A 57,912-nucleotide genomic window follows, 5' to 3' on the forward strand; every position below is an offset into this window, starting at 1 on the left:
AAGATACTCGGTAACCCCACCACCCCAATCGAGCTTTTGTGCTAAACAAAACAAATTTAGAGTTCAGCTTCCAGTGGTGGCTGCCCAAATTGATAAGAGTAAACTTTAGCAACAGCACCTTTTAGGGGCCATTACACGGTTTAGGTTAATTACACCAATAATTGTGGGATGATAGGCTTTTGACGCAATATGGACAGCAAACGTAAAAAGCACAAGGGACTCCATTAGTGGGACTCCATTAGGCTAATCCACTTAATTCAGCAGAAACCAACCGTAGTTACTCCGGTAGGGGACAGTGAATATACAGATTCAACTAGATTAAGAGAGTACTATGACATAATGCTTAGATTTTTTTCACTGCAGGTGAGATTTGAATCATCGTTTACAGTCCAAGGAGGGGCTTAAGCATTTTCAGGTGGCTACCGAGCCATTGATCCAGTGGTTCATCGCCTGTTCAGTCACGGCACAGCACATTGGAGTATTTGCACATACACCGATAATTTTTTTCTTTCACATTGGAATATTTGTTTCTTTAACATTTGTGAAAGAAACATACACCGATAATTAATGTGCTAAAAATCAGGTTGGTCTTATAGGAGCAATGATTATCATTATTAGGCTATGTTAGGTTTGCGGACCAATTGCAGAGAAGGTCCCTTCAAGCCAAATCCAGGGTCTGCTCATCAAATCATGATGGTACCAAACCATTTATGAGATTGAGATGTTTTTTATTTAAATTTGAATTAAATTTCTGGGGCCTACTTCAAAAGGAAGTCATGGTTAGCTTTGTGATCATACCCGACCAAAGCCAGCGGAAAATTTGTCTAGTACATACACAATTAAACGTCCTAAAATTATAAATCCCATCAGATTTTGGTATTAATATAAAAATCAAACAAAGTATGTGAATTCTATCAACTCATTTGTCTTCTGCTTTCTTTTGCCTCTAATTAATATCTCACTTTCTTTAATCCTTTTACTTCTTTTTTTTCTTTCCATTAAAACAAGGGGTTGTCTGACCAGAACATTATTGACGGCAGGAAACTAGGAAAGATAAATAAAGCCGAAGTCACTACTAAGAGCGACGCAGAAAAGATGATCATGTCGACCGTGTGAGCAACCGATCTCTTAGACCGGCATTAACTTGAAAAGATTGAAGGAACCAGAGCCCTTGATCGCATGGCGTAGTAATAAATCCATCTCATCTGTAGATCTCGCATTTGAAGTCCAAAGTATACCTAGAACGAACAAGATGTCCACATAAATCCTGTGAAATGCCCACGTCTACGACCGAAGCTTCGTTGCGAGTGCATCTACGATCGTGATCTTGTTAAACCTTGTGACTTTCGGGCATACTTTTTAGCTGCTTGTTTGCATGCGGCTGCTTAGATCACATAGCAGCAATTGGCAAAAAACAAATGGACTCCGACAAAAATCCCCAGTTGGCACAAGGGATGAGGCCAACCTAAAAAGCATTTCTTTTGCTGGGCAAAATCTACACGAAGGGGTTTTCGGCTGACCATATGTATACGTTACACGTATAAATTCACTTGAGGGATTTTTTTTTTTGTGTTGGGATGTAAACCCTTTAGCATCCGATGGCCTTGCATTGGATTTCGACTAATTTTGGAATCAAGTACTGTTGGATCCCTTTTGGGGTGACTCTCCCACCAACGTTATTTTCTCTATCTACAAGATTTGAATATAATAATAATATTATCTTGACTAAACGCTGTCAAACTCTTTGTTACTCGGCCGGCAACCGTTGGTATCCATTAGAGGGACATGTTATGAGAAAATTTTTCCATTTGTTTTGTCAGATAAACTCATTTTATATGTATATATATTTTGCTGTCCATCATCATCCATAAGGGATTAAGGCCTTATTTGCCAAGCAAATTTTTTGCCAAGTTTGTCTACAAACAAGTTTTTTAACAACTTTAGTTATAGTAATCTCAAAAAATTTCTCAAAAATTTTAAACTACACAGTTCAAAATATCCAAAAATTTACACATTTAAATTTTTTTTTTTTAACTTTTACAGTAAAATTTTAGACAAATACCCAAAAAAACTCACTTGCGAGCGGGCCTAAATTTGCTTTTGCGGCTTTTTGTTTAAACTTTCAAAAGTGATTGCTCCTGCTTCTCTCTCCCTCATGTTTTTCTCTTGGATGTAAAGGAAGCATAGTGCTGAGTTTCAATGTGTCATTCTTAACTCATCACCGTAGCTGTTGGAATCCAAAACCAGTCCATGTATTAGGTCAGCCACCTTGACAAGAAGGCACACCAAATGTATTAGCACCGCTAGTTGGCATTGAGTATTGGCCACTAAATTCTTGAATTATCCTATGGCGGCCACCAGCACCACTACTGATCGCCCCCATTATGAAATATGAATCCGCCAAGTATGTGCTTTAGTTGAACTAATCACTACTGCATCTGGCTCATCATGCCTGCCCACTCAAGGTTAACTTTTGTGGTCCATCAATAATGCCCCAGAAGTAATCTGCTTTGAAAGAAGTGGTTGGCTTGGCTTGATTAATACATATGTGGTTTAAATTGCTAATCCCAGTGGTGCTCATACCACTAAATGGAAATGAAGTTCTTAATGCCAATCCATTGGATATAACGCATACACAACTGGTGCAATTTCTTCGTCCCACGAAAATGATTGGGTGACATTTGGATCCCACTCACGATTATACTTTATTCGTTTCTTCCATTATCTTCTCGACTAGTTTATGTATTTCGTACGAGATCGCTGGTGGAGGTGGGGAAGTAGTTCCAAGGCCGTGTCAAAAAGCCACATTTGCTGCGGTTACGGCCTTGGGATATGGTGCATGGTACATGGTATATTTAGTGCTTGAAACTACCAACAGGCTGTGTAGACCAGTGTCTTGTTGGGGCACGTGGCTTCTATCTGGAAAGGGTAGCCACGGCCTCCTCCGTCTCTGCAATTACCAGTAGCAATTATTCGGCCTTTACGCATAAATACTAACACAATAAATATATGGGTATTGAAATAATAAATACATATATACTAACATAACAAAATCTTATACATAAATTTTAATGAGTGGAAAATTTTATTATTTTTTTTACGTGTTATTTAATCAGTATCGAGAGTTTTTATATTAGTATTTACATTAGCTTTTAAGTTCAAAAAGAGGTCCGTATTATTATTTTCGAAACTTTAAAAAAAAGGTGAATGTAAGTAACTATTAGAAACCTCCGTTGGTGGTATTTACACTGTTACGGGTCATTGTTGAGGTCTCGATCCTGATTGAACCCGCTTGGCTCATGCTTTCGGTTGCGGCAACTCCAAAAGAAGTCACTTAAATTCTGGAATTTGCAGTTTCTGTAATTCCTACGTAATAATGCAAGTAGATGATAAGGATCTGTGCTCTTTTAACAATTTTACTGTAAATGTATTTCAAGAAAATTTTCTTGATGCGAGATTTTTTTAGGTGTTCTTAAGTTTTCGAAACTTTTCTCGGGATGTTCTCAAGTTTTCTGAGGTGTTCTATGTGTGTTTTTGGAATGGTATGACTCTGGACATATACTATAAATTACACATTTTTGCCAAATATGACATTCTATACGGGACATAAGTCGGTAATATGAAACCAAAATACATTCATTTTGTCTCGTACCCAATTTTGTTCATTCAATTTCAACCAAAAACATTTTTTACTATCACTTTTTATGATTCTAGATGTTAGAGAGACATAACAAAGACCCCTGCTAACAAATCATAGTTAAACTAGACAATGTATTCGTTAGAATACATGCTATCTACTAGTTAATGTATAAAGATTAAAGTTCAGTTCACCCATCTCTTTCTCCTTTTCATATAAATGAGAGGTTTCGAATGTTAAATCCTCTGCTTATAAGTTCGTTCACCTTATCACTCAATTCAACCCACCCTACTGCTCTTAATGGTCTCCATCTCGAAAAAATAATACTCCCTCTGTCCCATTTTGACAGTTCTAGATTTTTTTTTCATACAGTTTAAGAAAAAGTAGTTAATTTTGTTGAAACAATAAATTTACGTGGCTATTTTTCTAAAATACTCTTATTTTAAATAGAGTACAATTTTATATTAATTATTTATAAAAACTTGAATTGATGATCAAGAAAGAATCAATTCTCATTTTACATTATTATTTCACATTTTGGCTTGAAAGAATAACAAAGTTAGCTTTTCATATATCAATATGTTTTGAAAAATCTAAATGTATTAAATAGGGTAAGTTAACAATCTATATTAAGTAAGATAGTTTATAGTAATAACAACCTACGCTGAATAACGGTATTTTAGAGAAATTAAAATATAACTATATTTTTTCAATTGAAAAGTGGACTACAATTTGAAACAGACAAAAAAGAAAAATAGGATTATCAAAGTGGAACGGAGGGGGTAGCATACGCAACGGATCCTCTGTACCACAACCCTGTCTCACACCCTATCCCACCCCTCATAAACTTGCCAAGTGTCCTTTTATTAACCCAATCCTGAAACAACCCAACTCGAACCATGTTTAATTATTTAACCGATTAATCGGGGTGAGAAACTTAATCACACAAAACCAAAATCCATTAAACTAAAAATCCAAAAAAAAAAATTAAAGATTAAACAAGGCACAAAAAAAAACCCCACAAGGCCACGATTCTGGTTTCCCATCAGATTTCACTCCTCCTCAAAAGCTTCCGTCAGATATCACTCATCAGCTCATCAGAGATCACTCACAATTCAAATGCCTGGTGGCATGATTTCGGCTGATGATCATATGCTATGTCCTTCGTCACGAAGTCGAAGGAAATCTGATGGTGGAATCGTGCGCCGTGTGAAAGCACAAAAATCGCCGTTCTTGACCGAGACTCAGGTTGTGCTCCATCTCGGAACCTTGTGGGGTTAGGAGTAAAGCATCTCAAGGTTAGCGCATCTCTAATAGCGTGGAGAAACATTGGGAACCCCAATTTCGTGGTCATTCTCCGGAGCCCTTTCTTCAGGTTATGAGTGATCAATGGGCAATTGGACGAAACTCCCCACCTGTTCGATCAAATGCCTAGGCGTCATGAATCATTTTTTTCGTAGGTTTTTCTTGCCTTTGTTTTCCCGCAGTTTTCTTTGCCCATTATTCTGTCATTCGGATTTATTGTGACTCCTTTCTGAAATCTGTTCTCAAATTATAGCTGTCATAGCCTTTAACTCTGATGGTTGGTTGATATTCACTTATATAATGATGTGCAGCAGATTAGTGAATTGAGTTGAATGATGAAGTTGATGATGTGGTCTACTTAGCTGATCTCTGTGTTGTTTCTATAATTCTTACATGTAGTTAAGTGCGATCTGCTATGCCAAAGAGGTTTTAGAGGAAAACGGGACATGATTGTTTTGGTGAGGACATGCTTTAGCCAAGGGAAACTGATATACCAGCTTTGTTTCTGGTCTTTGTTGTGCTTCCCCTGGTTACATATATCTTGCTAGGAAAATGGAGCTAGTCAACGAAAAAAAAGAGAGGGTTAGTTTGCTTACTCAACAGGCAGCTGAAGAAAGTTAAGGTCTGAATTATAGGAGCAATTCTATTATCATTTAAACAGATAGAGCAAAAATATTAAATAGGAGTAATGCATCTGTTTGAAACATTTCAGCAAAGATTTTGTTTGCCAGTTCTTAAGCTGCTTGATTGATGAATCTAAATGGTGTATTCTGGGCCTAGTCATTCATGAAAGTTTATGGATAAATTTTTTTCTTTTATTTTACAGATGCTATTTCGGTATGAAGATTTTGTGAAGTCCTTTCACTATGAAGTTTTCAACATGTCTCCAAGAGGTCTTATAAATTGTGGAAACAGGTATTTCTTCAAAATTTTTCCTGCTTTTCTTGTGCTTTTACATATCAATAGCTCTAGAAAAATTTTATAGATATAGGAAATGCACAGACTCTTAATGCAATAATGTACTGAAACAAATTTCATAGGATTTTTTATTATTTGTCAAGTATATTCAAGATTTCTTTCATTTTACTGTGCAGTTGTTATGCCAATGCTGTATTGCAGTGTCTGACCACAAAGCCTCTCCTTCTGTTTCTGCTTCAGAGATTGCATTCTAGAGCTTGTTACGATTGGTTTGATTTACAATGTCTTGCTTTTGCATTCTAGAGACTTCCGAAGTAAATTCTGCTTCAGAGATTGCATTCTAGGGGTTCATGTTATTTCGATCCACTACTATTACTGAATAAGGGGTTGGCATGCTTCCCTTCAATGTTCGCGTGTTTTAAGCATATATTGTTGCAGTATCTTTGAGAGAGACTAGAGCTATGCAGACTCAAGTTAATTGTGTGCGAGATCGTTAGCCTTTTGCTTTGATTGTAAGATGATAAGTGAAATCCCAAATATCTGGGAAGGTGTTGTGGATATTCCCCTTGTCTGATTAAGTGCAGCTAAGATGTTATTTCATGTCAAAGTTGAAAATTATTGGCTTTGATCTGCATGGATTGCTTTTGTGGCTTTAAAACATAACGTTGTGGTTTGATTCCGCAATTCTAGTTCATTATGTCCTGCACGTCAATATAAATTTTGTATAGCAATTTTTTCATTCTAGTTCATTTTCTCTACGACTTTTAGCATTATTTGAATTTTGGCAGCATAATCATCAATTTCATTGTGCTCAAACCTCAGAAAGAGGAAAACAAAAAATGGAATGTGTATAAAAATCTATGATCCCTCTTCTACAAGGGAACAGAAAGAAAAGAGTGGATAGATTCCGAGGTGTATAAATGTATAACTTCACACCATCCAAGATTTTTGCCCTGATCATTCATGTTTAGCAACTTGTTGATCACTATCATCATTATTTCCCAGTTCTTGTGCCTACAAAAAACAAATGCTAAGTTAGCAAATGTATTGAATTATAAGTGTAACTTATCAAACTAATATATGCAGAAAACTCTTCACAGTGCGTACAGTGCATTATTCCTGATCCCATATACATATACCAACCCTAAATACATCAAATTTGGATGATCTGATTATGAAAAGCAGGAAAAGGTTATTGTCAGCTGTGATTAAAATATCACTATCATTGAGTTCACTATCACAAAAAAATTCATCCTTCATTGAGCTTCAACGTGCAAAAAGTGCATTATTCCTGATCCCATATAGATATACCGTATGCACAGAAAAAGGTTATTGTCAACAGTTTTTTCGTTCGGTAGATCAACTTGCACCAGATTATCAAAGTCATCTTTTACAGAATTGTTCACTCCACTTGACTTTTCTACATGTAAAATATAAAAACACCTCTACATTTCATTTTAATCATAGTTTGATAGCAAGGGAGTGATAGTGAACTCAATGAAGGATGAATATTTTTGTCTAGCTCAAATAATTAAAAATGTCAACGGAAGTGCCAATAATAACTCCTAATTTCATATCCAGAATAATAACTCCTGATTATGAATGATGAATATAAGATTAAGTAATTAATCAAGATTTTTTCTTACTTGGACAAAACTCATTGACGCTGCTGGTGTGCTATTGAACTTGAAGACAGCAAGTCATAGCCTTGGTAGAAGTTAGGGTCCAACGTCTGCCCAAAAAATAAGAAATAGAAGACCACCCTTCATTATAAAAATAGTTATATACTTGTAAAAGTATAATACTATAAAAAATTAATATAAATAAGAAACAACACAAATTAAAAGCATAATATTTGCTTACTTGCAATAATTGTGTCATGTTTTTAGGATTTCGCCTATTGTAAATGTCTTCTATTGGAATTCCAAATTCCTGATATAATTAAAGAGAGACGACCACAAATTAAAATTTTCATTGAAAAAATTTATCGTTAATGTAGTTTAGTCATCTAAAGAATAAATTATTCAAATAAAAATTTAAAATAAATTACATATCTACTATGCTATACAAGACAAAAATGACGAATAACTATACCTGTTGGGGTGGTAATTCTCGAACAAAACCTTGAATTGTAGTAGAATCCATACTTGAATGAACAACATTATTTCCAAATTCCTACAATCATTTTTATCCAAATTATAAATAAAGATCTTAATACTATTTCTATACTCATCATTCATCAGACAACTAAGGAACCCAAAAAAAAAGTAATAGTCAAACAATCAAAAACCATTGTTCACATAAACTAAATAAATTGTCTAACCTGTAATTTTTTCGATGAAGACTTCTCTTTCACCTTGTACTTGCGTTTCTTAGTAGCTATTTCCAGTGCACTTCTTGGCCTCTTGCTCGACTTGTAGGTGACTTTTTCTTTCACTTTGATGCCTTTTATTTTATTATAGGCAACTTCAGATGGATTAGTGTCAACATCTTGCCATCAGTAATACAAAGAGGTAAGGCATTATCATTTATCTCCTACAAGTTAACATCTTCAAAGTCCAATTTACGACATGATTGGACTTCATGAGTTGGCAAATCATTCTCCATATTCCCCCAAAACCCAACAAATGACCTGTATCAAATTACCGAATACAAATACAAAATTTATTACCCTTTTTGGTGAAAAGCAACATGGTAGGGAAAATCATGCACCTATTAAACCACAGAAAAGAATGACTCAGCAAATAGCACAGAGGAAAATATGTGAAAAATGAGTATGCATTCAAGCTATTCATACACAAGAGAAGAGGCCCAAAACTAATGCATCAAAGTATTCACAAAGAAATGGCACAATTTGCAAAGTCACCAGGAGAAATATCACACACACAACAGAATTTCACTAGAATAAAATAACCCATGCAAAAGTACTCGACCCATGAATGAAAAGTAGATATCCTCATAGGGAATGATCAAACAAAGAGCAGATAACTTACTGTATAAACACCCAAACTAGAATATTAAAAAATAAATAATAAACAGAAAAAATGAAATTCGTTATTAAGTTCTCATTTTCCCTCTCAACAGGAAAGACTACTATGGCCATGTAATTAGTATGTGAAGACTTTGTTTAATATTATGTCTTCGTCAATGAAAAATTATAGGTTTATAAGCTGGAGTAGAAATTCTTAGGGAAGCAAATCGCTAGCACTAGAAATTCTTAAATATTATTACGGCACGTTGCCCTTAGGAAACCTTTGACATTGTCAAGTCATACTAAATTAGGATCCCTGTCGAATCCTGACCACCAAAAAGATTTAACAAAAAAGAAAAAGAAAAAGTCATACTTAATCAATACTAGCCCAGACGCTGGCGTTTCTTGTGGATTAATCGCCGAATATAACTTTCGCCGAATCAATACCATGTTGCTTTTCATACCACTTTGGTGATTCTATATTTACTATTCTTCTTATTAACCAAACTCTTAATTGTTTTTGTAATAGTTAAAAGCCTGGATAGAAGCGGCAAATAAATAACGCAATTCGTTGCATATGAAGAGTACTTATTTGAAGGAAAATTCACCTACGTACCTTGCTCCGTTGAAGACTAGCTTTGGTTTAGGAGAAAAGGCTTCAGTTTAGGAAAATTCACCTACGTCCCTTGCTCCGTGAATATTTCGTCAAAGCTGAATGGTGAAGATGATGAACTCGGACAGCCCTGCTGCGTTGCGATGAAGGTTTTGAGAAGGATACCAATCTGATGGGAAACCAGAATCGTGGCCTGCTGCGTTGAATTGCACTTTGTTGTCCTGCCCGAATTTTGTGATGAAGCTTTTGAGGAGGAGTGAAATCTGATGGGAAACCAGAATCGTGGCCTTGTGGGGTTTTTTTTTGTGCCTTGTTTAATCTTTAATTTTGTTTTTTGGGTTTTTAGTTTAATGGATTTTGGTTTTGTGTGATTAAGTTTCTCACCCCGATTAATCGGTTAAATAATTAAACATGGTTCGAGTTGGATTGTTTCAGGATTGGGTTAATAAAAGGACACTTGGCAAGTTTATGAGGGGTGGGATAGGGTGTGAGACAGGGTTGTGGTACAGAGGATCCGTTGCGGGTAGCATATCTCATGCATTGAATTATGCGGTAGCATCAGCATCGGTTTAATGAAGCATGAAATTAAATTCTTACACCTCAACGCTGAATGAAATTTGCATTAAAAACCGTGGCATCATGAAATCAAGTGTTTTTCTAAAGATGATGGTGTATTTTATGAGTGGTTAGGGTTGATAGAATCTTTTTAAGTGCTTTCACTGCGGAGTAAAATAGGATCTATCAGATGATAGAATAGAACTAACATAACCGAAAATGATACAATGCAAGTACCAAGTAAGAACACTACTATTCTTTCCATTTTCTGTAAGGGTTGAGTAGGGGTATAGAGAAATCGAGTAGCTTGAATCAAGCTCGCAAGTAGCTTGTTTATAAACTTGACTCAAGCTCGGTCGAATTCGATCTCGAGTCAATCTCGAACTACTCGCTACAGGAAACGAGTCGAGCTCGAGTAGTTAAGAGGAGGAATTTTTAGCTCGTCAAGTAGCTTGAGATCGATAGCATATATGTATTGTATATTATTTTAGTTATCAATTTGCTCTTTTAGGTTTGTTAACTAGTCTATTTACGGATTTAACCAGTTATGTTGTAGTAATAATAAAGGGTAAATAAGTAATTTTGGCTTGAGAAATATGATGAAAACTAAAAACTCAATCGGGGAAAACTCCTTCCGTGGCCCAGGACCCTTCATTCTTCTTTTTCGTTCCTAGCAGTTCAGCACTTCAACTTCAAATCTCAATCTCTCATTCTCTCAACTATCACACGTTACAAGGCAGCCGCAACATCTAGAGCTTTAAACACTTCAGCAGTTCAGCTAATCTTCCTTTTTCCTTCTCCTGGAGCTCAAAATGGAGTAAGTAGCAGCGGTGGGCAGTGACCTTTTGAGCGAGGGTTCTTGTTTTGATTTTGATAGAGAGTTTGTTCTTTTTCTCCTTGCTGTTGTTATTGCTTTGATCAGAAACAACACCAAGCTACCGCTACTGCTGCTGCAATATTTGTAATGGTTTCTGAGGTCTTGACATAGAGGAAGCTGCTGCTGATGTTGAGGATAATTGCATGACTTTCGGTTGGGATTGCTGATGGGATTGAGGAGGCCTATTTGTGGACTTGCTTTGAGTTGTTTCTTTCATGATTGGGGGCGAACAAACAGGCTGACTTCCAGGATCATCGAGCTCGAGTGCTCGATCGAGCTCGAATGTATCTCGAGTACTCAACTCGAGCTCGAATGCATGTCGAGCTTGATCGAGTCGAGCTCGAGCCTGGTCATGTTATTCTCGAGTCAATCTCGATCTTTATTTCTCGAGCTCGATTGAGCTCTGGTGGATGGTGTCGACGTCGAGCTCGAGTACGTCACTACTCGAGCTCGACTCGGCTCGATTTCACCTCTAAGGTTGAGTAGATAGTTTTACAACACAGGAGTATGTTCCATCTCTTAGCATGAGATGCCCATATTTGCTTCATATGTAGGATCAGATTATTCGACAATTACTTCATTCAATAACTTCAAGATTTAAACTAAATTTCCCCCACACGCAGTAGTTATTGATTCTGCTTTTACTATAGCGTTGTTAGACAATTAATTAGATGATGAATCGAAGCCAATGAGGTTGGAAAGCAATAAAACTTTTTGTGTTCAGAAAACTGGCCGACAACAGCACATAACTTGCCCACACAGTGCAGATCAGCCCGGGAAGATGCAAGAGGTAAAAGTTCCTTAGTAGCCCAAGGGAATTCTACCCAGGCCTACATGTCCACACGCAAACTGCTGGACCCAGACTTCAATGTTAAGCCGGACGGTCGGTCTGGGTTTGATGATTCTCACCTTTTACAGGCCGGCACACTTGGTCAATCAATCCAACACCAATTATACTGTAGCCCAAGTGAGAGACCAAAGCAGTGGCGATTTTTTATACCATAGCTGAACTGAGCAAGACGTTCTTTTTTTCTTTTTTTTTTTTAAATTACTCCCAACTTTTTGAACCAAGTGGCAGATATTCAATGAAATTGCAAAATTATTTTCACAATCAAGTTCACGAGATTCTACAATCCCTTTTGGTATCACACTCTCAGATTAAATTCACCGTTAACAAGTCAAATAAATACTTTAGAGTCCATTTGGATTGCTATATTTTAAAATTTTTGTAAAAAAAATACTGTAACAATGTTATGTATATGAAGTAAATTAAAAAATATGTTTGTCAAAATTCTAGAAATTTTTTGAAGAAAAATTACAATGCAAACAAGACCTCAGCTTTTAGGTTATAAAAATATCAAATATTTAAAATATAAAATCACTATCTTTATCGAAGCATATACATTGAGAGAATGGTTCTCTAATCAGATCGCAGAGTTTCCTCAAGTTCAATAGTTTTATACTAAATTATGTTTCCAATATGAATTTCATTTTACTGTAACTCAGAAATATTCTCCACAATCCGTTGTTTCTTTTGTTATATATAAAGACTCAAGTACATTTGGCTAAAGTATTGACTAACTTGCATGGAGAATTGATATACAGTATTCAGCCACTCAGGTCCGTATATACATATAGCTTCTCAGCCCTCTCTCGAGGGATGTAGATGTCAAAAGGAAAGCGCCAAGAAAGGGGGAAGAGAAGCACACTTCTACAGATCAACCTGGTTGCTAGGACACCGTGGTTATGGAACAAATCTCTCAAAAAAAAGGCAAGACAACCATTAAAGCGCAGTTCACAAAGGCCAGTTTTAGAGCAGCATTTTGCCAAGAGTTTCGCATGATGAAGAGTCTCTGAAACTATTTATGAACAGTTCATTCACATCTACTGTGTTTCTTCACTTGAATGGCCAGCAGATATAACCTAGTTAACCTAGTTGACGTACCTAACCTCATTTGCAAAAAGAAGAGCAACTGTACAGCAAGAAGTTAATGCAAAAAACCGGGAAGACATGTTACAAAAATACTAAAACATATTCACCGTTGCCGAGCAGCTTTCTTGTCCTTCGGCAGTGGAGTCTTGGATTGTGGTTTAGCTGATGCAGTTTTTACCTTCAGAGGGCGTTTTACACCTTTCTTTGCCGGCAATAACGACTGAAGCGGAACATTAGCATCAGGATCACTTGGTTTAGGATGTACCTTGGGAGCGTTAACAACAAATTTCTCAGCTTTGTCCAACTTAGCTGATTGTTTGGGTTGACTTGGGCGACGACGGGCACTCCGTGGCTTCACAGGAGGATTATACAATGATCGCATTGGAAGGGATGCAGAAGTAGCTTTGTTATAAGAACCCTTGAAATGCTGTCGATATGCTTTCAGTACAATATCTCTCAGCGCCACTGCCGATTTATACTCCCGTGTCCTTTTTGAGTAAAACACCAGGGCATTATTTGCAAGCAAAAGCAAGTCTCGAAAGAGCTCTCTTGCTGAGTGGATGGAACAGCTGACCAATCTAGATCTTATCATGTCAAAATCCATATGTTGCCTGATGATTTTCTTGTATCTTGCTCTCTTCTGTTGTGGGTCACAGATACAAATTCATTTGAAAAATTACAGAAGATTTGCGCAATAGGGTTTGGGACATAACCAACAAAGTTTGAGTATTTACTGAAGCAATTACCTGACTATCAAGCCGATGTCTAAAGACAAAAGCTACCTTGTACTCCGCAATAGAATTGAAAATGCCGATCAAACAATCACTTCTCATCTGGCATGCACCTTTGGTGTTACCATCTCTACCGGGAAGCCTAATAGTCTGATCACAATCACTTGTAGAAGTTTCCTTACAGCGAGAACTAGATACTACATTAGTTGACCCATGGTTGTCACTCTCACCAATGCTTCCTTCTTTGGCTTCTATGTTACAGTCTTTCCTCTTCCTCATACCTCTTCTTTTCCTCGGAGTCCCTCCCTCTCTATTGCCAGTCTCTACCAGCTTATTTGTGTGTAAATCCTTCTGTTCCTCCAAAGATACTGAAACTTCTTGCTTAATATCTGTCCCTGCACATGATACTAAGACTGGAATCTGTCGATACAATGACCAGCTAATGCTTGTATCTTGGGTGAAGCTACTGGCAGAGAGTCCATCCTTGGATGTCTCCTTGCCAAAAGATTCGTTTCCATCTGATCTTAAAAGAGGAGCAGGTGATTCAGTCCCATTAGAGCCACAATCAGCTTTGCTGGAGTGTCTTTTCTCAGCCTTGAGAATTTCAATCTTCGTCTCAAGCGATCTGCAGTTAAGAACAAAAGCCAATTTAATACTATGATAATGATGAACATGATGATAACGAGTGTACGTGTGTGTGTGTGTGTGTGAGAGAGAGAGAGAGAGAGAGAGGGAGCAATTTTCAGTTAGACACTAACTAAACCTGAACATCACATGCTTTCTGAAAATGTAAAAATACATCAAACATCATATACAGATGTGCAGTTTGTCTGCTTACACCACCTGTTCTGTAAAGCAATCTACTTGTAACTTGAAGCACCCAATCAACACAAAACATTCAGGTAAGATGACAACTTCGACTGCCAGCTGTGGCAGAGCCACATGGAACTGAGGGAGGGCAATTGTCCCCCCTCAAATTTGATAAAATTATATAATGGCCTCGAAACTCTCTAAAATTTTCAAGTTTGCACCCCCTGAATTTCATAAAATTATTGCCTTTAGTTGCATTGCCTTCCTTAGATTTAAGAAAATTCCTTTCCATACATGGATAGATCCTTTTGAGTTCTATACATTCCCTCCCTTATTCTATATTGACCCCCTAAAAAATAAGATTTTTACTAATTACCTCTAAAATGAATTTTGGACCTATTCCATACTAAACATTGACACCGCTTTAATGAGGAAAAGTATTTGGCCTTTCAAATCGAAGTACAAAGTACATTTTTTATATAAATTTCAAAGCATGATTTATGCTAAAGTTAACCATTGCATCTCCTCACCATAGGATCCTGGCTCCGCCATTGACTGCCAAGATGTACTGCCTCCAACTCTAGTTAAAAGTCTTAAAACTCCTCTCAAAATAACTTTCATTTTCCTCGCACGAACTTTATTAGTAAAGGTTGCTTCTTTTTTCATATTATATACCAAAATAAGTGGACCCACATGTTAATTTCAGTTAAATTTAACTTATGTGTTGGAGTCACGTATTCACTCTTTCTCGATGACCTGCCCTATGTGTTTAACTATTCATAATACCAATACCAAACCAAAGTACGAAAGTAACGAAACACAATTTGGTCCGAAAAGTTCTTAATAGTTCATATTTATTATGTAATTGAAGTGCCACCATAAAAAAGTACAAGAATTGAAGTGCCCCCCCTCTTTTTTTCTCCTGGTGAAAAGATAAAAGAATTGGAAAGAGGGGGGGGGGGGTTGGTTGCTTGCCGTGCAGCAGAGGATATAGGTAACCCATTTTGTTTGACGAAAACTTGACTAGAAAGTAGTTTGCTTACTAGACTTCAATTTCATCAGCACCAACATGAATCGAAAGAAAAAAGTTCACTAACCCAATTGAGTCCTCAGATTTCTCCAGTTCTCTCTTCAGTTCTGCAACTCGTCTCTTTCGTAGCTCATCAAACCAAGCACTGATACAGGACACCCAACAAGTAATAGAAATAAATCAAAACCCGAATATGAATCTCATTATATTCCTAGCTGCTTTTATTTTTCCAAAAAAAAAAAAAAAGGTGAAAATGTAAGAGACAGATTGGAAGCAAGAAAGGAGGGAGATAACAGTCTCAATGCCGTACACCCAGAAGCTTAAACGTGTTGCAGGAATAATAGAGCCTGTTTTTACAGAAAAACAAACCTCTATTTACTAGGAAAACAAGGACACACACCAAAAAGTTACTTCTAACAAATCAAACATTAGTAGCAATCTCCATAGTTATAAAGGTGGCGTTTGGTTTGCACATCGGAATCGGATTTGGATTTGGAATCGGATATCCTGAGTTTGGAATGAGGTCATTCATTCCAATACATCTGTTTCGTTCAAGTACCTGGAATGTGTATCATTACTATAGTTGATGTCGACTCTTTCGGAATGGAATATAATAAATATATTATAAACCACATCGTAAATGATAGTCATTGGCTCTTTGTAAATAGGATATAAGAAATTTTCACTGATTAAATATATTTACATAAATGTATTAGTAAATTTAGTATAACTAATTAATGATTTCTATTAGTGAACATGTATAATTATTAATATAATTGATAATATCAATTATATTACATAAATTAATATACATTATATAATACATATAACTAATAATAATATTATTATAAATTTGTAACTAATTAAATTAAATATTATATATATAATTAAATATAAATATATAAATGTTATAATATAAATATATAATTATAATTATATAATATAAACAAATATTAATTATACTAATATTTCGTATAAATATAATAAATATTACATATTAAATATAGTTATTATTATATATTATTATATTTAAAATAATAATTATAATTATATAACTTATTAATATTATATACATGTATATATTATAATTATATATAATATACATTTATAAATATACATATATTATCAATATATATTATATAATATTAATAAATTTATAATATATAAATATAATTTATTAAATTATATACATGTATATATTATAATCTGTGTGTGACAACTGAATTACCATTATTCAATAAATTGAATCACCATTATTCAATAAATCAAAAGAGATGAGTCCCACTTACTTGGAACCAGAATAACGCCTTCTTAGGTCCTCATACTTGGCCTTGCAGGCCTGCATTTCAAATTGAAGTTTTTGTCAGATCGACCATAAGCTTGATCATACTAAACTGTACACATGTACACGAGGTTGAAAGAAATAATGCATTGCATCTAAGTAACACCCATGAGAACAACAGATTTAACGAGTTTTAGCCAACAACCTTCCACTAATACACAATTATTTTAGTTATCAAACTGATATCTATTGGGGATGATAAATGCAACTAACTGTGTTTGGTATCAGAGCATATAAAATTCTTTGTTTAATTATTATTAAGAGATAATTAATTCTAGGAGTGGTTATGGGGCAAAAGCCAAAAACTCTTTAAACTTTTCCTGGTTATTGTGAGTTTCTTCAAAGTAACAATTCTTTGTTTGGAGAAACCAATGGCTACAAGTGGATATACTACCATGTGCACGATTGATGATACTCTTGAGAAGGGCACAAGCATTCACGACATTGGTCTACCAGCCTAAGTCTATCCAATCACTTCTTCCTACAATTCTGCTATAAATGGCTTCATTAATTTGTTTTCGAGCTCGAGATGAAGATCAGGCCCATAATTTCTTCAAATAACATCATGCACCAACAAAATGGATTACTACATCACATCCAAATTTGAAAACAAATTCCACGTCAACAATTTACAAAGGAACAAAAACGAAACAAAAGTCTCATCACAAAATTTACAACAATTTATATGATTATCACTTTTTACAAAGGTGGGCACAAAATTTAAGCCATAACCACAGCCAACGGTGACGTTAATGGGGAATATTTTTGTTATTCAACAAATTCTTGTACCACTAATTATTCCACGCCACAAAACAAGGTTCACATTTGATACCATCCCCAACATAATATAATACCTTTAATTATGTGTGGTCCAAGAAGACTTTGGACCATGTGTAGCTAATGATTACTCTAAATCGCAATAAGTTATTCCTTAATCCTCATTCCCTAACCACCCAAGAGTCAAATTGGACCTTTCCATAAAACTAAGACTCCAAATTGACCAATCATTCATGACTTATGACTTGGGAAGCTACGGGTTGCCTCCCCATTTCTCACATAACCACCACCAAATTAAGAGTAAATTTGAAACTCCATAAAGGGCAGAAAAAAAAAAAGAAAAAAAAAGAAGAAGAAGAAATCAGGAGGGCTATAAAGGAAATATGCAATAAATGACTCAGTCCACGTGGTACAAGCAAGCATAAATTAATCTCTGTCCCCTTTTCTTAAGCCCCAAGGCATATCACGACTTATGTTTATCCTCTTACCTATTAATTTTATAGTAGTATTAGCCAAGTGAATAATTTCATATTATCAAATGTTAAGACATGGCCCTACAAAATCTATCAAGCAACCAACTTCTTAACTAAATGTAAATATCATAATTAATTCCTTAACACGCACTTACTGTACCAGATTACAAGAAAAAACATCATTAACATTTCAATAACTTAAAATCAAAATGAAGCCAAAAAGTTAAAAAAGGAATAACGTGTGGGGGAAAATGAAAGGACCTGAGGGGTAAAGCAATAGGGGTAGAGGGTGCGGGCACGAAGCTCGGAAGCGACGACGTTCCAGTCTTGGGTACCGTGCCTCAACACAGCGCCTCCTAGGATAAGCTCCTCCCATGTGCCCCACCTCTTATCGGGGACCACCACCATCGCCTCCGCTCCCATCTCCCTCCTTCCACGTGTACGACCACGATCAAAAGTTAGCCGCCCAAGCAAAACAAAACATACAACCACCTCTCTCTCTCTCTCTCACACACACACACTCTCAAATCTTAAAAGCTTTCGAATTTCAACTTCTTAACATGCGCACCACCGGCGCACGTTAGTAATCACCCTTCTCTCTCCGGTGTTAAAAAAAAAAAAAAGAAAGAAAAAAGCCAAAAGACAGAGACTGGAGACAAAACAACCTCGAAATTTCCAGGATTCTACAAAGGCTAAAAGGCCAAAAGCCAGGGAGATAGATAAGGGCGCGTTTGGTTCTCGACAAACTTGAGGATATAAAAAGGACCGCGAAGCGTGCTAAGGGTGGTTTAGAAGAGAAATGGTTGTTTTGGTCATGGAAGGTGGTTTTCCGGCCAGAATTTTCTTTTTCTCAATTTCCAAAAAAAAAGAAAAAAGAAAAGAAGAGAGAAGATAGCATATAGTAATAATAATTAAAACTTTTAAATGATGGGGAGAAAAGGAGTGGACGAATTCTAGAAGGAGAAAAGGATGTACTTATTATAGCGAAATGAATGATCGGCGGAGATGGGCATCGAGAGAAGCAAGAAATGGATGAAGGAAATGTTGGACGGGTGTGTGTGTGTGTGTGAAAAGAGGGTGGTGGTGTGTGATTTTTTTGAGTTGGGGTTAGCCTGGAAATTCTCTTCGTTTCCCCCTCTTTTTTCTCTCTGTCTTTTTCTAGTACGAGGGAAGGGAGGCATAATCAATCAATAATGGCGCCTTTTACATGTAGATTCTCTTACCATATTTGTCCCCCCTCATAATCTTTAATGACATGCATATCCCCAGTTCAAATGAAGAAGATTGCCGACTAGGAGGGTGGCACACATATTTGTCCATTCAGGATAAGAGGAGGGACGCAAATTATTTACCATTTTTTCGGTCTTTTTTTTGTTTTTTTTTTTGTTTTGGGAGTGACTGTATAGTTAACACTGAGGGTTTGTTTGGATAGTGTATTATTTGAAATATTATTTGGAATAATTATTATAGTACTTTTTATGATGTGATGTATGTGAGATAAAAAAGGTGATTTATAATATAAAAAGATGTATTGAGAAATGTGTTTATGATGCAAGCGAAATATTATTTGAGATAAAAACACTATCCAAAAGCACTTTCTCTTTTCTTGGAGGGGACGTTAAGACGTAAAAATTGTAACAAAAAATCAGAACAGACGAGAGATGAACGTGAAATAAATGTTGTAGTAATAAAAATCCAATGAAAAATTTTAAAAAAAAAACGGTGAAATAGAAAGTGTAGTATATTGAAATTGTCATTCATCTCCAAAAATATTTCTAATTATCAATCAATTACTTCTCTGCTAAGAAATGCTATCATCTGAGATAAAAAGAAACTTAATTGTCACAAAAGATGAGTAAAGCGCTAAACTTCGTTGCTTAAACTTTATGAGTCATAAGCGATGGAGCATCCAAAGCAAATAAACAACTAAGAATGGCGTAAACATACCTTAATTGTCACAACAGAGATAGTAAAGCAGCTCTAACTTAAACTCGTGAACTATTAATAAGTGATAAAACTATCATGGACCTAAAGCAACATCTCAAAATCAAGTAACCCAATTTTTAATTAAGACGGTTGGAATTTCTGCCCTACAATTAATTCTCATAGTCAACTTTTTTTTTAAAAAAAAAAAAACTTTTAAAACTCTTGAAGGACCCCAGAAAAAAAAAAATCGAACTTGCATCTCAAAATTTATTTGCAATGAATGAATTGACCCAAGATTTTTATTAATTTGGCTAATATTCCTCGAAAGTCTCTGTGGAACATTTTGTTCTTTGTTTCTAACTTCATTTTCATTTTGTTAAAACACCCCATAAGCCAATACCTTCGATAGCTCGAATTACAAATACTTACAATCCTTCCTTGATAGTTGCAACTAAAAATAATAATATTTTCAGAAAAGTCTGAATATTAGAATACAAAATTCCTTGACTTACACCTAAATAATAATACTCTGTTTACCACTCTAAACCACCATTTTTAAGGATTTGAACACTAATAGTTGAATGGAATCTTCGAGCCTTGACCTAATACAACTATTATGTCATTGACTTGATATGTCATAATATACTCAATTCTCATAGTATAATAATAATAATAAAAAAAAAAAGAATCTTTCGCATATTAACTGCGTTGATGGTAGTAATCTAATGTTTATTTGGATAGCAAAAAATATAATTAAAATATTGCTCAACGATCGCTTGTCCTTTTCTCTTGCCTCTTGCTATTATTCTTATTATTGTTTAAATTTCTTTCTGACTACGAAATACAAATTTTCATAATTAAAGTACGAAAGAAATTATCATAAGAAATTTAAAAAAAGAATATAATTAACAAATCCTGGCTATGCATTAATTGTTACTAAAAATAACACCTATTTAACCCCAGCCAGACGTAAATTTTAACGACGACTTAATGAGGTGGATAATACTCGTGCCTGTATTCTTGAGGCCTTTATGCGGCGGTCATGTCTTAAAGAAAATGCATTTTTCCTTTGGCTGGCCTCTTTATTCCGTTCCTTTTTTAGGTATCTTCCAGCTTCCAAAACAAGCAGAAAAAAAGACTTTTATATAAAGTGACATCCAAATATATTAGCTATATGTGCTTGTTTCATAGGTTATTTTCATCTCTTACAAGGTTGTATTTTATGCGATTTCAAACATATGTATGTTACTAACTGAAATGAACTCATTCTAGAACAGTAAAAAAAAAAAAAAAATTTCAAATTGCAGGTATATTTTAAGTTGGAGAAACGAGGCAAGTTCAAAATCCGGGTGAGCAGAAGGACGTTTGTTGAAAAGAGAAGGACGATGTCGATTTCACCTTTTCTGTAAAGTTCTATGGACCCTAAGCTGATTTTGTGGATGCCATGTTCGCTCGTACCCTTTCCCGCTACCATTTCTCCACTCGTGCCACACTCAATTTGAATAATACAATCAACGGCTACCTCCGTAACGGAAATTTAAACGCTGCCCGCCAAGTTTTCGATGAAAATCCTGAGTCCAGAAACATTGTCTCCTGGAATTCAATAATTACTGGATACACGAGGCACAACCGTTGGCGACGTGCAGAAGAGTTGTTCGGCCAAATGCCCCAGAGGGACGTTGTTTCATGGAACACCATGCTTTCTGGCTTCCGCCAGGCCAACCACCCAGAAAAATCTTACCAGTATTTCATGAAAATGACTAGGGCCGGCGACAAACCCAATGAACTTACTTTTGCAGTCTTGATTAGCGCATTCTTGAACACGGGTTACAGTTTCTTGACCCCTCAGCTTCACTGTCGAGTGCTTTCTTCGGGATTGAATCTGAATGATTCTCTTGGATCAGCATTGATGAGAGGTTACCTAGATTTGGGCGATCGAGAAGGGTTGTGTCGAGTGTTTGATGAGATTTTGGTGAAAGACGTGGCGCCTTGGAACGTGTTGATTCTTGGTTTTATGGAATTTGGGCTAACAAGTGAAGCTAAGAGGGCATTTTATCTGATGCCCGAGAAGAATGCTTTCTCGTGGAGTACTCTCATTAATGGGTATGTCAAGAATAAGATGCTAAGCGAAGCCCGCTCTGTTTTGGATACGATGAATGAGAATGATGTTGTTTGTTGGACTGCAATGATAAAAGGGTATGTACAGTGGGAAGATTTTTGGGAGGCTTTGGAATTGTTTATCTTGATGCTAAACTCGGGGCCCAGGCCTAATCACTTCACATTCTCATGCGTGCTAGATGCCTGTGCAGGCTGCTCTTCTCTCCTCATAGGCAATCAAGTTCACTCATGTATCCTTAAGGTTGGTACAGTGCTTGATGTCATCTTGTCGACTTCCCTTCTTGACATGTATGCGAAGTGCGGGGATATTGAGGCAGCGTATTATATATTTCAATCCATGTCAGAAAAGAATCTGGTCTCCTGGAATTCTATAATTGGTGGATATGCAAGGCACGGTCTTGCGAAAAGAGCATTGCAAGAATTCGAGAGAATGGTGAAGGAATCAACCAACCCTGATGAAATTACTTTTATTAATGTCCTTTCGGCTTGTGGGCATGGAGGAATGGTTGAAGAGGGTGAACGGATATTTAACTCCATGAATTCAAACTATGGTGTAAAACCAGGGATTCAGCATTTTGCTTGCATAGTGGATTTGTATGGAAAAGCTGGGCAGCTCAAGAAAGCAGAGGAATTTGTTAGGGGAATGCCTTTTGAGCCTGATGTGGTTGTATGGGGGGCATTGCTTGGGGCCTGTGGCCTACATTCTTGTTTGGAAATTGGCGAGTCTGCTGCCAGCAGAATTTATAAATTGGAGCAAGACCATCCTGCTGTGTATGCAATGCTATCCAAGATGCACGGTGAAAATGAAGTATGGAATACCGTAGCTCAGATGAAGAAGATGATAAGAGTTAAGCGTGCTAGGAAACAGAAGGCTGGTAGTTGGATTGAATCTTAAACTTGTCTAGTCTGTCCTTTCACATTTTAATTCCTGGTTATTTGGGTTAATTTCTGGGCATGTTGTGAATCAGTTACAAGGGGATGTGGTAGCTTGAGTTAGGGCTGTGGTTGTGGTTTCAGGGCCTGTCGAGCAGCAGAGGTTTTCACTTAGACGCATCAGATTTCCAGCTCCATCATCTTTTCCAGCTTTAAGATCCCTACTGTTCAACGGAGACAGAACAAAACATTTAATAGCTGATACACATTCTTCAGTTTCCTGGTATTCCATGCAACGCATCCTGAGCCTCAAACCATAATAGTTTTCATCCCTGATGCAAGTATTTCGGGTCAGAAGTCGACGCCTACTGCTTTGGTTTGAACTAGGCATGACATGTTTGTTTGTATTTTTTTGCTAAAGCAAACGCATTGTCCATTGACTCTTGTTAAATGATATGGATGAAAGGGCTTTTCTTCCCATGAATAGTAAACAAGAAACTCCATCCCGTACAACCTCTTCCGCACTACTGGTCTGAGATTGACGGAAATTTTGAAAGAGCAGGTTCCACTAAGTACGAATCTTGGAGACTTTCATACTGTATTAGAGGTGAAAGTTGAAGCCCATTACATTGGCTTGTTTAATTGTCCGTGGGTGATACCAGATTAGCCTAATATTACAAGAGAAATGTCAAAGCAAGCTGGACTTGTAAGGTAGCTGTTTCGGTCCTTTCTTTTAATGTGGAGGGGAGGGACGGTCAGAATCACACTTCCACGCGAGACTACAAGATAGGAAATATATTTCATTGATAAATGGAGGCTGTATACATATCATTAAATATTACAAGCGCATTTACATAAATTGACTTGTAATTACAGGTTAAGTAAGACCACAAGTATACATGTATGTATGCTACAGCTGCAACATCTTCCAAGGCATCACTAAAAGAAATTTACTACCTTTATATTGGGGACTAACACCTTGAACCAGGGATAATGGCTGCAGCTGAACAAAATCCTCCTCAAGCTTTACCGCATGGAGCATCAAGCTTGTATGCATAGCTACCAAAAGGACTCAAAAAAAGGTAGCCAGAGACAGACATCAGCATGACAAAATTGTGATGCATCCCTCGTGTGAAAAGAGGCGGTCTGAAAGAATTTTATCCAAGGGGAAGCAAAAAGCAGTACATTTCCTCTTCATTGAAGTTAATACCACATAGAAAAGTATATTACGGTTCTCGAAGAACAAGGCTTAGTTCATGTGCACATCTTGCCACCACACCACCCCTCCTACAACAAGATCCAGATAAGAACACAGATGAGGAGCTAATGGCTAGGACCAATAATATATGTGATGATAGAGCAGAGACACCACAGGATAAAGGAGGAATATAAACTACATTTAGTGTAAGGAATCCTTACAGAGTTAAAACTTGATAAGGAGGAGAGACACAATCCTTGACAATGTCATGTGGCAAACATTAAGGCAACATTGGCCATATTTTATTACAACAATAAAACAGGGCAGAATTACAACGTGTAACTCCAACAAAGACACAAAGAAAAAGACATAAAACTTACTGAATCAGTGACGGAAGAATTTTCTGAACATTCTGAAGATGGACAAAACACTGTTTGCAGCTTTCACGTCTGTTATCATACAATTCATAAATTAGATGCATGTAATCATGCTCAGTTTTTTCTTGCAAACTGAAGCTCCATTTGACGCATAGGGTCGAGAATTATACCTTTCTTCTGCATGAAGATCAACCCCAACAGCACGAGGTGCTGAAACGGTTGAACGAACTAAAGGTCCGAAGACGGCAATGAGTTTCAAGAGCATCTCCAGAGAAACACTAGCATGCCTAGTAGAAATTACATGTGAATAAGAATATTCAAATTCTCAGCTGCAAAATTTATCAAAATTAGGTAACAAGGACCTATGACTCACCCAGCTAACAAAGGGTCTAGAGATGATTTTAACTAGTAAGAGTGTCTAATGCACCAATTCCAAGAGCAATAACTAAAAAAACAAAAAGAAGCAAAATTCAAGCTTTCTCTAAAATAGGGACAATTGTAATGACAGCAGTTTATTCTCCAATAAAGACATCCTTCCCTCTACATCTTGTCCTACTTAATGTATAAAAGATTCCATTTGTGGAAACCACTCTTCACTATTCCGAGATATTTTAGTGTCAATCACTTTCTCCGGTAGAAATATCAGTTTCTTTTCATTTATCACCTTCCAGAACGCTTATATGTAATCTCTCTTATTTCTTGGGTATTTCTTATATTAACAGCTTAGGAACTAGTTAAAAGAAGAAAATCTGAGTGAATCCCATTCTCAGATCATTGTTTTGCCAACAACCTGCAATATTGTCAACAAAGAGTACTAAGACACTCATTAGCCAGCAGAAGCAGTGCTATATCGTGGACCAGCTCCAAAATTTAGAAATATAAACAGGGCTTCACCCAGCTTAAATGGAAACAGATTGGCATCCAAGTTTTGACATTCTAAGAAACATAGTATAGGGGCTAACTCAACCAAGAAGAGCGTACTACAAGGGAGAAAAATGAACAAGAGAAAAGGAAAATAGAAGCATAGCAAGAAGTTGGACTTTCTACTTTAATGAGACTATCCAGTTTTTAATTGTTGAGAAGCAGATGTAAATGGATTTTGACTAGATAGGCAATTCTAAAGAACAAGAGAATAAATGAGTAAGAACAGACTCAGAAACAAGAGAGTCATTTTATGCCGAAATTTTGCCATTAGACTTACCTATCAATTTTGCTATCCAGTAAGCTTAAAAGCACAGGTAGTAAGCATGAGAAGAGCTCTAAGGTAATAATCTCCATTTTCTCCTTTAGAACACTGACTACATCTGCTTGTACCTGTGCCACAACATACTGGATATGATGCACAAACAGGAGAAAAGTAAGCAGAACACCAAACAGATGATCTATCTGGAGGATACTCACAGAATGATCAGGCAACTTCATCATAGCGTTTATTGCACCTTTAACATCATTGCGTTCCCAAAAATGCCGCACCACCTGCAAAGAAGACAGACCGTAGGTCACTGTCAACTTCAAGAGAATATGATGCTAGATGCAGATTGGAAGCTAATAAAAGGAAGACAAAAGATGTCCAAAAACCAGCATTCTAAAACACTTCAACTTCACCAAAAAACATAAAGCTGACTCCATGTTCTGGAGCACTTAATACAACATCTACCTACCATATGGATATAGTTTAGACCATTTGTCCTCTTCGTGTATACAATGCAACACATGGCCAAGGAGAACAAAAAATGAATTCTATAAATCTAGCTAAACCTCCAAAAACTACAGCAGCATCACATGCAAGTCTACAAAATAACTTACTTGTAACTTTGTCAGGCGTGACCGAAAAATGCTTAATAGCACGTCATGATTTTGCATCAGCGCTTCAATGACATGATTATCATCTGTATCTGGCTCCCTTCCAGCATTTGGTGGATTATAATCCTGCAGACAGCACAATAAAACGATCACAAGTGCTCATAAAAAGCCAACTTGAATGCAGTAGAAGATAATTCTTGAGAATTGCAACTTTTCCAACAACCAAGATAGCAATTCAACTATAAATGGTTAAACAAGCCAGTAACTAAAGCAGCCAAAAATAAAATCTGCCTGAAGTACCCAAAAACGAATCTGATAGAACAGGAGAAATGTCACCCCCAGGATGTGTGTGCGTATGTAACCCACAGAAAGAGAGACATGTCAGCATCATGATATGCCTCTGTGTGTGTGTGTGTGTGTGAGAGAGAGAGAGAGAGAGAGAGAGGTGACAAAACCACTGTTCTAGAAGTCTAGAAGTTGTGATTTCAGCAACATGATTCGTCAATTGCATTTTAACACAAATAGTCCAGACCTTGGCTAACATTAGCTCTCATTTTAACGCAAATAGTGTGTCAATTCCATTTTATCACAGGCCATTAAAATATAATTATGGCACTCAAAAGATGCAACTGTCTCAAATCAATTTTAAGTATTTAGAAAGTAACATAACATGGTGAAAGAAATCATGACACACTTATTAGAATGCCAAAATTGGTGGCGGTGTAAATGTAGCTGTAGCTGTATTGCAGGCGAAAATTGTGTTTAGGTAGATCAGAAAAAAGAAAGAGCTAGCCCACATTCAATAGTAATGCAAAAGCAACTTCAGAGTACTTCTAAAAGCTTATAGCCACATACTCCTGTACCCTGTGTGCCACCTCCAGGCAAAAATGAAATAAAAAAAAATTGAAGCAAAAAGGTTTAAAAACAAATTCTATATTAGCGTATTCGTGTTCGAGGTTTGAAGGAATATCCAGACACAAGAAACGCTACTTTTTCAAGTTGAACGGTACTGTATCAAACAATACTTAAAGTTTTCAAGCATTCATTACACCTACACTTTCAAGACACATGGATTCGATGCAAGTCTTAGCTACACTGAATTTGAAGGGTAGACACATGATAATAACAAAAATATGCACACAAGCTTTTCTTTGTATCCAACTTCTCCTTAAATAACACTTCCTCAAAATATCCAGTCAGTTTCATGTAAAGCTTGATTCCTAACTATCAACATCACAACAAGACTTTTGTCAGCTCAATACTATTTAAAATTACCATATATAAGCACAACCACACCTGCAAAGATGCTTTAGCTGCCTCAGTTATTGAACTAGGACATCTGTCAGGCATTTGAGCTTCTTTGCTACTGAAGTTAGGAGCATTCTCAGGCATTTGAGCTTCTTTGCTACTAAAGTTAGGAGCTTTCTCAGGCGTTTGAGCTTCATTACTACTCAATCCCTCTCTTTTTTCAAATCTCTCAACCAAACTGCGTGTCCTACCTCGCACAACTGCCACTGCACATGTTAAGCACCAAAAAAAATCAATATTTTGCCTCTAGTCTTTTCAAAATGTGATAATGTAACTGGATCAGATAACAACCTCCATTCACAACTCTAATAGGAAAAACCCCTTTGTTGCACTCCTGGGGCTTTTCACCTGAAACACAGGAAATATGTGAAATCAATCATTCTGAGTAATTTTTACATTCCTGTCAGTGGGACAAAAGAAGAATTGTTGGATGATAATCAAATATATCACCATTATCAGAGTTTGATCCTAAGCAGCTCTGATGGGGGACACCAAAATTAAACATAACATCATTCTTTGCTCAGTTTTATGGAGTTAATGGCAGGAATGAATCCCAAAGCCTATTAAACATCAATATTCCATCATGACTTTCAAAACACAGTCTAGGCAAATGAAGAAAAAGCAAATCTGTAAACCAAATAATCAGGCAACAATATTATAGGAAAAAGAGAATTTGTGGGAAAAGTAAGCACTAACCAAGCTTGCACTTCCCCAGAATGGGTACTAGGAAAAGTAGAGCATAATACAGGATCTTAATCTTGCTTTTGCGAGGCATTACTAGGAACTATTTCTTCAGGAATACATATCTATTTCCACATATATGTAAACTAACTGAATTCCACAAAAGACAACCACGTATTATATACAGGGTCTTTGAAGCAATAATGTAAGAACCTTTAGAACAATATAATGAACACAAAAGCAGAAGAGACTATTAAAATAACTATGCACACATCCTGTAACACGATACAAAGTTTACTATATTGAACACAAAAGAACTTCACCATTTTCCTGATTTGACAGTCTTGTCAGCGATGTAGCTTTTTCTAGCTTCTCTCCAACATTCTTGATGCTCAGATCTTCTCCCTCAGAGAATTCCTTCACATTATTGTTGCAAACAAGCTTGCTGTTGAAGTTTGGTTCCGTTTTAGTCTCCACTGCAGTCGTCATACTGCCAAGAGACCTGGTTTCCAATCCATTTGAGATTTTCTCCATATCAGACTTTGTATTTGATGACCTTCGGATATGGGAAGGCTTAAGTGTACCAGTAATGGCCCTACTGCTAGCAAAAGATTCCCTTCTAGAACCAGTCTTATCTTTTGCACCAGGATATTCACGAGGTATCACTGTAGGCACAATGAAGGATTTGGCATCCCCTGACACATTAGTCTTTGCATGCACCCTTACCGCAGAGCCCTGCTTCTGAATTGCCAAAGTCGTAATCTCCTTTGGTTCACAAGGGTCTACAGAATTTGGAGAATTAATAGACCCAACTTTTGTTGAAGTAACAGGCTTACAAGCTTCAGCTTCAAACGCAGTAAATGTTTGTTATTAGCAAGAAGAAGAAAGTGCAAAAGAAAAAAAATTTATTGCACGTGTGTGAGTAGAACATGTATGTATGTCTGTAAGTATAGTCCGTCCACTGACTAACAAAGGAAAACAACCTTGTCTTAGTTTGGAGAAAAGGAGGCTTACGGGAAAAATAACTAATTTGATGCTAAGCCTCTTAGCTAAATAATTGCAATCATACTCTCACTGGCACTATCAACAGAATAATACAGTCATCAAAGCCAAACTATAATGAACAACAGAACCAAGTTCTGCATAATCTCCATGCTTGCAATTGAGCACCAAACTCCAGCCAAAAGAAAAACCCAATCAAACATAACATGGTCAAAGAATATGAACTAGCAATTTCAGATAAAAAAACATCACTCATTTATTAAGCATGAAAATGGATCAAACACAAAATGGTCAGCCATTGTTTGCTGAGAGATCAACTTACTATCCACATAGATATTCTTAATGTCTTTAGAATCAATATCTGGTGACATGCTGCGGAAACTTGAATTGGACCTCCTATGGCTTATGGATTTCTCAGAAGGATTTTCTTGAACTTCATATTTCTGCTCAGGAGGGCCATGCTCAGGTATCGCACCCCCACCATATGGCTCAATAAGCTGACAGGAAAAGTAAACTACCGTATCATTAAAGATCATCTATATACAATATTTAATCCCAAAAAAATGTCAGGTACATAACCCAAAACATAAAGCATGATGTAGCAAATCAGTAACAACCATTGAAATAGAATGGCAGATGATTAGACAAAGTAATTTGTTGAATAGATTAGAACGAAAGAAATAAATTATTTACCGAAATATCAGCTACCCAAACTCCAACAGAGTTCTGAAAATAAGCACCACCCAAGAGTTTACCATCATGGACGCACATATCACCTAGTGTTGACCATCCCATATCAACAGAGTCATGACAAATTACTGGCTCCCATGAATACACCTTGTCAAACCAAAATAAAAAAATGAGAAAAATTTCTTTGCTAACCGTAAAAGATATTAGAAAATTCCACAGGATAGAGCTAAACCTTCAAACTATCATCCAATCCACAGAATAGCGTTCTTCCATCAGGGTGAAACGTTATGGATCGAACTCCAGCAGTCTGAGGGACAAAAGAATTGTTATTTTTTGATTGAAAAAGTACTGTCTCAAGGGTACCACTTCGATTGACATCAAGCATAAATCAAAGGCATGTACACCATCTAACATGAAAAAGAAAAAAGAAAAGAGAAGAGAGATGTAATGGACTACAAGTAAAGAAAAATGGTAGGCAATAATTACAACAGCGTGCCTAAAAAGTTCAATTAATTCTAAGAAGTTGATGCATTTTAGACACATCATGCACTTTTTTCGACCTAAAGAGTACAATGAGAACCATCCCATCAAATTGACCAATTCTTGTTGGCAATTTAGTAATGGTGTTGCTCTTGCCCAAGCAATTTCACATCTAACTGCAATTATACCCAACACAGGATCACTTTCATGCACTCTCAGAAAGGGTCATGGAGTTTATCACTTCAGTTAGGATTGGTAAATTTGTGGCACGTTTTTCAATTACTTCAGCACACCAAATCTAACCACTGAACAAAAACTGGCGGCCCTACCCAACACTTCAATAAGACAAAATCTTAGGAAACTGTAAAGAGGTATCTTGGGAGGAAAACATCTAGTCACCGTATTATGAGTGACCAACTAATATTTATAGGAGTACAAACCTAACGGACTGTTTACAAGAATACCCTTACTAATATATTATCTACAAGAATACTAATATTCTCCTAACACTCCCCCTCAAGTTGGAGCATATATATCATAAGCACCCAACTTGTTACAAAGGTATTTCACCCTAGAGCCCCCTAAACTCTTGGTAAACAAATCAGCCAATTGATCTGCAGACGGTACATGAGATGTCTTGATGATTCCATCAAGTAATTTCTCTCGAATGAAATGACAATCAACTTCAATATGTTTTGTCCTTTCATGAAACACTGGATTAGACGCAATATGGACAGCCGTCTGATTATCACACACTAAATTCATAGGCTGTTTATACTCAAACCCAATTTCAACTAACATGCTTTTCAACCAAACCAACTCACACACAGTGTGAGCCATAGCACGGTATTCAGATTCTGCACTTGATCTGGAGACAACTGTTTGCTTCTTACTCTTCCACGACACTAAATTACCACCAACAAACACACAATATCCTGTGGTCGATCTTCGATCTGAGGCAGAACCGGCCCAATCTGCATCACTATATCCTTCAATATCAGTGTGTCCATGATTTTGATATAGCAACCCTTTTCCAGGAGCACCCTTAAGATACCTGAGAATTCGTATAACAGCATCCCAATGACTAGTACGAGGAGTATCAAGAAATTGACTCACAACACTCACTGCAAATGAAATGTCAGGTCTCGTTACAGTGAGATAATTTAACTTACCCACAAGTTTTCGATATTGCTTAGGATCATCAAGTAATGCTCCTTGATCTCTTGCTAATTTCACATTGGGATCCATAGGAGTATCCACAGGTCGGCAACCTAACATCCCAACTTCACTCAACATATCGAGTACATATTTCCTTTGACATAAATAAATCCCATATTTAGACCGAGCTACCTCAATACCCAGAAAATACTGTAAATGACCTAAATCCTTTGTCTGAAAGTTTGCCTGCAGATTGGATTTAAGTTTCTGGATCCCCACAACATCATCACCTGTAATCACAATATCATCCACATAAACAACTAATAAAATTTTACCAGCATTAGAATGCCCATAAAATACAGAGTGGTCTACTCCACATCTCGTCAGACCGAACTCCATGACCACACTACTAAACCGGCCAAACCAAGCCCTTGGAGACTGTTTCAATCCATATAAGGATTTTTTCAAACAACAAACCAACTGCGAATTCTCCCCCTGAACAACAAATCCAGGAGGTTGTTCCATATATACCTCTTCTTCCAAATCTCCATGCAGAAATGCATTTTTCACATCCAACTGATGCAATGGCCAATTGTAAGTTGCTGCCAAAGAGATAAGAAGGCGAACCGAGGTAATCTTTGCAACAGGAGAAAATGTTTCTAAGTAGTCTACTCCATACACCTGAGTAAATCCTCGAGCTACCAGACGAGCCTTCAATCTATCAATAGAACCATTAGGCTGCACCTTTATAGTGTACACCCATTTACAACCAACAACAGGCTTACCTGAAGGACGAGGGACAAGATCCCAAGTACCATTTTTCTCCAAAGCAAGCATCTCTTCCTGCATAGCTAACCTCCAACCAGGATCATTGAGAGCATGGGTAATAGACTTAGGAATGGATACCGAATCAAGAGATGCAACAAAAGAAGAATATGACAGAGAGAGACGAGAATAAGAGACAAAATTAGAAATAGGATGAGAAGTACAATGTCTCTTACCTTTACGTAAAGCAATAGGAAGATCTGACTCACAAGAGGGCGTCATACCTGGATCTGAAGATTGAGAGTTAATTGGTGAAGTGCGTAGCATATCAGGAGCTTTCTCAACCATGGAACGACGAGAATAAACTTGAAGATTAGGATGAGATAATCGAGTGGTGGAATCTGGTGAACCCGATAACTCAGGTAATAAAGATGAAGGGACTGGTAAAACAGGAGGAGAAAAAGAGGAACACTGGTCTAACTCACAAGACATACCTTGCTTCATAAAATAAGGAGTGGATTCAAAGAAAGTAACATCAGCACAAGTGAAAAAACAATTTAAAACTGGACTGTAACATCTATACCCCTTTTGCGCTCGTGCGTATCCTAAGAAAATACACTTAATGGCACGAGAATCTAATTTATCCACCCCGGGAGCAAGCTGATGAACAAAACACACACAACCAAAAATACGAGGAGGTAATTTAAATATAGGGTCCTGAGGAAAAAGAATGGAGTGAGGTAGTTGGCCTCCAAGAATATCGGATGGCATGCGATTAATTAAATAACATGCAGTTAAAACTGCATCACTCCAAAATTGTTTGGGTACATTCATGTGCAACAAAAGTGTCCGAGCAACTTCGATTAAATGTCCAATTTTTCTTTCAGCAACTCCATTCTGTTGTGGAGTGTGAGGACAAGAGGACTGATGAAGAATACCGGACTTAGTCATAAAGGTATCAAAAGGAGTGGAAAAATATTCTTTCGCATTATCACTGCGAAGTATACGTACAGGCACACCAAATTGAGTCTTTATTTCTGTAACAAATGCACAAAAAATGGAATATAATTCTGAACGATCTTTCATTAAATAAAGCCATGTAACTCTGGAAAAATCATCAACAAAGATTACAAAATATTTAAAACCTAACTTTGAAGTTACTCGACTAGGACCCCAAACATCAGAATGAACTAACAAAAAGGGTTCCGAAACCCGTTTATTGACCCTAGGGACAAAAGAAACACGATGATGCTTTCCTAATTGACAAGACTCACATTCTAATGAAGACAACTGACTCAAGGTAGGGACCAACTTCTTCAAATTTTGTAGAGACGGATGACCCAAACGACAGTGAATTTCAAGAGGAGAAACAGTAGCAGGGCACGCAATCGGACCATTAGAGTTGAGAAAGTAAAGACCATTATGCTCATGTCCTCCACCAATCGTCCTCTTTGTCTTCAAATCCTGAATGACAACAAAATCAGGAGAAAAAATAACTGAACACTGTAGAGATTTAGTAAGCTTACTAACGGACATTAGATTAAAAGGCAAACTGGGAACGTAAAGAACAGAAGGCAGCGGAAGAGATGAGTTAATTTCTACAGTGCCTAGTCCTTTAACTTTAGTTGTAGATCCATCAGCTAAAGTAACATGAGGGAAGGAAGTAGACTCTTGAAAATTAGAAAAATTTCTAGAGGTACCTGACATATGATCAGTAGCTCCGGAATCAATGATCCATGAGTCAAAATTAGATGATGTGGAGAGACAAGCCATAGCATTACCTTTTTGTGCTACAGAAGTAGAGGGAAGAGATGCGTGATTTGCAGTTTGGTACTGCAGAAATTTGATATAATCTTCCTCAGATATGGTAACAGTCTTCTGAGACCCTTGTGCTAAAGAACTTGATTCAGTTTGATCAGTGGTAACCGTATTAACAAACCGAGGTGGTTTTCCATTTAAATCCCAACAAGTATCACGAGTGTGATTCTTTAAACCACAATGATTGCACTCACGGGTGCCTCGACCTCCACGACCCCCACGACCTCTACTTCTTCCTCCACGAGAGCCACGTCCAAAATTAAGTTGCTCTGTCCGATTATTGTTAGCAATTAAAGCAGATTTGTCATTAATTAAAGCACCATCACCCTGTGCATTGTCCTTAGATGCAGAACGTAAGACCCGAGCATACGCCTCTGCAAAGGATGGTAATTGTTCACCTGCTAAAATTTGAGATTTGATTGGTTCAAATTCCGGCTTGAGACCAGCCAGGAATTTGAGCACAAGCATTTGTTCTCTTTGCCTCTGCATAACCTTGATATCACTTGAGAGAGGCATTACAGCATTTAATTCCTCTGAGACTCGCTTAAGATCAGCAAAGTATTCAGTTACTGTCTTGTTATCTTGTTGCAACTGAAAATACTCCAAAGAAATATCAAACATCCGTGAGAGATTACTGCAATATAATAACCGGACATAATCCCAAACTTCTTTTGTTGTCTCACAATGAGAACACATGTAAGCAATTCGTGGCTCCATAGAATTCCATATTGCTCCAAGAATTTGGGCATCCTCTTGAATCCACATTAGTTTCTTGCTATCCTCCGTAGGAGAGTCATCTGTGAGATAACGTTGCTTTCCTAAGCCTGTCAGATAAATCTTAACAGCTTTTGACCACTGTTGATAATTGGTATCATTCAACTTCCAATTTGTGATTTGAGGCATCACCATTGGCATAATATTAGTGGACGTCACAATACTTTTTGATAAACTTTCAGCCATAGCGAATAGCACTTCAAACCCAAGAAAGGGTCAAAACTCGAGACGCGTGAACAGTACGCGTGAACAGTGCCCCGTGAACAGTGCCGCGATGAACAGTGCCGCGTGAACAGTACTTTGCTAGATGTTTAACCTAAACCCTAGGACTCTTGCTCTGATACCATGTAAAGAGGTATCTTGGGAGGAAAACATCTAGTCACCGTATTATGAGTGACCAACTAATATTTATAGGAGTACAAACCTAACGGACTGTTTACAAGAATACCCTTACTAATATATTATCTACAAGAATACTAATATTCTCCTAACAGAAACAAAGCACCAAAAGATGAGCCTGTTCATCAAGTCATTACCAATTTACATGTACAACAGAAACAAAAATAAAGTGCCAACCAGAACTTCATGAGGAAAGGGATATAACAGCCAGAACTATGGCTGAGAACCTCTGGTCACTACAGATATTTAGAATGAACATGTACACACCCATTATGAGTCATATAAGCATCTGCCTTTCTATAAATCCAAGGGTGTCAGCAATCATTTAATTTGGTTGACTATCATAAAATGTCAACCGAAGCATAATACTCTTCATAAAGTACTCTCCTATTCTGCTGCCAAATCATTAATTATTCCAGAAACTGAGATATGAAGTCAAGAAGCAGATGATCAGAGGCCTTAGACCTGGTTCTTGAAGCAATTTCTGCTTTAAGTGCTGCAGGAAACTGAGAGAAAAAGCTAAGGGTAGCCAAAAATAGAGGAACCCAAGGAGACAAGTAACAATAGTTCTAACATATTATTCAGCATTTTTATGAGTAAATAAACCCTCTCATGTTCCTCTCTTGTTTTCTTCTTAGATAAATTAAAGTTTTCAGTCCTATAGTATCATAAATGATAATAGTTCCAAGGACACCAGACAGAAAAACATGGAAAAATAACAAGGTGCTAAATAAGTGAGGCAAGAATATCTGTCACTGCAAAAATGCAAGCTTACCTCACGCCTGGCAGACCCAATCATTTCAAAAGTTTCCAAATCCCAAAACTTAACAGTTCGATCCGCTGAGCCTGAATATATTATACTACTAGTTAAACAATACTATGCAAATAATGGCCAAAAAAAAAGGCAATTCAATTCAATCAAGGCCCAAACTTATCACAAATAGGATAAATTGCAAAATCCATATAAAGCAAATAAAGGGCTGACAAGTAAGACGATGGTCTACCTGCCTCAAATGATTGCAAGATATATGTCCTCATAGAAATATAGATATAACTTAGGAAACTTTTAGACAAAACATAGAAGAACAATTTCTTCCAAGACATGCATGCTGTACATGTTCACCTGTAGCCAGAAGAAATTCAAGTGGATGGAAGTCTATTGATCGGATATGTCCCTCATGAAACTTGAAATCATGCAAGAGTTTTCCAGCTGTCAGGTCCCATATCTGACCGAAAGTAAAGAATTCATGACCAAGCAAAAGATAAAGACAGCAGATACAACCTGTAAAAAAGCTTTAGTCATACCTTTACAACATTATCAAATCCACCAGAAACCACCCATCGGCCATCAGGAGTAAACCTTATAGTGCTAATTCCTCGAGTATGACCCTTATATGTATGAATGCATCCTTTCTTTCTGATATCCCATATCTTTAGATTAGTGTCCATGGAACCCGATGCAAAAAATTCACCAAATGGATGGAATTCCACAGCAGTGCAATAGGATCTGTGTCCAGAAAGAGTGCGAACCACTACACTTCAAGAATATTAGTAACTAAATTAGAGACCAAGCTACATATATTTAAGACACTTAAAATAAGCAAGACCGACAACAGGATAATAGTTCTAGCAAAATAATTAAATATCTAAAACTATGAAGCTGCAAACAACTTATTACAACTGCTTTCTATGCGTCACTAGTTACTCTACCACACCAAAATGGAACAGATGCCCATCTTTATGGTCACAGAAATTTATCAGCAGATCTCAAGGCAGCATGCTGGTTATTGCCCATATTGTTTCGGCTAAAGACCAGCATGACTGCACTTCAGAGTCCACTAGATTGGTAGCTGCCGGTCTTTCTGATAAGTACATTTCCAGAAAAATGAGCCGGTTGTGTATCCATGCATTCATTTCTGGCTATAGCAACACAAAATCCTTCTTGAACACTTATGGAGCGCAATACCAGATGCTACAAGGCATATGGGAACAATCTGGAAAAAAGCATAAAATGCAATATGGATGGCAGGAGACATTACAATCAGACATCAAGTATTTTTAGGGTGATGTGCCAAGGCTTTCATGTCAAGCAAGTGGCTTGTTTTCTCTCCAGACATGTAAATCAGTAGCCTGTTTGTCATTTTTTTAGTTGACAATAAATGGTGCTGGGTTTACATGTTTGAAGTTCAATTCTGAAAACATCATTAATTAGGTTTCTTGAGTATTGCAACAGCAAGAAATGGGAAACACCATCTTCAATGACGAGGATGATATTTTTAGTCAAACAATTACTAATGGTAACCATAAGTATTTGAAGTTCAATTTGAAAAGCATCATTAATTAGGTCTCTTGAGTATTATGACAGCAATAAATAGGATTCCTAGATCAACAAACCACTTCATAAAACACGATCTGAAGGAGTTAATGAAATACTACTAAATCTAGATTAGGTCACAAGGTTAAAAATTCCATCTTTGCTAGCTCAAATACAAGAACCAAGTTGAGTCCACTAGCACAGAAAATAACTAGCCAATCCACTAATTACTCAACAGATGCAAACTTAGGGTAAAAAGCAAGCTAGAAAAGGTAATCAACATACTCTTTGTTTCTTCAAGGTCCCACAATTTAATTACACCAGATGATGCTCCGGCAACCACCAAGATCTCCGAAGAATCAAAAGCTACAGATTCAACTGGACTTGAGTGACCAGAAAGACACTGCATGGTTTAGGAAGAGTATAACTTCAACTAATTGTACACAATAATTTAAGAGATAAAGAAACTATACAATGACTACATTCAACAGGCGGAATCCAAACTAGACTAATCCACCCATCTTTTCACATAACGCTATAAGTTGAATACTTCTAAAAACAACAAACAGAAAGGAATACTGAAAAAGCTGCATCATGTGATAATATTAGGCGAAATGAAGCAACATAGACATAGAGCATTAATTAAGCCTGAGAGGAATATTCCTAGTAGACAATGCAAAGAAGATGATCATGCATAGAGCAACTCCAGCGGGCAATGTTAATTTTCATTTGCCAATTCAATGATTACAGAACACAAAGCACATAGCGCACACATCACCAACAATTCCAAAGCAGCTAGCACTTGAAGTTACCGCTTGAGTAAAGTACTACAGACCAACAACATCTCCTTCTTCTGAAACAGAAAGACGCATGCATATCTGATTTTATTCCAACCTCATGTCAGACATCCTATGAACTAAGTAAAAGACTACAAATTTTCTTACTGCTGAATCATAGTATGTGACACCCAGTATGAAGCATAAATAGATCACATGACACAAGATATCACAAGCAAGAGTCATAAAATGATTGCAAATGAGTATGTTCTGTACGTGACTATAAGAATCTGAAAACTACAACTACATATAGTACACGTAGTGACAAATATAAATGACCTTTCAACTTAATAACGCACCAAAAGTTATACAAAAACATCGGCATAAGCGCCTTTTTCCACAGAAAAAGGTTGAAAAGGGGGCCTGATTCGGCTCCAATATCAGTCAATAGGTATTCAAGACATGAACTTGGAAGAAACTTATCTTTTCAGAGCTCATTTTTGTTTCATATTCGCAACATGATACAATCCCTATTAGCTGTTCAGGTCTCATTCTAAAGAAACTGCAAGTACACTTTGTAAAAAGCGAGTCTTGAACTAACCGATAAAGGTGCAGGATTGCCAATTGACCAAAGATTGACCACTTGATCATCTCCACCTGTTATAAATTGCCGAAAGTTCTTCTTCCCAATCCTTAAACAATTTACATTCCCCGAATGCGCCACAAACTCCTCTTTTTAATCATTTTAGTCAAGAACATACAACTTACCAAATAAAATAAAATAAAATCCAAAAGATCTCTGGCTTAACTTAGAGTCATGTATTCTCATTAAAAATTAATCTGCTATAGCTAACTTCTAATTCTAGAAAAGAAAATTTTTCAAAAAAAAGAGCGATTAAACTGAAAAAAAAAAAAATCGTAGCTAATAAAGAAAATGTAGCACACAGCATTAAACAAAATTGGTGAACTTTACTATTAACTTACTTGAGATTAAAAAGGAACTAAAAAAACCCTAAAAACACAGCGAATTTAGGAATAAAGCTAAAAGTAGACGTCATCCACGCTCGAAAATATATAAGCCAAAAAACAAAAAAGGATACGCAATTTATATCCGCGCTTGGCCATTTCTCGGAGGACGACGAGATCGGTGACCGAAACGGCGTCGTCGTGCACGCCACTGTTGCTGCTGCTACAGCTGATGAAGAGCTGAATTTAGTCGGTGCGGCGGAGATTGGGGGAGAAGGGAAAAGTATATATACGAAACTTACACGTAACGTGTATGTATACAAGTATATATACTCCCTAGAATTTTAGAGCTGATTTATTACTGAAATCCTAACAGGAAAAGTGATGAAAATTCAAAACAGGTTATTGCAGAGAAAGTTTCAGCTTCAGAACACGGCAAAAGACTAGAAAGAACGTGGACCTCCTCCTCAAGGAACAAAATGTAGGGGGAAGAAAAACGAAGGAATAATTAAAAAAATATATTCTGGTTTTAATTTATTCTTGAGGAGGAGCGGTGCCAGTGAATATATACTATTTATTTTGTCATATTATCATTTAATTTTGTAGAGAAGGTGGGAAAGAGAGAGGAGTAGAACTGTGTGTGTGTGTGTGTGTGTGTGTGTGTGTGTGTGTTCAGACAATGATTGATGGGGGCGGGAGCACATTGTCGACTGTTTTTGTTTTTACTGCGAGTCTGGGCAAAAAGATGTGGTGCTCGGAGGAATGGGATGAATTCCTCCGAGCAGATTTGGTAGAGATCTTTTTTACCGCATCGATGAAAATGGCACTTTGAATTTGATGCTTGAATAAGAGGTAAAGGGCAAATATAACGGGAAGAACGGTAAATTTTTTTTTTTCTTCAGAACAGTTTTTGAGCATCACTTTTTAATCCTTTTTTTCTTTTCTTTTTTTTTTGGTCAAAATATTAGCATGTTTGGATGGGAGATTATTTGAGATATTTTTTTTAAAAAAATTAATGTAACACTATTTGATATGATATATGTAAGATAAAAAAGTGGTTAAAAATGTGTTTATGATTAAAGTAGATAAATTTGTGAAAATAATTTGCTATCCAAACATATTAATTGGCTAATTCTTTGAAAAATACCAGATAAATTTTGTGATTTTTTACACAATTTACTTGATTTGGTGAGTAACATTTTTCAAAATACCTCTGTTTAATTAATCAACTAAGAGTCAAATCGGGTTTAAGCGATGGTTTCATCACGGAAGTTCTCAATTAAAACTGCAAAATAAGTTCATGTTTTAATTGGCTAAAAACAAAAGTTTGAAAGTAAATCGGTACTAGTAAATCGGAAAGGTACAAAGAAGGATAAGAGGGTAAAATATATATATATATATCCTATCCTAAACTACATAAATCCTAAACTACAGCTACAGTCAATTGTCCCGGTTTCGCTGTGATTTCGCAGCTGATTTCGTCCTTTTTGGTCTTTTCACAGGCTCCGTGCAGCGGCTTTCCTTCCTGTTCCGCTTGTCCTCATTTCTTTTTTTGTTGCTTTGTTCCCATTGTACCCTTTCTCTTGGTTCGTTTGTAATTTGCCAATCAATTTTGTCCTTTTGTTTCTTCAATCTTTTCCTCCCATCGCTTTGCTATCTTCAAGCCGTGTATATTGACCAATGTATTTTTATGTTTACAATTTTACCACTTTTTTATATTTATTCGCTTACTTATTAACTTTCTCTAAAAACGTGTATATTAACAAACATATTAAATATCAAAAAAATATGCAGGTTGCTATATACACAAACATATTAAATATCAAAAAAATATGCAAGTTGCTAAAAATTCTATGTACATCTAATACATACAAACGAATAAAAATTCTATATGTATCTAATCAATATATATAAATTGATTATGGTGTTTTGTATTAATGCAGATCAATGAAAATCATATATGTTTAGCATGCATCTAATATATATAAATTAATAATACTACTTTGTGTTAACATATAATAAGTGTTATTTATGTGAAATAATTATAATTTCGACACTATTTTTATGTTTATAATTTTCAGTCATTCTTTATATTTATCCGCTTATTTATTAACTCACTTATTTATTAATTTTATCAAAAAATATTAAATATCAAAAAATTACGCAGGTCACTAAAAATCCTATGTATATCTAATACATACTAACGAATAAAAATTCTATATGTATCTAATCAATATATATAAATTGATTATGCTGTTTTGTATTAATGCAGATCAATGAAAATTATATATGTTTAACGTATATCTAATATATATAAATTAATAATACTACCTTGTATTAACGTATAATAAGTGTTATTTATATTAAATAATTATAATTTCGAGACTATTTCTATATGTATAATTTTTCCTCCTTCTTTATATTTATCCGCTTATTTATTAACTCGCTTATTTATTAATTTTGTCGAAAGTGTGTATATTGAAAAAAATATTAACTATTAAAAAAAATACCCAAATCACTAAAAATGCTATGCACATCTAATACATAAAATAGCCTTCTTTTTATATTTATTCGCTTATTTATTAATTTTCTCCAAAATATATATTAGCAAAAATATTAAATATGAAAAAATATGCAAATTCCTAAAAATCCTACGTACATCTAATATATGCAGATGAATAAAAATTCTATGTGTATCCAATCAGTATATATAAATCAATTATGCTATTTCGTATAAATACAAATCAATGAAAATCATATGTACTTAACATGTATCTAATATATATAAACTTAATTAATTTTCTCCAAAATGAATATATTAGCAAAAATACTAAATATGAAAAAAATATGCAAATTGCTAAAAATCCTACGTGCATCTAATATATGCAAATGAATACAATTTCTATGTGTATCCAGTCAATATATATAAATTGATTATACTATTTCGTATTAATACAAATGAATGAAAATCATTTGTATTTGGCATGTATCTAATATATATAAACTTAAAAATAAATCAATCCAATATTTATTGATTCAAAAAACAATTATTCAATCAATAAATACAAATATATGATTCTAAATTTATAATTTCAAATTGTTAAAAATCCTTAATTTGTATATATTATATTTATGAATTTATATTCTTCACTATATTTCTTTTCTTTTAGTTTTTCTAATACTAAATTTTTCCACTATCTAACACACGATCTTGAATCTTTGGTGAGTTTCATATAAATTACATTCCAAACAATATAATTCATACACTACATTGCTACTCTCATTTCATAATACAAATACGTTTTTTCCCTATTTTCTATCTCAGATACTCATTAGTGATATACCCTCGCATATACAAAGTACAAACAAACAACATAGGAGTCATCAATTACTATCATGCTAAAACTCGATGGATCTTTCAGCTATGAGGAATAGAAATAATAGAAGGTTGGCCAATATACACACAAAAACACTTCTTACATGAAGGAAATGTCATCCTGTTCACTCTGCTCAATGAAAACAACTATCATCTGCTGCTTTTCAGCAGAGACTTTATCCAACAATCATAATTAAACGTGTCCACTACATCTTCTTGCACATAGCAATTATCTGTTCCCTAAATTTTCTTTATTCTACTTCCACTTATATTTAACAATATAAAAATAAACATATCGAAATTATTTCGAATTATTAATTTATCTCAACTCTTAAAAAATGATTTACATTCCATTAATTTAAATAATATTTACATCCCATTACTCTTAAAAAATTAAATACAAATCGCAACAATATTACTATATATATTTATAAATATATTAATCCAATATATTGTTCCTCTATTTATTATTCCAACCCTACTATCATATAAAACACTCTAAACATTAATTATTAAATAAATCTTACATTACTCTTAAACAATCAATAATGGGCACACACGAAACTCGCAGGGCACGATGCCTAGTATATATATACCTATGATATAAGGATAAAGCTCATCAATATATCACACATATGTGCATTTTCTCGTTATTCAACAACGGAGTCTATGCAAATAAAAATTTCGCTGCGTAATTTAACTTGCTTACTTGTTTGGAGGATGAAACTTCAACAATTTTGAGAGGGCTTGGTTTTAAAAAAAAAAAAAATCGTTATTTTAAATGACAAAAAAAAAAAAAAAACGTCCATCAGAAAATTTGTGTCGGCTTTTGATGTTTTTCCAATTTGATGATTTTGTCTAAACATCTCTTGTTGCTGACCACCAATTATCAACCATTGCTCTACTGGTCAATAAATCGTTGTGTGCTTGGCACGTGAAGGAGCGCGTCTTGATTTGGCCTACTTGGTTGATGCAGCCACGTAGCAATTTTCTTTTGTCCTCTTTTCTGAGAGCCTAGCCACGCAGCTTTATTCGGATTGTCATTTATTTTTTAAAAATTTTTACGTTAAGTAATCTTCTATACCTGACAGTGTATATATTTTCATCATTGATTACGTGACTCATAATTTGAATTTGAATTTAAAAATCAAATTTTGCATATGTATCGTGCATCCAACCGTGATAATATATATATATATAAAATTTACTCTGCTCGTAAACAAAATTTTTAATCACTTTTTTACATCACATCGGTATAGTATAATTTTCTACAAAAAAAAATTTAAAAAATAACAATCCAATCAGGCTATATAAATTTTTCTCTTCATTTCGGTTTTCTTGGGAAGATGGATATAAAAAAAGATGCGACCACAAGTGAAATCGCATCTTTTTTTTTGGGGCATTAATAAGTGCTTAAGGGTTGATTTTTCCATGCATGATGAAGACTGTAAAAAGATCAAGTCAAGATACATACACATATACGCAGAAGAGTCAGTTGCCGGCCTTTGATTCCCTTCTATTAAGTCATGAAGCAGCAGCCAATATACGAAAATTATATGTTTCTGTAATCAATTGCAGATCGATATTAGAAAATTCTTTTGTCCAACTTGCTTTAACCTCAATATTTATTAGGTAATGCAGTTAGTATTGATCCCAGAAAGGAAAAAAGATTAGTAAGAGAAAAAACTAACATATTAGTAAATTTTAGCCAGTTTTTTTTCCCCCCATATAGAGAAAAAACTAACTAAAATTTCTCTGACAAATATAGAGAATTTCAGACTGATCAAATTGTTCATCTGGACGAATTAAGGATATTGGCTGTGTTATTAGGGAAAATATGCTACATCTTTGTTCATGTTTGAAACAAGGCAAAATGAAACAGAAGAGAAAAGAAGTAAAACAGCATATTTGATGGCTACTAAAATAGTTGTTAAAAGGTAGTTATAGGAGAAGTATTTTTCCATCATCACTCACTCCTGGTGTTACTCTAAGAAAACAGTAAGGTTTTGTAGGTATGAATGTCTTTACCTACTCTTCCTTTTTTTTTTTTTGTCAAAAAAAAAAAAAATCGACAAAACATCAATTTCTTTACTCAATGAAAGTGAAGAAATTTTTAAGGTTTGGATTGTAAGTTATTTGAGATATTTTTACTGTAGCACTTTTTGTGATGTGATGTATGTGAGATAAAAAGGTAATTGGGAAGGTAAAAAGGTGTGTTGGAAATTGTAATGATGATGTAAGCAAATATATTTGGGAAAATAAAGGCCAATCCAAACAAACCCATCATTTACTCCAAACTTTTATGCTTTGTGAATACACAAATTCTCAAAGTATATTGTACTTAATGATTCATGTCACTCCACACTTGAAATTTAAATTGGCAGAGCTTGACAGTGAAAGATAAAATATCTAGCATTCACAACTCTGTGTTTACAAAATACATTAGAATTATTGATTCATGTCATTCCACGCTAGAAGCTAACAATTGCCCTTTTGTATTGTTATTTTTCGAAGGTTTTTTTTTTCAGAGAAATGTGTTGTAGCGATACGATATATATGAGGCAATTCAACGGTGAAAGATAAAATGTGTTTACAGAAAAATGAAAATCTTTCGGAGAAAAGCGGCAATTCAACGGTGAAAGATAAAATATCTTTTGTATTTGCCTCCTAGGAACCAAGTCTAAAAAAATTTAAACCATCTTTTTACAGTAAAAAATAGCAAATACAAGCATGTATGTGTAGGGTTGCTACTTGATTCCTTTACAAATCGGGATTAATCATATTGTCCAATTTTTACGTATGTTAACAAACATATGGTACATCTCACCTACCTGGTCTTATATGCTGATAGCACCATATGCTTAATCATCTAACTGTCCGAAAATGACATCTTTTTTTTTTTTTTTCAAATACAAAAGCATAATTTCGTTCCAATATCTGTACTAATGACAGCAATTACATCAAATTATGACACAGATCCATAGATCTGAAAATCAACTCTACTAATAAACTTGATCATAATATTAAAACTCTGACGAATATCATTGTAAATATGCGTCCATGTCCGAAAATGACATTTAGCTTCTCTAATAATTCACTGCTTTAGTTTAGTGAAATAGGAAGGATTAGATTTCTCATGCACGAGGCTTAAGCTTATGTGACTGGCAGACATTGTGCAAACTTTCAGTCCAAGAATCTAACAATCTATCATAAGGTCTTCTTTTTTAGTGCTGGGAACTTCATGATTGATCAGTGCTGTCAACCCAACAAAACAAATCATGTAAACTATGATCAATCATTGGAGGATTTAAAACTCACTTGTGCATGTCTTTGCCTGGTGAAGATTGTGTGTTAATTTTTAAATCTTTGTTAGTAGAAATCTGGTGCCACTACATCGACGTTGTAGGACAGAGCAATCATTTTTGTTCATGAAAAGATCAAGCAAATTGCATAGGGTGGCCACAAGAAACCAAAATGCAAAGTCAGAAGTCGTAATGATTTTTTCTGATTTTCTAATGAAATGGAGCGCTAACTATCACTATCACAAAATGGTTTTACAACTACTCCCTCCGTCCCACTTTGATAGTCCTGTTTTTCTTTTTCGTCTGTCCCAAATTATAGTCCACTTTCTTTCCAATTGAAAAATGTAGTTGTATTTTAATTTTTCTAAAACACCCTTATTCAATGTAAGTTGTTGTTACTATAAACCTACCCCATTTAATGAGAGTTGATTCTTTTTTTTAACATCAATTCAAGTTCTCATAAAGTTGTACTCTAATTAATGTGAGAGTATTTTAGAAAAATAGCTACCTAAATTGATTGTTCCAACAAAGTTAACTACTTTTTATTAAACTGTGTGAAAAAAGAATCAGGACTATCAAAGTGGGACGGAAGGAGTATTTTATTCAGTAGCGTTCAATTGACCAAATAATTGCTTCAAAGAGCTGCATCTAATAGATCAACATTTGCGCTTATACTCCGAGAGTATCATATTTAGCATTTTAATTTTCTTTATTTTTGTTTGATGGAGGGGTAACTATCGCTATCACAATTCTTGTTAGTTGTCTTGGGAGACAATTATTCTGCTATCAAATTTTCGAGATTCTTGAAGAAATTCCATGACTTTTCTTGCTTTCTTTGGTTATTGAATCTCCAAGATAATGAATGGGTAGTTTTTAATCTCTCGTGCTTGTGAGCCTTGATCAGAATCTTGCAATGACGAATTGCAGTGGCAGAGGATGCAGAAGGGGACCATATTCAGCAAAATAAGAGTCACTTAAAATAAGAGTCTCAAGGATTTAGGACAAAAGCCGCCGCCAAAAAGGCATTTTATGTACAACATTGTTGGTGGCTTCTGCCAATAGGTCGGTGATTCATGCGTGCTACAAGCTGGTTTCTTTGTCCGCACTCCCCGCTCCATCCTCCTTAGTTCCCTCTACTCAAACCGGCTTTCTCGGCGCAATAGTTTGTTTTTGATAGAAAAATTTTGGAGATTTTGATCACTATCATGGTTGAAGCGCGCTCTCGAGACCATACTTCATTTATAAGATTCTCACGTATTGTTTATTAATACAATCTTAACATCATCGATAGTAAAATTCAAATACATGATCTTTTTAGTTACAATAGGCATCTATCTGATTCTTTTATTTAGCAAGTCAATCAATTACAAAATAGAAAATTGTGATCATAACTAGTTATACTTTATCTTTTAGGCACTTGGCAGGTTAAAACTTAAAATCTGTAAAAGTATGATCTAACGCGCATGATTCACTAGTTTGGTCAAAACTTCCGACATCTTATTATATTGGCAGACAGCTATTTTCAGATTCTCTCTTTTTCCTCCATCTTTTCCCCTTGTAAAGTTATAAAGTAGTATCCATTAAACCGAGAAGAAAGCAGAGAAGCGGTAGAGCATACAGGGAACCATGCACATTCGCAATGCCTGATAATGGCTTAGAGGAGCATCTTAGATGTAGGCATGTCATCCGGAGCTTTTGTTGACGAGTTGTATGTACTTTGCTCAGTGGAACAAGGATAAAGCAGGTCAATGATTTTCTCTGTCTTTTCTTTGTCCAGTGTCCAGATGAGCTGAGAGCCTGAGACATTGCCTTTTTTTCCCCCCTTTAATTTGTCAAAACTCGTTAGGGTGACCAGTTTTTATTTTTTTTGGTAAAAAAAAAAGTTTTGAGTGAATTTAACTTCAATCATCACCACGAGTCAAGATGTGCCACCAAAACCATAGATCGATCGCTTACAAAATTCTTACAAATCGTCCACCAATATAACTTTCATATTGACAATGAGATTTGAACAGGCAATCTTTTGTAAAGAAATGATCCGTTCTTGCTAATCGAATCAATTTGTGATGGCCTATAGTGATCAGTTCTGGATTGTTATTTTTAAATTTTTTTGCAAAAAAAAAAAAAAAGTATTGTAACGATTTGATATACGTGAAGTAAAAAAATGATCTAAAAATGTGTGCGCGAAAAATGTGAAAAATTTTTCTGCGAAAAGCTACAATCCGAACAATGTTATGTTATTGAATCCAAACAATGTTAAGTTAATCAATAGTACCGTTCACACTAATAGCCGATCTACATTATTTAAACAGAACGACTCATATTTACTAGATGACTTCCCACCAATGCCCAAAGTTCAAAGCCTACTCAATGCTCGTTCACAGACCATATGATGAACACTTGGGAGTAAAGTTTCAAATTTTACAGGACTCGGCTGCTACAGCGCACAGTCACAGAGACTACTACTCTATAGTTCTACAAAGGATCCAGGCACCTTGAAACTAAAGCAAAACTTGACGTGTTAGTTTGGTGCTTCTTTGCCAGCATTCCTGAAGAAGTCAGTCAATTTCACTTCCAGGTATGTTTAGTTCACAAATCAAATGATTGACATAAAACCTGCTTGTAATATTAGATATCATATTTTTCCCTTCCCACAATAGTATACAAGGCCTAGAACAATATAGACCACGTTGGGCCTTTAAATTCATGATATTCACTCAAAAAAGTTAATACATATTTATGCCAGTCCAAAACTGACTCGGTCAAGATTATACATTTCAAGGTTGTAGGCAACACTATTTGGCACTCGAGTACCTTTTTATGCTGTGGGATACCAGAAGCTTCAAAAGCCGGGAGCTTCATAATTAGGAGCAAAAAGATCTACATACACACAACTATCTACAAAAGTATTGGAGTAATTACTCCCTAGCTGCTCTTGTACATTAAACTCGTACACTAATTTACACACAAGGGATCTGTCTCCTCTTAACCATCTCTTCCAAATTTTTTGACACCAATGCAGTTAAATTTGGATCTTCAAACCCAAGCTCAGGACCGAGTCTGCAATACAGAAAACATAAAGTCCCAATGAACCACCGGCAGAAAGGAGGAGAAAGTACAAAATCCCAGGTCTTTTTCACTCTTGATTTCTTTATTTATTAAATTTTCTTCAAACAAAAGTCATGGGAGAGGCCAGAGGAGGGGAAGCCGACAGTTCTTGGTTGCCATCAGACAATCCAGGTAGAAATTACATCAAGAAAGGACACATCTAATTATGGTTGTAAATTTTGGCTAGCTGGAGAAAAATCAATGACCATTGGTGCTCAGAGAGCAAAAGTATGTCAGATTCCACAAAGGAGTATGTAGCTACACTAGTAAATCATGTACAATTGTGTATGCTAAAATGAAGGGGCAACAAATATCAGAACTTCAAAGAGTACACGTCTTAAATTAGCTTACTTTGGATCAAGAACCAACTTCTGAACTTCTTTAATGGCCCAGCTTGCAGCATATAATGATATCTTTCCCACCTGCATCATAGTATAGTATAAGAGAAAGCACCACGATACACATGAAAGACTCTGTAAAGCAGATGCACTGGAAACCAGAAGTAAATCTCCTCGGCTACCTCCAGTATTTGAAGCTTAGCATCATGATCACTGGGAAGGCCACGGATTTCTTCAGCCAACTTAAGGGCCTCTCTTAGACTTTCTGGAGAAAGGAAATCAAGACCCAACTGAACTGTGGACTGCAAATTTACAAAGTGAAGGATTATGAAAGGGAAATTGAATTCACCCAAACAACCATTTTAAGACAAATGAACAAGAGAAATCAATCACATGAAGTTCTTTAAAGCTCTTTCCTTGCTGCTGAGACTGTGCTGCAGCTCATAGCATCTAAGACAGCCACACTAAACTGGGAAAATCACAACCTTCCACCAAAAGGCGAGGTTTCAAAATGGTGCTTAGTGGAAAGTCTTCAAATATGCTTGCTTACTGCTATGCTACACACGAGTAACCTCAGCAGACCAACCTTCTTAGGTTGTCACAAAATGTCTTTGAGGCAAAAGGTCTGCTTTGAAAGTTGTCTAGAGACTCTTAAAACACCAAACCACTTCAACACTATTTTTGCAAAAAGAAATAATAGTAGAATTCAACCTGTTAATAGGTGTTCTCAAGAAAAATTCTATGGGAAAACCTTCTAAAGCTAACTGGGATTATAGTAAGTACATTGAGTCCAAAACATAACATCAAGCACCGCTTGTGCTTCTTGTTCAAGTTGTAGGAAATGCTAAAAGAATGAGAATCACTACCAAGAGATATAATGATTGACATGAACAAGGACAAACTAATAGCAAGTCCTATTTCCTCTGGAGCCGAGAGATGCGTTCAGGCAGGACAAAAGAGTAGTCATGATACCAGGGACATAATCTCATGACACAATTGGGTAGTTACATTAACATGACATGAATATCAACTAAGCATCAGCTTGGCTTGAGCCAAAGCAAAAGACATTCTTGTCTTTACAATCCACCTGAAGAAATTGGGTTCATTAATAAAAAAATAAAATTTTGATTAGTCTCACCTGAAGATTTTTCACTTGGAAAGGACAACCAGCTGGGATGAAGACAGCCTCCCCCATATGCTGTTCAAATGACCAGGGTTCTATTCCTGAGAAAGGATTTAATAATTCCTTAAATTATCCTATACCAACAAACCCAAACAAAGACACAGAGAGATATTGAAAGAGGAGATAATGGTCCAAATCAAACACTAAATATCACAAGAAATTACGAAGAAATGACTAGGAACCAAACTTTTTAGAAGAACTCTTTATTGTCCAAGACTAAATATATGTCACAACTCTAAAAATGCTGCCAACATTCCATTTTGAATGGAACAAAGACTTTGTCATTCCCTTCAATGGAGAATAAGCAAGCATTTATTTCACATATTAGTTCACCAGAAAGATTGGTAATTGACAAGGCAGACTTGTTATACCATTTCCAAATTTCATGCCAGGAAGAAAGAAAAGAAAAGAAAAAAAATGAGGAAAGAACAAAACTAATATAACCTGAGAGAAATACCAGCTCCAAAAAAAAGCTTTTGAGGACTTCAACGTGGTAAAACAAACTATTCAAACCTTGGAAAGAGAGATAACTTCGAAGAAAGAGAAAACCAAAATAAAAATGCTCAGACATAGTGAAACTCTATGTAGTTCAAAGAAAGTATACAAGTAAGCTACTTAGGTAGATACTTGATACTATTGCCTACAGCAAACAGACATAGAAAATTAAAAATAACATCTCAGTGTAAGACTCACCAATCTCCTCCTTTAGTTTTTGCTTGTGATAACTATTCAAATAAATTGTGCCATCATAAAGAGGATGCCGCACCTGAGACCAGTGTAGTGGATTTAGCAATGTGTATTTAGGCAACGTGAATTTCATTATCAAGCTTCAGAAGTTAATGACAAAAACATAAAAGGAAAAAGAACTCACAAAGTCATTTTCTAACCCATCCCTGTCAGGCGTTTCAAACTCCTTATGAACTTTCAAATACTCAATCAGCTTTGGAACATCTTGTAGGCGGAAAACATCCCAAAGTGCTCCTGGTTGAGAACTTTCACAGTTATTATCACTAGATACATTCAAATCCTCACCACTAACTGTTTCCTCTTCTGTAGGAGAAGCAGCTTTAGTGTGTTGATCCCTGAAAGCCTCATAATTATCAGGATCTAAAATATCTTGATTTTCATCCAGTCTATCCTGTCCACTGGTCAATGATTTCAGAGAATCACCATTCAAGCTCATTTGTGGATCACCTGATGGTTCTCTTGTCTCAGAATCTGCAACGGTCTTCTGTACCTTCTCAACCTTTGTTCTCTCACGGCGTTCTAGTTTAGCATCACTTACATGTACCAGTAGGAAGACCTAATTAAAGTAGGGGAATGGTAATCCAAATCATTGATCAATCGACAACATTGACACACCAAGCAATAGGAGTTAAGAGCAAACCACGCATCCTTTGCCCCACCAAAAGGAAAAGATAAAATAACAAAACAAGGACTTAAAAAATAATATTTTCTTGTAAGTCACAAAACCAAAAACAAAGTAATTAATTGGATCATAATTTGTCTGTGTACTAAATTTTTACAATACAAATCATATCCAATGCAATCATCCAACAGCTTGTTCTAGTTTGCTGAAGATTTTGTGAAGTCTGATTATGGAAAGCGAATATTGAAAATAATCAGAATCAGCTAAAGCTACTCTTGGCTAGATTCTAACTTTTAGCTTTTTTTACTATTAGATGCAAAAGCAAACAAGAACCTTTAAAAAAAACTGATTATAAAAAAATAGAATATAAAATCGGCTGAAATAATCAAATGATAACAAGCCCTAAAAATATACAACTCCACCCCCCACCCCAAGGGAAAATCAGAAACAGTTCTCAAATGGAACTAGATACTTAAAGCAGGAAGCATGCAATATATAGCACTTACCACATCACGCATATTAAGCCGAAGCTTCTCCACAGAATCACCTCTATCGAGTTCTTTGCATGTTCCATATGAAATCTGAATTTTAGGGCCTACATCATTCTGCAATGAATAATGAGGCAATTTTGCTGCAACATTTAGAAGCCCCCACTTCGAATGGATAAATTCTAGCAAGGGAAGCTTAATTATAAAGTCAGGTCTCTGGTACATTAAAAACTCTTCTGAAGAACTTGGAGACGGCCAATCCTTCAACTTTAACGTTTCTGGTCGACCATTTTCATGAAATCTACCCTCTGAGTATCCCTTAATGAACTGACTCAGTTCAATATCAACCTGCTATTATATTGATCCATAAGAGAGGGACATGCAAAATGTGGAGAAGAGAACCCATAAATGGAAGTATAGATGACTTTTTTATTTGCTGCTTGGGGGGGGGGGGGGAATGGAGTTTTATTGCTGTTAATTTGCAGCTTAATTCACTGGAAATTTACCTCAGTCCAATTAAAACAGTCGATTGCCTTTACAGTTCTATTTGCATCCTTAAGTTTCTCTTCTGCAGTCTCTCTAATTCCTCTCAGTAGAACCTCGGGATCCCAAATTGTCATTAAGGAAGTATCACAAACTTCCTTAACAATAACAGGCTCTCCTCGACTCCAGTGGATTCTGAAGTCCCCAATCCCTTCAGTCTTGATATCTTGGGCTGATGGATGGTATAGACAGTTGTCGCTATCATTCTCTCTATGTGCCGCCTGGAAAAGCCTGAGATCAAATCCCGTTCTTTCCTCACTGCCAGAATCATAAACTCTACATCCACCAACCATTTCTTCAGCATTTTTTACCAGTTTAGCAACCCAGTTCATCTTGAAGATGCGCTTTAGTACTAATGACGAGCAACCACATCCCCCATACTCCCGTGGTGGACATCGAATGTTGCCCTCCCTCTGAGCTCTCCAACCAGAGTACTTTCTGAGCAAATTCAGTTGGACATTAGATAATTCAACTTGCTCCAATGCACTTTCTCTGTCATTACTTTCACCTGCTATCTGATTTTCCATCTTTACCTCAACAACAAGCCTGGATGCTTCTCTAATGTCTTTGCAGCAGCTAAGACAAAGATCATACAAGCAATTTGGACAATGTCTATGGTAATCGATTACAGGGATCCTGCAAAAGTTACTGCAGAGAAAATAAGGAATTGTTAAACAGTTGTCTGTACATACACAAAGTGCATTGGTATACCTAGAAACATGTACACATCAATCAAGCAGATTGGATCTCTAAGAAAAGAATAAAAGCAAATAAACACAATGTTGTTAACAGTACCAGCACATCTGCTCATCTGCATTCAATTTGGTCCTGGCAAGATCTATATTTCCTGCAAAAAAAGATGTGAAATACTGAGGTTTGTTAGACATAAGATGTAGAAAAATGGACACCAGATCTAACTAAAACAACCCAAACATCTGACCATGTAGCCTCTTTTCCAGCTCAACCTCAGCATTCTGCTCATGATGGATCTGATTAACAACAGGAAGCACAGCAGATAATAGGCAGTAAAGATACTGCAATTTGTCTTGTATAGGTATCTCCCGTATCTTTGCCTGCACTTAGATAAAATTGCATTCTTGTGAGAAGTAACATCTGCTTGTGGAGAATGCTATATTTTACAGAGTGGAAGAACTTATGAATAGCAGCATCAGCAAAAAGACCTATACCTTTATCAAATTATCTCCTCGTAAACACACCTTGCAACTGCAACTACCACGACATGCTGGACAAACCCTCTGAATTTCTTCCACTGGGATGTCAGAGTACCTGATAGATCAGAACTTAATGGTTAGGCTAGTAACATTTCATTTCAGAAAAAAAAAATTTCTCCTGGAAGAAGGTTCTGACTACCATGTTGAAATGCAGATATCACAATATCCTCTCCTATCACATTTAAGGCACCAAATCACCCTGTCTCTATCATTTCTTCTGCACTGATGGCAAGGTTGCCCGCCAGTATCATCAGAAGATTCTGAGCTTCCTTCAGAAGTTTCCTATTATGTAAGGTGGTAATCATGAGTAACATAGAACACATGCTTGCAAGAAAGATAATCTGTCGACAAGAACAAATTTGACCAAGCCAGAATTATCAAAGAGATTGACTCGGCAATTTTAAGTTGGAAACAATTTTTATCCAAATTTTTTTGACATTCACTTCATCCAAACAATACTTTTTTTTTGGTATTTAATAATTACTCATGTTTTTGCTCCATCAGCAATTTAATATGGCCTAAAAAGAGAGCTATACAATTGCACAGTGGAAAAAAGAATCCTAAGTAGACATACCATACATCATGAGGATCAAAGCACATTCATTTGTAGGCTTGTTTACCGGGTAACTATTGTTTTTGAGAATTTTCTCTTCATTTATTTATATTGTTTTGCCATGCTGACTACAGCTTTTAGGCTTCTAATATCATAAACCGACATCCAAAAACAGACACAAAAATAGACCATACTTACCCAAAAATAGACACAAAGTGGAATCCACAAATATCCAAAGTACTAACTCATAGTTATCCTAAAGAATGTATGCCATATCTATACAGTCATGATAAGAAATTTCCAAGTTAACCTTGATTACAAGAAATGTTCCATGGATAAAAGAAAATTCCATGACCTAAGATTAGTCTTTGATCGAAAACTCACTAGGACGCAAACTAGTTGATGAACAATACGTATCATGGTTTCCACCTAACAAGTATGCTATGTATCTTCTTAACACTGTTTTACATGTCTGATGAGAAATTTTAAGGTAAAAGCAACTAATCTTTAGTACATTGCAACAACCAAAATATTGACTCACTGTCATTGGACTAGAATCAAACATCTTCTGTGATCTGCTTCTAGATGAATCGATTGTAGGAGGTGGTGGTGTCTTGTATGATCTTCGATTGTCTTCATGCATAATACCATCCCTTTGTAATTCATCATTTGACTTGAGAGAACTCCGAAGGGTAAGACTCCTTGTTGAAGGTGCTTCAGGTGAATAATTCCTCTGCGTTTTTGGTAATTTTTCTTTGTTCTTCTTCCCAGAGACTGAACCAGAATAGTCCCCAGCTATGGAATTAACAAGGGGTACATCCATATCATCACTCTTACTCTCGTAGTAATTATCACTTTCACCTATAGGTTTCCTTTTCTTCTTCATACTAGCTTTTAGTGCGGAATTGGCAGCCCTTTTCTTTGCCTGTATGTAGTGCTTTTCACATACAGTTTTATCAGGCATGGACATTGCGGTACATCTCCATTGTTTGCCATCTGACCTCTTGCAACGCAGATCATCAGGAATCCCTACATTATCCTCACCAGCACCGGCAATTGACCGCGAATGATCCATGAAAAAATCTTCAATAAGAAACTTAATGGTAGCGTCACATGCTGACTGAGGAAACGATCAACCTGAAAAGGCAACCATTTAAAGAGGTGTGCACACAAAAAATAAGAAAAGGCAGATGACAAGATATGAAACTAACAAATGTGTGAATGTGTGAGAAACACGATAAGCATTTTGAAACGACAACAAAGCTAAAGAAAAGCTAGAGCAGAATCATCAAAGATTTATCTAAATAAATAGGTTGACCAGCCATCACTATGCACTGAATCAACAATTAGAAGATTCAGTATCCCCAAAGAAAGTACTTGCATGTTTGCCGAGCTCCAGTAAAGTACACTCAACAACTACCAAAAATCACTAATTTAACTACAACCAATTATGTTCACCGCATTAAATGCAGAAAACAGCACCAAACCATAAACTCTTTGCAGAGATGAACATATGAAATGGAAAAAAAAAAAAAAAGAGGAAAAAAGAAAAACTGAAACCAGATGCTCAGCCTACATTGAGGCCTTTCAATTCAGGCCACTAAAAGCCCAAGTAAACTATTTCAAATGCAGCATTAAACAAACAAAGTCCCTTTCTCCCTAAAAATTACAGCAAGCAAAAGACAAAGAACAGATAAAATTGAAAACTTTACCTAAAAGACAAGAGCTGGAAAAAAATCCAATTTTTAACTGAAAAAACGAAACCCTAGCTCCAAAATTCCTGAATCCCAAGACCTGCAAATCAAGAAAAGTAATTAGATAAATAAAAAATTCACCTGCATGCTTGATTGCTCATACACGTGCGAATTACCAAGTGAATCAAAGCAGTATAAAGGCAAATTTTAAATTTTTATTGATATCAAACACAAAATAATCAGAATCTGTATGAACATAGAATAAACGTCTCGATCAATGTCTACTTATATCTGTATACGTAAATAGCTAAATATTTAGGTAAAAGTATTTAGCGCCGTGTAAATGCTTCCAGTGTTAGCAATTGTGTGTGTGTGTGTGTGTGTGTGTGTGAGAGAGAGAGAGAGAGAGAGAGAGAGAGAGAGAAGAGGGGAACCTGGAGAAGTGTGGGGCCCAGTGTCGAGGGACCAGAATGGATGAAGAAGAAGGGAAAGAAAAACTGGGAATATTTAGCAGCTCTTAATTTGGTCTGTTAATTTTTTTTTTTCCAAGTGTTGAGATGCCGAGAAGGATGAGGAAGGAAATTTTTGGGGTAAAATTAATGGAGGAAAGAAAGACTTGAACAGAAGGACCAGACTTGAGCCCAGTCAGCCGCTGCTGGCCTGTTTTTAGTTTTTGCAGGAAACAGGGGAGAAAGACAAGTAAGACGACGTCGGATTGAAGTTAGCGTAATCAGCTTTGGAATTTCCGGTTCTGAATAGATCTTGACCATAATGCTTATCAACTCGGACCGAGTGTCAGCAGGTGATAGGGGTTAAAGATTTTAATCAAACCAAACACTCTACCATTTAACCTTATTTAATTATTTTAATGAGTTTAAGATTTTGTTCAAATTTAGTTTGCTTATTTGTCAAATTGAATTTAAACAAGTCTTTTTTTTTTCTATCGAATTTAAATATTATCATCACACATAAAATATTGTTCAATTTTGACTTAATTAATTAGCAAACCAAATTTAAATGAGCTCTTATCAAACTGAATTTGATTCATCTTTGAACCTTAATAAGCCGAGAGGGGCTTGGTTCAACTTATGATTAAGTAGTTTAATTTATGAGTTTCAATGAGGACCTTATAGGTTACACTAAATAAAAGAAGATTATGGTGTATACAATCAATCATTCTTGAGTAATTTCTAATTGTGTTGGACCATTTTTATTTTTCTTTTCTATTAACTCAAATGGTGTGATTAAACATTGCTGAAAGTATGATGTGACCATTCCCAAGGACTGGGAGTTGACTTTAAACTAAACGCACTAGATTTACTGTGAAT

At 35.9% G+C, this 57,912-nt stretch overlaps 4 protein-coding genes and 1 long non-coding RNA gene across 11 annotated transcripts; 2 read left to right on the forward strand and 3 right to left on the reverse strand.

The window, feature by feature from the left end:
• The first annotated feature begins 4,650 nt into the window (after positions 1-4,650).
• Positions 4,651-6,460, forward strand: LOC140035827 (uncharacterized). The gene is made up of 3 exons (XR_011839742.1): positions 4,651-5,093; positions 5,769-5,857; positions 6,037-6,460. It is a non-coding gene; the product is annotated as an uncharacterized lncRNA (long non-coding RNA).
• Positions 6,461-12,659: 6,199 nt separating this feature from the next.
• On the reverse strand, positions 12,660-18,534 carry LOC113725945 (uncharacterized). 2 transcript variants are annotated; one of them, XM_027249396.2, is made up of 5 exons: positions 18,234-18,534; positions 16,670-16,719; positions 15,448-15,525; positions 13,556-14,165; positions 12,660-13,449 (listed from the first exon to the last, which is right to left on the reverse strand). In XM_027249396.2, the coding sequence occupies exons 1-5, from the start codon at positions 18,393-18,395 to the stop codon at positions 12,913-12,915; spliced, it is 1,437 nt and encodes a 478-aa protein (XP_027105197.1). In that variant the 5' UTR covers positions 18,396-18,534; the 3' UTR covers positions 12,660-12,912. The 2 variants fall into 2 exon arrangements, with proteins under 2 accessions (XP_027105197.1, XP_027105198.1); XM_027249397.2 differs by lacking the exons at positions 15,448-15,525; positions 16,670-16,719; positions 18,234-18,534 and adding an exon at positions 14,304-14,390.
• A 2,358-nt stretch (positions 18,535-20,892) lies between these two features.
• LOC113725947 (pentatricopeptide repeat-containing protein At2g21090-like) lies at positions 20,893-23,369 on the forward strand. Its single transcript, XM_027249403.2, has 2 exons — positions 20,893-21,000; positions 21,206-23,369. Exon 2 carries the CDS (start codon positions 21,343-21,345, stop codon positions 22,909-22,911), a length of 1,569 nt encoding a protein of 522 aa, XP_027105204.2. The 5' UTR covers positions 20,893-21,000; positions 21,206-21,342; the 3' UTR covers positions 22,912-23,369.
• On the reverse strand, positions 23,341-40,093 carry LOC113725946 (katanin p80 WD40 repeat-containing subunit B1 homolog KTN80.1). 4 transcript variants are annotated; one of them, XR_003457434.2, is made up of 19 exons: positions 39,533-40,092; positions 39,034-39,164; positions 37,942-38,059; positions 36,648-36,874; positions 36,466-36,568; positions 36,118-36,188; positions 30,181-30,255; positions 29,952-30,095; positions 29,581-29,755; positions 28,580-29,101; positions 27,867-27,923; positions 27,564-27,781; positions 26,271-26,393; positions 25,866-25,940; positions 25,666-25,778; positions 24,635-24,751; positions 24,468-24,536; positions 23,847-24,176; positions 23,341-23,668 (listed from the first exon to the last, which is right to left on the reverse strand). XR_003457434.2 is itself a non-coding variant. In XM_027249400.2 (18 exons), the coding sequence occupies exons 1-18, from the start codon at positions 39,555-39,557 to the stop codon at positions 24,116-24,118; spliced, it is 2,418 nt and encodes an 805-aa protein (XP_027105201.1). In that variant the 5' UTR covers positions 39,558-40,093; the 3' UTR covers positions 23,677-24,115. The 4 variants fall into 4 exon arrangements, 3 of the variants coding, with proteins under 3 accessions (XP_027105201.1, XP_027105199.1, XP_027105203.1); XM_027249400.2 differs by lacking the exon at positions 23,341-23,668 and having other exon boundaries at positions 23,677-24,176; positions 28,580-29,095; positions 39,533-40,093; XM_027249398.2 differs by lacking the exon at positions 23,341-23,668 and having other exon boundaries at positions 23,677-24,176.
• An 8,654-nt stretch (positions 40,094-48,747) lies between these two features.
• On the reverse strand, positions 48,748-57,227 carry LOC113725948 (E3 ubiquitin-protein ligase JMJ24). Of its 3 annotated transcripts, none has more exons than XM_027249405.2 (15): positions 57,019-57,227; positions 56,603-56,684; positions 55,432-56,027; positions 54,477-54,619; positions 54,293-54,392; positions 54,046-54,178; positions 53,901-53,952; positions 53,069-53,753; positions 52,581-52,910; positions 51,577-52,008; positions 51,399-51,471; positions 50,661-50,746; positions 49,705-49,824; positions 49,536-49,606; positions 48,748-49,136 (listed from the first exon to the last, which is right to left on the reverse strand). In XM_027249405.2, the coding sequence occupies exons 3-15, from the start codon at positions 55,963-55,965 to the stop codon at positions 49,037-49,039; spliced, it is 2,859 nt and encodes a 952-aa protein (XP_027105206.1). In that variant the 5' UTR covers positions 55,966-56,027; positions 56,603-56,684; positions 57,019-57,227; the 3' UTR covers positions 48,748-49,036. The 3 variants fall into 3 exon arrangements, with proteins under 3 accessions (XP_027105206.1, XP_027105205.1, XP_071930431.1); XM_027249404.2 differs by having other exon boundaries at positions 52,581-52,913; positions 57,019-57,157; XM_072074330.1 differs by lacking the exons at positions 55,432-56,027; positions 56,603-56,684; positions 57,019-57,227 and adding an exon at positions 54,912-55,043 and having other exon boundaries at positions 52,581-52,913.
• Between the last annotated feature and the right edge of the window lie 685 nt (positions 57,228-57,912).

This window comes from Coffea arabica, chromosome 2c (assembly GCF_036785885.1).
Source record: "Coffea arabica cultivar ET-39 chromosome 2c, Coffea Arabica ET-39 HiFi, whole genome shotgun sequence".
NCBI classification, from domain to species: domain Eukaryota; kingdom Viridiplantae; phylum Streptophyta; class Magnoliopsida; order Gentianales; family Rubiaceae; genus Coffea; species Coffea arabica.

Bases quoted from the DNA above. Each gene is read 5' to 3' on its own strand.
- LOC113725945 (XM_027249396.2), bottom strand. From the start codon at position 18,395: ATGGGAGCGGAGGCGATGGTGGTGGTCCCCGATAAGAGGTGGGGCACA. The intron at 16,720-18,233 runs GTCCTTTCATTT...TTTGAAATGCAG, and splicing joins CCTATTGCTTTACCCCTCAG to GCCTGCAAGGCCAAGTATGA. The intron at 15,526-16,669 runs GTAAGTGGGACT...GTCCTGTATCAG, and splicing joins AGGCGTTATTCTGGTTCCAA to TGCTTGGTTTGATGAGCTAC.
- LOC113725947 (XM_027249403.2), top strand. From the start codon at position 21,343: ATGTTCGCTCGTACCCTTTCCCGCTACCATTTCTCCACTCGTGCCACA.
- LOC113725946 (XM_027249398.2), bottom strand. From the start codon at position 39,557: ATGGCCAAGCGCGGATATAAATTGC. The intron at 36,875-37,941 runs GTATGTTGATTA...CTTGAAGTGTAG, and splicing joins GGACCTTGAAGAAACAAAGA to TGGTTCGCACTCTTTCTGGA. The intron at 29,756-29,951 runs GTAAATAATTTA...TTTTCCTGTCAG, and splicing joins TTTGGGTAGCTGATATTTCG to CTTATTGAGCCATATGGTGG.
- LOC113725948 (XM_027249404.2), bottom strand. From the start codon at position 55,965: ATGGATCATTCGCGGTCAATTGCCGGTGCTGGTGAGGATAATGTAGGG. The intron at 53,754-53,900 runs GTACTGTTAACA...TTTTCTCTGCAG, and splicing joins GCAGATGAGCAGATGTGCTG to TAACTTTTGCAGGATCCCTG. The intron at 52,914-53,068 runs GTAAATTTCCAG...TCAATATAATAG, and splicing joins ACTGTTTTAATTGGACTGAG to CAGGTTGATATTGAACTGAG.